Genomic DNA, 72089 nt, shown 5'->3' with positions numbered 1-72089 from the left:
ACCCCTCCCCACCAACACCCATCCGTACACACACACATCCCTACACACACCCACAGCCATCCCCACCCACACCTGTCCCTACACACCCATCCCCATACACAGACATCCCCATACACACCCATCCCCACAAACACCTGTCTCCACACACACATCCCCACGTACACCCACACCCATCCCCACACACATACCCCCACACCCCTCCCGAGACAAGCGCACACGCATCCCTACACACACCCATCCCTTCACACTCCCATCCCCACCCACACCTGCACCCATCCCAACACACACTCCCCCAACCATCCCCGCACACACCCATCCCTACACACACCCATCCCCACACTCACCCACACACCTATCCCCATACACACCCACAGTCATCCTGACACACACCCATCCCCACACACACGCATCCCTACACACACCCACACACCAATCCCCAGCCACACCAACACCCATCCCCACCCACACCCATCCCTATACACACCCATCACTACACATACACACCCATCCCCACACACACCCATCCATACACACACCCTTCCACACACAAACTCCCGCAACCATCCCCGCACACACCCATCCGTACACACACCCATCCCCACACACACAAACACTCATCCCCATACACACCCATCCCTACACACACCCACACCCATCCCTACACACACCCAAACACACCCACACCCATCCCTACACACACCCAAACACACCCACACACATCCCTACACACACCCAAACACACCCACACCCATCCTGACCCACACCTATCCCCACACACACCCACACCCATCCACACAAACACCCATCGCCACACACACCCATCCCTACACACACCCACACACCAATCCCCAGCCACACCAACACCATCCCCACCCACACCCATCCCTTCACACACCCATCCCCACACACACTCACACACCCATCACCACCAACTCCCATCCCGAAACACACACAAACCCATCCCCACACAAACCCACACCCATCCCGACAAACACCTACACCCATCCACACACACACCCACAATCATCCCCACACACACCCATCCCTACACACACCCACACCCACACACACCCATCCCTACACACTTCCATCCCTACACACACCCACACCCATCCCCACCCACACCAATCCACAAACACACCCACAGCCATGACTACACACACCCACAGCCTTCCCCACACACACCCACACCCATCCACACACACTCACACACCCATCACCACCCACACCCATCCCCACACACACCCACACCCATCCCCACACACATCCGTCCATATACATACCTACACCCATCCGCACACCCACACCCTTCACCTCACACACACCCACACCCTTCTCGAGACAAACACACATGCATCCCTACACACACTCTTCCTGACACACTCCCATATCCACCCACACCCATCCCCACCCACACTCATCTCCACACACACGCATCCCTACACACACACCCACACCCATCCCAGCACACACTCATCCCCACACACACCCACACCAATCCCCAAACACAGCCACACCCATCCCCACACACTCATCGCCGCACACACCCATCCCTACACAGACCCCCACCCATCCCACCCACTTCAACACTCATCGCCACTCCCATCCCCACCCATACCACCCACATCAACGCTAATCCCCACACACACCCATCCCCACACAGACCCACAAGCATCCCTACACACATCCACACTCTCCCCACCGACACCCAACCCCACCCACACCCATACCCACCCACACCCATCCCCACACACACCCATCCCCACACACACCCATCCCTACACACACCCACACCCATCCCTACACACACCCACACCCATCCACACCCACACACCCATCCCCACACACACACACCCATCCCTACACACACCAATCCCTACACACACCCACACCCATCCCCACACACACCCATCCCGACAAACACCTACACCCATCCACACACACCCACAATCATCCCCACACACACCCATCCCTACACACACCCATCCCTACACACACCCACACCCACACACACCCATCCCTACACACTCCCATCCCCACCCACACCCACACCCATCCCCACACACCCATCCCTACACAAACCCACACCCATCCCCACATACACCCATCCCGACAAACACCTACACCCATCCACACACACACCCACAATCATCCCCACACACACCCATCCCTACACACACCCACACATCCATCCCCACCCACACCCTTTCCTAGACAACGACACACCCATCCCCACACACACCCACAGCCATCCCCATACACACCCATCCCCACACACACCAACACACCTATCCCCACACACACACCCATCCCTACACACACCAATCCCTACACACACCCACACCCATCCACACACACACCCACAATCATCCCCACACACACACCCATCCCCACACACACCCATCCCTACACACAACCACACCCATCCCCACACACACCCACAGCCATCCCCACACACACCCATACCCACACACACCCATCCCTACACACTCCCATCCCCACACACTCCCATGCCCACCCACACCCACACCCATCCCCACACATACCCATCCCTACACACACACCCATCCCACCCATCCCAACACACACCCACCCCCATCCCTGCACACACTCATCCCTACACACACCCATCCCCAGACACACTCCCGCACCCATCCGCGCACACGCCCATCCCCACACACAACAATCCGCAAACACACCCACACCCATCCCCACACACACCAATCCCCAAACACACCCACATTCATCCCTAGACACACCCATTCCCACACACACCCACTCTCATCGCCACACAAACTCATCCCTACACAGACCCACACCCATCCCCACACACAAGCATCCCTACACACACCCACACCCATCCGCACACACACCCACACCCATCCCCACACACACCCATCCCAACCCACACCCACACCCATCCCCACACATAAACATCCCTACACACCCACACCCATCCCCACACATACCCATCCCAACCCACACCCATCCCCATACACACCCATCCCCACACACACTCACACTCATCCCAACACACCCACACCCATCTCAACACACACCCATCCCCACCCACACCCACACTAATCACCACACACACTCATCCCACTCGCCCATCCACATACACCCATCCCTACACATATCCACACACCCATCCCCACCCACACCAATTCCTACACACACCAATCCCTACACACACCTATCTCCACACACCCCCATCCCGACCCACACCCATCCCCACACACACCTACACTCATGTCAATACACACCCATCCCCACACACACCCATACCCACCCACACCCATCCCCACACATACCAACGTCCATCCCAACACACATCCACACCCTCTCCAACCACACCCATCCCTACACACACACACACACCCATCCCCACACACACCCACATCCATCCCCTCACACCCACACACACTCATCTCGAGGCAAACACACATGCATCCCCACACACACCCATCCCTACACACACACACTCACATACCCATCACCACCCACACCCATCCCCACACACACCCACACCTAGCGCCTTTTCGTTCGCTGTATAGCGTTTTGAGCGGATAAAGAGCACAAGTGTGTAAGGGGACACAGGATGAATGGGAACTAGTTTTGTTATGGTACTTTTGATTCAAAGTGACCTTCTAGACATAAAATGTCACTTTTTTCACCGTATCATACTTTTTCATCAACTTTTGCATTTTAATGTAAACAATCCTATTTCGTAATATTTTGGGTCAGAAACATTTCATATTATGTCTAACTATGTGAAAAAAATCAAATTGGAGTACGTCGGGCACTTGATTACATGAGTTTGCTAGAAAAACCACTTTCCTTTGCTCCTAGCGCCTTCTTGTTCGCTGTATAGCGTTTTGAGCGGATAAAGAGCACAAGTGTGTAAGGGGACACAGGATGAATGGGAACTACTTTTGTTACTGTACTTTTGATTCAAAGTGACTTTCTAGACATAAAATGTCACTTTTTTCACCGTATCATACTTTTTCATCAACTTTTGCATTTTAATGTAAACAATCATATTTCGTAATATTTTGGGTCAGAAACATTTCATAGTACTATATTATGTGAAAAGTATCATATTGGAGTAGGTCAGGCAATTGATTATATGAGTTTGCTAGAAAAACCACTTTCCTTTGCTCCTAGCGCCTTCTCAATCGCTGTATAGCTTTTTGAGCGTATAAAGAGCACAAGTGTGCATGGAGACACAGGATCAATGGGAACTAGTGTTGTTGTTGTATTTTTGATGAAAAGTGACTTTCTAGCCATAAAATTTCACTTTTTTCACTTTATCATCAACTTTTACATTTTAATGTCAACATATTGTTGATAATTATTGAGCATCACACCAAATAATAATTATTGACGATTGACCACAAATTGGCAAATAGCAAAAAATGCCAAACTAACTTTTGTCTACTAGTCCTAGGATATTTGGCCTTACTTCAGATATTTGGTGACAATCCTCAATAATTAATATTTGGTGTGATGCTCAGTAATTATCAACAATATGTTGACATTTGTAAACAGCAACATCTCATTTCCCTGAGCAATGAGAGGGAGTACATGGACCAAGTTTCATGTCTGTACAATTTAGCTTTTGGTTAGATACAGTTTGTTTAAAGGAAGAAGAAGAGAAGAGGAAGAGGAAGAAGAGGAGAGGGACAGAGTAAGGGAGGTCGAGCAAGAGGTCTACTTCATTTTGGGAGATGTAAAGAGCCTCGGTGATGGTAGGGGTGTAAATGGAAAAAGAGAGACGGGATGATAGAAAAATGACAACAAGAGACAGGCTGTCCCTCACTCTCTCTGTACTGTGCTTATTTGGAGGAGGTCTCTAGACTTTCAAGCTAGAGAGAAAGAGAGGAACTTGAGAGGAAAGAGAGGAAGCAGAAATCCCCTTTGCATACAGTACACACCCTACTGGACAGAGTGTTAGGTTACACACACACACACACACACACTGCAATCAGACATGAGAACACCATGCATAGCTCAATTTCCAGCAATTTAGAAGCAAAATTCTGATGAAAGTGTCTGTACACAAATATTAAACAGAAACACTTTAAAATCTCTTAAGATGTCTATGATTGATCCATATTTGGGTTATTGGTATTTTCCCACCCAGTTGGACAGATACAGTCATGTACACCCTCCTTCAATTCAACACTTTTATTTATCAGGACCTAAATAACAATTGTGTGGTCCTTACCAATTTCTATAAACAAACAAATAACCTCAGTTGACAACAGCAACAACAAAAAACATAACAGATTTCAATATATAGTATCCCCCCCCCCCCCCCCAAAAAAAAAAAAAATAAAAAAATAATAATAATAAATAATTAAAAATTTGCAACAACATTCAGAAACTGGACAGTTGAAGACTGGAAAAAGACCAGGTGATTTTTTTTTCCTAATCTTCAGCTGTCCATTTTGGGTGAGCCTGTGCTCAGATTCTTGTTCTTGGCTGACATGTGTTCTTCTGCTGTTGTAGCACATCCAACTCAAGGTTAGATGTTTTGTGAATGCTGAGATGCTTTTCAGCTCACCGTGGTTGTGAAGAGTGAATATATGAGTTATTATATGATTTAGCTCAAACTAATTTGGCCATTTTCCTCTGACCTCTATTTTCATCAAGGCATTTCCATACACAGAACTGTCACTCAATCATTTAGTTTTGTTTTTCACACCATAAACTCTAGAGACTGTTGTGAGTGTGAAAATCCCAGGAGCTCAGCAGTTTCTGAAATACTCAAAACAACTCATCTGACACCTACAATCATGCCACTATCAAAGTCACAGAGATCACGCTTTTTCTTCATTCGGATGTTTGATGTGAACATTATCAGAAGCTCTTGACCTGTATTTGCATGCTTTTTTTGCACTGTGCTGCTGCCATCTGATTTGTTACATTTGTTCCAATGATGTCAATGACTGGTCAAGAGTTATATTCAGTGATAACCATGCTCGGACTGGTACAGGCTGATATGGCCTCAGGTTCAGGCCTCTGCTCTCCTAACATGAGCAATTCATCAATGTTGACGAGGCAGACAGCAACAAAGTAGCATGATCCATCCATGATCACAATACTGGGAAAACAGGCAAGGGTCAAAATAAGGAAATAATACACCAAAATCTGTAACTAGAAAACAGGTATTGACTGCTAGAAATGCACAATAAGATTGTGTGAAGAAACAAAGAAATAGCAGGCTATAAATAGACAAAGTAAACAAGGGCTAAAGAATGCCTGTACTAATTACATTGTCATGTCAACAGAGAAGAAAGTACATAGAGAAGATTTATAGTTACATTCTGATGGTGTCTCTTTGGTTGGTCCTGATCTGTAAAGTTAGCCATTGTATCAATGGAAAATTGCAGTGAACGTGCCCTATAAATCAAGAGGTAGAGTCTGTTTGTCCAAAGATTGCAGAGGACACGTGTGGATATTTTGTGTAATATACAAATATACTCATATCACTTGTTCACCATTTTTCTGTGTTGTTCTTTTCAGCTGATTTATGAAAAAAATGGATACAGCAGAACGAGCAGAGAACTTGTATTGTTCTCAAGCAGTTCTTACAAGCAGAGAAGCAGAGAACTTGAGAACTCTGCTTGAGATATCGCTTTGCTTGTACTTTTCTCATTTGTAAGTCGCTTTGGATAAAAGCGTCTGCTAAGTGAATAAATGTAAATGTAAATGTAAAATTGTGCTTCTGAATGCTATTATGGTGTAGAGTATAAGAAAGGGATTTGGTTATTCAATGTGGCTTTGAGAGATGGACACTTTTATAAAATCGGTTTAGAATCGGTCTCAGTCTGGCTCACAAAGGAAAAATACTAAAATATTTGGCTATTTGCTTGAAATACAAGCAGACATTTGTCGACTACACAAAACTTATTTTTCAAAAGAAAATTGTGACATCCTAAATGTTTGGTCACAGATATTTATGTTTTGAGTAAATATGATCATTTTATTTATTTTTGTGGTGATATTCTTGGTAACTGGATTATTTCTTATGGATTGATAGCATGCAATTTACTCAGTGGACAATAGAGAGGGTGCTGTGATGTTTAGTGACTTTAGTGACATTTATCATGTTCCACTGGAACTGGCAGCCATTATTTAAACGGTCACACTATCCAAGACAGCGGTTCCATGTCCAGGCTCTGTCTTGGGCGCTCCACTTAAACTGTGCTTTTATTTACTTTTCTACCTACTTCTACTCTCTCCTTTTCACACAAAACTTCTGCACTGATCACTTATAACAGCAGAACACTGAATCCTCCACTATTTCACGACGTTTTATGCACCAACCCATTGTGACCATCTGACATACTACGCAGCATAGAGGTTAGCAATGGCCATGCTAGTCCTCCCTGGAGGCGATGGAAAAAAGAAACACAAAGAGAAATGTGCTGGGGTTCACAACAGGCTGAGGAACAAGGCACACAGTCCTTCCCTGCCCAGTATTCTGCTCGCTAATGTCCAGTCTTTGAGAATAATATGGGCGATCTCAAAGCCAGGATAAGATTCCAACAGGACATCAAAAACTGTAACACACTCTGACTGTCTGAAACATGGATGACCCCCTTGGTAATCTACACAGCTGTAACGCCATCCAATAACTTCTCCATTCTATGGATGGACAGAACAGTGAAGGCCGGTAAATTCAGAGGTGGAAGGGTTTGTTTCATGGTCAACAACAAATGGAACAACTCCAGGAACTTTACCACTCTGTCACGTTCCTGCTCGCCTCACCTTAAACATCTGACTATGATGTGCCATCCATTCTATCTGCCCTGTGAGCCCTGTGATGTCAGTGAGTTTAAGGATGTAGCAATTAGCTTTGTTAGCATGCTACTTGAGGATACAACATATACTGTCACAGTAAGGACTTTCTCAAATCATAAACCATGAGTGGATATTATGATCTGAGCCATAGTGAATGTTGAGCCATAGTGAATGTGCACCCATGTACAGTGCAGGGCTAAAGTTCGGGAACATGAGCAAGTCTACAGCAGCATGCAATGTTCTCCAATGTGCAGTGAAAGCTGCTAATCTCTGGTACAAGGAGAGGGTGCAGTCTCATTTCCAACTCAATGACTTCTGACGCATGTGGCAGAGACTTAGGACAATCAGCACCTTTGGAGGCAAATCCACCACCACAGTGAAAGTTGACTCTTCTATGGGCGAGTAAGCTGAATACTTTCTATGCACGCTTCGAGGCTACCTGTGCTAGCACTAGCCTGCTGACTGGTAGCACTACAGAGACACAGGAGACACAGTCGATAATAATGTCAGCAGACAAGACATACAAAACACACAGAAACTGATCGTCCCGTCCGTTTTGGGCACAAAAACCACCGGGCTGTTCCAGTTCCAGTGGGTTGCATATGACTGCATAACACCACCCCTCGGGTCATCTCTATGTGGTGCTCTATAAGACTGGGCAGAGGCAAGAACATGTCAGAAAACTTTACCTGCAATTTATTAACGTCCATGATTGAGATTGAGGTGGATTGAGCCACCGTTTTTAGATTCAGCTCTGGTCCTAGCTCCTCCCTGTCTGGAACAATTGTCGACAAAGCCACAGGAACTGCCTCCCTTTATGGTTTAAGGAGGTTAGGGTGATACACTTGCTGTACCCCAGTTCTATCCATATGCCTTACCTCATAGTCGACATCACCAACTCTCTGTCTGACCTCACAGGGCCCTTGCCTCTTGGCAAGTAATTTCGAGCTTGACATGGGTAGCAAGATGAGCACTTTATCTCCCGGTGCAAACTCTAATAGCCAAGTACCCCTGTTATACAACCGGAATTGACATTCTTGCACCTGTAGCAAATTCTCCTGTGTTATGTTCTGTTCAATTCAATTCAATTTTATTTGTATAGTGCTTTTTACAATAGACATTGTCTCAAAGCAGCTTTACAGAAATATCAACATGGTATACAGATATTAAAGGTGCGAATTTATCCCAACTGAGCAAGCCACTGAGTGGCGACGGTGGCAAGGAAAAACTCCCTAAGATGTTTTAAGAGGAAGAAACCTTGAAAGGAACCTGACTCAGAAGGGAACCCATCCTCATCTGGGTACAACAGATAGTGTGAAAAAGTTCATTATGGATTTATATGAAGTCTGTATGGCCTTAGGAGCAGCCGTAGTCCCAGCAGTCTGGAATTGGAGAAGATTTGAGCTCCATCCAGAGGCAGAAAGGATCTGGATCTCTAGTATCTCCATAAAATCGTGTGTGCCTTGGCAGAAGGAGAGAGGGAGAGAAAAGATTATTAGGACTGGGAATTAGTATAATAGAAAGTCTAGTCAGGGTAGGCTTGAGTAAACAAATACATTTTAAGCCTAGACTTAAACACTGAGACTGTGTCTGAGTCCCGAACACTAATAGGAAGACTGTTCCATAACTGTGGGGTTCTATAAGCGAACGCTCTCCCCCCTGTTGTAGCCTTCACTATTCGAGGTACCGTCAAATAGCCTGCATCATGTTCTGCATTATGTGACTTAAAGTGTGGAGTTTTGCTCTCCGTTCAAAAACATTGAATTTCATTTTTACTTTTCCTCCCAATTATCCCAAATGACATCGGGCATGTCGCGAGGCTTCTGCCAGTAGAATAACTCGAAGAGAGAAAACCCTGTGGAGGCTTGCAGGACCCTCACATTGCAAATAAAAGGTGCTCTAGTTACTTATCCCAATTCTGTGCATTGTTGTGAACAAACCTATGAATCATGTTTTTAAGTATTTGATTAAACTGTTTGACCAGCCCATCCATTCACAGATGATAAATGCTGGTGTGAATCAATTTAAACCCCAACAAGTCATAAAGCTCACATAGTGTTGATGACATGAAAGATGTGCCCTGTTCAGTCAGGATCTCTTTTGGGATCCCAACACAGAATCGTTCCTACGCAAGATTACATATGGAGATATTCCAGAGAGGCACTGTTTCTGGGTATCGTGTTCCATAGGCCACTAGAACTAACACAAAGCGATGCCCTTGTGCAGTTCAATAATGGCCCAACGAGGTCCATGCCAATCCTTTCAAACGGGACCTTGATTAATGGAAGTGGGTGCAATGGCGCTTTTGGGGGTAGCCGGCGGATTTATTAGCTGACATTCACAATATGCTGCGCACCATATGCGAACATTGCCATGTATGCCCGGCCAATAGAAGTGGGCCATGAGATGATTCAGTGTTTTTTCCTGACCTGGGTGCCAAATCATTGGATTATGGTGAGTCCCCTGAAATAACAATTCCCGATGGCTCTTCGAAACTAACAATTGGGTAATTTCTTCCTGGGTTTGAGTGTCACTCGATATTGTCACAAAAGGAGAACTCGGATGTATGTGCAGAACTTCCTTTATTACAAACAGACTCAGGGAAACAAACTCAGGAAACATACATGAGGACTAGAAACACTAGGTACCAGGACTATCTGAAACTTAGGCTTTATTTTCTAGTTTTAATAAGAAAAACTACTAAATTATTAAAACATAGTGCATAAACCAAAGCAGTAACAAATATTAGAGAACCAAACAAAAATGTGACTTGACTTGAATGAATGCTCCAGCAACTAAGGAAGAAAAACAGGCAACTTAAATAAGCCTTTAATCTATCAGGGAAAATGACAAACGCATGAACATGGTTACGCAATAAATTCAAGGGATAACAGAGGAAGAAGTTCTACACAGGGAACATGGGTGAGGTGAGGACTAACTGCCACCTCTAGTCCTCTTCCCCAATGCCTCACTAAGAACCAGTCATTGGTGAATTGAGGTCTGGTTACAGCCTGAATCCACCAATGCATGGTATGTACACCCTCGAATATTCACGGTATACAGTACATCCTGGCTCAATTGGGGGTGGCCTGTGATGTGTCAGGGATCCAGACCAACACCCCCACCTCCATCACATGGCAGTGGTCCTGGAAATGCCTGGCCTCCCTGCAACATCAGCACATTGTTCCAGGCTATACTTTACAAAGTTATTTTGGTAGGAATTAACACAAATTGTTCTCTGAAATGTTTTTGTTAGGGTGACCATACGTCTTCTTTTTCCTGGACATGTGCTCTTTTTCAGACCTTAAAAAAGCATCTAAATTTGAAAAAATGTCCGGGATTCAGCTTTAGCATTATTATTGTGTGCATGGTCTAATACTGCAACGTGTGTGCATGTTTGCATTACTTTAACCCCTCTCTGTAATTACTGCCTTCTTGCACACCAATTGTTCGATTATGAAAGGCTTGCAACAACTATTGGTCAAATTCCTGCCACTCGACCATTAGCCTCCTCTCAACATGAAGGCGAAGCGTTGTTCTGTACATCAACATAGCAGCAAGTGACAGCTGTCCTGAGTCAAAATAATGCCCATGGCCATATAAGGTAACATTTTCAATTTCATGTTATCACATTGTTTCGTATGACATGGTCATTCAAATATGTGAATGATGGCAGAAGGTACACTCATGGCATCTGATATTTTATTTTATTCCATGGACATTCAAAAGAATGTAGGGAAACGTCAAAAGTGAAACAAATTTTATATATATGCTTTTATGTGATGTTAATAGTGTGTCTTTTTCAGCGTATTAAAGTCTGCATTCATAGTAACACTGTTTTGAATGCTATTAAGTGTAGGATTTACACTGATAAAGTTCTGATCATTTGTTAGAGCCTCATTGACTAATAGCCTTCTTATACAGCCAATGACTTTTGGTGGCCTACTCTGGGTGGTTGTGAAATGTTCTTTCTATTTTTAGAAATGAAATTAATTTTGATTGATTTATAAGTAAAAAAAAAAAAAAGAGAGGGAGAGAGAGAGAAAGAATTTGTATAAAAAATTAATGTTGGCTAAAGTGATTTGGCCTACTACAAACACTTTTAGGAAAAATACTTGTGGCAAAGGGGGTGTGGTTGAACATCAGCTGTGGATAAAGAAAGGAGGCAGACACACACACCCACCCACACACACGCATACGCACACAGGGTTCGTTAGTAGTATTTTACATAAATTTTGCATTACTGAAATCACCGGGAGCGCAAAATTTTCTTGCTTCTGTATATACACTCACCACCCACTTTAATAGGAACACCTTACTAATACTGGGTAGGACTACCTTTGCAATCAGAACAGCTTCAGTTCCTCATGGTATGGATTTCACATGGTGTTCAAGATGCTGGTCCATTTTAACATGATGGCATGACATAATTGAAAGCAAACATTCCCCACACCATTATACCACCAGCAGCATGCAGCTTGGACTGTTGATGCAATTTAGGTTAATACTGCTGATGCCAGAAATCAAGATTTATCAGATCAGGCAAAGTTTTTCCAATCTTAACCTGTCCAGTTTCAGTAGTTTCCTGTTCTTGGCTGACAGAGAGGAGTGGAACCTAATTTGGTTGTAGCTTATCCACCTTATTTGTCTTGATGATGTTGCCAGATGCTTTTCTGCTCATCATAGTTGAATTATAAAAAGAATTATCGTTACTGTAGCCATTCTGTGTTAACTCAAGCAATTGTTGTGTGTGAAGATTATTTTCTAAAAATTCTCAAACCTGCTTTTCAGGCACCAACAACCATACCACTATCACTGAGATCAATGAGATCATATTTCTTCACCATTCTAATGTTTGATGTGAATACTAACTGAAGCTCTTACCTGTATCTACATAATTTTATGAATTGTGCTGCTGGCACATGAATTAGCTTAGTTCTTTTTCCAACGTATCCTGGAAAAACAAACAAGATACGACACTATTGAGTAGACTAATGCAAAATTTATTCAAAATACTAATTTTCCTAAAAAAAAGTCTTAAGGAAGGCTAAAGCCGATGAAATTGGATTCAAGGCACTTTATACTGACATTAACATTTAATTACATATGCTTCAACAGTTAAAAAATATATTTTAAAAAGTAATAATAATAATGATTATAATAATAAATAATGTGTCATTTAAAAATCACCTAACTGATAACCAAGGTTGCTTTACAATTACTATATATATATATATATATATATATATATATATATATATATATATATATGTGTATATATATATATATATATATATGTATATATATATATATATATATATATATATATATATATATATATATATATGTATATATATATATATATATATATATATATATATATATATATATATATATATATGTATATATATGTACACATATATACAGTTTTTATGAATCAGACATTAATTGTTTTATAAATCAATTATCATGTTGCATAAAAGCTATACCTATATTATGTATTTCTTACGTATAAAACTTAAATGGAAGCTTTTTTCTTTGTGTTTTTTTAAAAACTTTGCTGTAGACTGTCGTTTGAGGAAACTTATTTGCATTTATATAACACAAAGTGCATTTGCCTTTTAAATAAACTACATATTCATTTAGCGATACACCAAGTGGACAGCTCAGAGTTTCTTGAGTCAAAGAGATGAAGAGCGTGTCAAGCAAGGTAAGAAATCTTTCTAAACAGGAGCTTTATTTGGCTTAATGCATTATATATTTGCTATGTGATGCACTGCATATAAATTGATGTACACAGTAAAAGTCTGATTCTTAAGTGGTGAATGCTACATTGCTTTCTCAGTTGGCTATTTTCCTTTCCTTCATTGAGTGGTATTGTAAATCTAAAGTTGTTATCTTTCTATTTGAACAGAAAATGGAGAATTCACAGAGGCCCATGCTTCTATTTTTAGGTAAACTCTGATTTAAAGTATCGAACTGATTTCAAGTATAATGAAATAAAACAAACAAACAAAAAATGACAACCAAGTGTTAGTTTGTTGTCATGATTTAATATCTCTTATTAATTGTCACAACAAATTCAAATGAAAATACCTTTTGTAGATTTTTGTAAAAATACAAATGATCAAAAGTTATTCCTATGGCGTCTCTCCCTACGCAGACACATAATCAAATGTATAATTTTATATTGCATGTTCTTGCACAGGGATATGCATTTTCTCATTGCAGTGGATGCTGACCCATCAGGAAGGTAAGACTATACTAAAATACAGACATAAATACATGCATATACAGACATGTACACACACACCGTGGGGTTCAAATGTCTAAGAGCACACTGAAAATTTGAAAATAAACAGGTTTTAGAATTCTGAAATGTTTAAAATAAAGAAAGAAAATTATGATTATCAAGATTATGAATATTTAATTTTGACAATTCTGCACTATTTCTAGGTCTCTAATTGTTAAATACATTTGTGATATTGACCATGTTAACTGCATTGTACAAATGCCTAATCTCTACTATTGAAGTATGTGTTCATACGACACTCCTATGGATGTGATCTAAAATGTATTATAAGGTATTGCACAAACTTGTGGAGTCCATGCCAGCTCGAGTTCATAGTCATTAAAGCAAAAAGGGGACATACTAAATATTACGAAACTCAGAAATAGATGAAAGTATTTCAAAGATTCTACTTTTCACTGTCATTTTTATAGTCATTAATATAATTTCTAATTAAAATTGTTGCATTAAAGAAATAAAAAAAAAATGCAAAATTGAATCATTTTCCACTATAGTTGCATATTTCCATTAGTGCTCAGATATTTGTACCCCACTGCGACACTGTTTATATATGTGTGTGTGTGTATATATATATATATATATATATATATATATATATATATATATATATATATATATATATATAAATGTGTGTGTTTTCTTTTTCCATCCAGTCAATGTGGCCTTAGGAGGAGTAGCAACACAATCTTCTGTACTCGATAATTATTACCCTGCTTACTTTGCTATTGATGGCAACAGAGCATCTGACGTGAATTCCTACTCATGTTCACACACAAATTTTGAAAATAACCCATGGTGGAGGGTGGATTTGTTGGCTGTGTATGATATTAGCAGTGTAATCGTCACTAACAGAGGCGACTGCTGTTCAGAACGGATAAATGGTGCTGAGATTCACATTGGCAACTCCTTGGTCAACAACGGCAACAACAACCCCAGGTGAAATATTTTTAAAAAATATACAAATAGCATAAAAGAGTAACAGTTTGTTAATAGAGTTTTATTAACATTTCAAAAAGCTTCCTGTGTATAAGGCTTTGCAATTTGGTAACAATTATTTGTATGTATTTACAACTTTAATAAGGCATTACAACATTCCAGTAAAATTGTTCATAATGTAATGTACATAATTATAAAGCATTTGAAGTCTTTTAAAAAAATGTTTAAGAAATATATTGTGAAATATTTTTAATGACATCAGTTAGTCTTTTAAATAGTCATTACACTTTATTTTACTGAAGTATAACTCAAACATTTAAACTGAAACTTATTACAGAAAATGTACATAAAATATATTACTGCAGTTCTTACGTGATTGGCAAGGACATTTTAAAGTGTACAAATTGTGTAATTCTGACATGTAAATTGACAAGGAATGAATTGTACTGCTTTATACCACAGTGCTGTTGATTTCTCAAATCTGAATGTCAGAAGGTGTATATTAATTTCCTGTAACAACAGTACTGACAGTAGTTCTGGCTACATGGCAAATCACAGGTTTATATGAATGCACTCATTTTAACACATTAATCCTATAATTAAAACTTATACAAGGACATGGATGATACCCGTAGACAGATTATTTCTGTAATAGGTAATAGAAAACTGCAATATTACCCCCCCCCCCCCCCCCCCCCCCCCCCCCCCAGATGTGTCCTTATCTCTAGCATCCCTGCTGGTGCCTCTACAAATTACACCTGCAACATGAGGGGTCGTCGTGTGAACATCATCATTCCCAATGTTATCCAGGCTCTCACGCTCTGTGAAGTGGAAGTCTATGGGGTTCCAGGTTACACCTTTATATCCAGTTCACAATTTCATATACATTTGAAGTCAAATTAAGTTTTACAACAGCTGCTAAATATCAACACTGCTAATTTTTTTAGTGCCTGTTACTAAGAGGGAATTTCTGAGATTGAAGTTTAACAGCAGTGAGGATCTTATGAACCCTACTGTGAGGGACAAAATTCTTCAAAAGGTTTGTGTTTATGACATGTATGGTAGATACATACACAAATAAATAAATAAATAAATAATAGTAATTTTTCATCATAGATGATATCTGCCAATGTCCAGCCTTCAGTGCGTCAGATCCGTTGGACTAAGGAACCAGAGGTGGAAAATGAAACTTAAAAAACGGTAGGAAATATCACTACTACTACTACTACTGCAATAATAATAATAATAATAATAATAATAATAATAATACAACTACTTCTACTGCTAATAATAATAGTAATATAGCGATAAGAGGCAATCTGTGGGGTCCAAACACTCCCTGCATATAGCACCCCCAGTGGCCAGTTCTTGTCAAGATTCATAGAACAATAAAGAGACCATATGTGAACATACTTATGCATATCACATTTTGTGATGGTAGCTCAATGCTAGTTGTGTAACCTACCTGCTGAAAGCCGACTGGCAGAAGGCAGACATTTTTTTGAAGTAATTCAGTTACAGATTAGCAGAAAGTGCACAGCAAATTCTGCTCAATTGGAATTTTGGTTCCTGAGAAACAGCTATTTGAACTTAACGCTGACCCTTATGAACATGAACAGCACGCCCCAGGTAGCCAATTTGAGCGAGATTGCATCGGATACTAGGAGGTCCTTCCCTGAACTTTCTATTCAAGTTTTGTGGCAATAGCTTAATGGGAAACTTTTCAATATCTGATTGGCCAATGACAGGCATGTTTTTTTTCAGTAATTAAGTCATCATGAGAATCCATTATAGATTAACACATACTGTATATCTAGCATACCAAATTTCAGCTTGATCAGACTTACAGTTCCTCATAAACAGCTATCTGATCTTAGCTCTGCTCCCTTTGTATGACCAAATTTGGCACATAGCAAAAAATGCTAAACTAACTTTTGCCAACTAGTCCTAGGATGTTTGGCCTAGCTTCAGAAATTTGGTGACAGTCCTAAATAATTAATTTTTGGTGTGATGCTCAATAATTATCCAAAACAGCAATATCTCACTTTCCTGGGTAATGGGAGGGAGTACTACAACCCCAATTCCAAAAAAGTTGGGACGTTGTGAAAAATGTAAATAAAAACAGAATGCAATGATTTGCAATCTCATAAATCCATGCGTTATTCACGGTAGAACATAAAAAACAAATCAAATGTGTAAACTGAGGAAATGTAGCATTTAAAGGAAAAAAATAGGTAACTTTGAATTTATGGGTGCAACACGTCTCAATAATTTGGACTGGGCAACAGAAGGCTGGAACACTAAGTGTTACTAAAAAGAAACAGCTGGAGGAACATTGTGCTACAAATTATGTTAACTGGCAACAGGTCAAAAACATGATTGGGTATAAAAAGAGCATCTTAGAGAGGAGGAGTCTTTCAGAAGTAAAGATGGGCCTCTGTACACCAATCTGCGAAAAACTACATCTACAATTTGTGGAATAATTTCAGAATAATGCTCCTCAATGTAAAATTGTGAAGGCTATGAATATCTCATCATCTACAGCATTCAATTTTCATCATATCATGAAAACATTCAGAGAATCTGGAGAAATCTGTGGCCCGAGTCTCTTTCCATAAATTTTAAATAAACACCTCCATATAGATAGCTTCACCATATCAACAACTAAAAGTTTTTATTAAAGTAGTACAGCACAAATCTGTTTATTATTAGACTTTGATTATGTGGAATGTTTGCCATACAAGTCTCGGTGAATGATTGGCTATCATAGAAAGGATAACTTATTACAATGAGCACATTTAATATAAACCTGAGATATGAATTGCAGCCTTCAGACCTTCTGACCCATCAGATTCCAGACTGCAACAGCAGTGTGATATAATTTGTATTAAATACACTAAAATCTCTATTAATAGTTCCATGAAATTTGCAGAAAATCAGTTTACTGTTACTTATTTATTAATTCATTGATTTATTTCTTTTACCTGAGTGATATTACAGTCAAGAATTTTGTCATTCTGACTTACAGGTGGCAGAAATATATCTGAAACAACAAGAAGAAGAGGAAGCAGAAGAAGAAGAAGTGTTCAAAGAACAAAAAGAAAAAAAAACATCAAATGTGTGAGGTTTTCCTTGTAGCACTTGGAACTACTAGCTAACTGATGTTATAGGTTTATTAATTAGAAGTACTAGAAGTTTTTTAGTATATTTGTTTGGGAAATGTAGCTATGAACAATTATTACCACAAGGTTTGTACAAGGTGCTTGAATTTGTCATTTGGAAATTTAAATACTGGAAAACCTTGAAAATAGCCATTTTGTTTTTATGTAACAGTGGTTAAAAAGTGCTTGAATGATAAAAAGTCAATAAATAAAAAATAACAATCACTTTAAAGGGTTTATTTTCAAAAGAACATGAATGCAATCCTTTCACTCAAAATATGACTCCCTGCTGCAGCCCCTCCTCCTCCTGCTGTTCACTCATTCATTTTAACAGGGTCAGCTTCGGTCCACTTCTCAGACCCCTTTATCAACTTTTTTTAATTTATTTTTTTAAGCACCTAGCGACATATCTAGCGACTTTTCAGACAAACCTTAGCTACTTTCCGTAGAAGAGAAATGGTCAGTACTGCCCGGCGAGTGCGAGGTCCTGCTTTCAGAAACAGAAAAAATATGTAAATGAGAACAGATTTATTGGGAATTCGGCTGTATTAAAATTCAGCATGTGAGCACAGAGAGTAGGATATATCATAAAGGGCTGATACTAGGCAATTATTATTAATATTTTTTTGGAAATGAAGGATATGTTTGAATGACATCTCTTGTATAGTCCTTGAAAACAAAACAAAACAAAAACAAAACAAAAAAACAGGGCTTGAAAAGTCTTTGAAAATCCTGGAATTTCATTATGAAGCATCTGTACAGACCCTGTTATATGTACTATGTGATTGATGTATTAAACATGCCTCTTGATTTCTGGGTTTAGCATAGTTATACCTCGGTTTGAGTTTAAAACAATAACTAGCAATATTCTACCAATAAATCTAGCTAAGTTTCTCTCACAAATATTATTGAGTAGATAAAGTACATTCAGTAGCTTTTCTGGGATAGTGAGAATTTAGGTTAATATAGTAGAAAACAAAACACTCATATTATCCTGGTTGTAAGAACTGCTCATTCATCTGTACACCTTTACAGTTTTCACTGCAGATTATCATCAGCTTTATTGAACAATACTCAGAATCCTTGTCACCTCCCAGCCAATCAGTCATGATGAATTTTTGTATGGTTGGAATCATGTTTAAAACACAGAAAGTGCCGAGCTCATGTAAGAATGAGGTTTTACTCACTGGCATAAATGTGTTCACTTTAAACTTTGTTCCTTCCCTTAAACACTTACCTGCTTGAGAATTTCCAATGTTTGTAGAATGATGATTCTCAGTACAGCACAGTACCAAATATTAATGGGCTTTAAATGAATTTATTTGTGACAATTATGGGATTTTCTAATATGTCAACCTTTATTTATTTATAACTACATGATTTTACACCATCTTATTTGGCTCATTAAAGTTCAGAGCTTTCCATTCTCTTAATTCAACATTTCCCATTGTTAATATCAGAATCTTATTTAACATGCAACATATTCAATAATCTGTAACTAAGACTCAATAAAGAAATTCTGATTACACAGAGTGTCCAGAATGTCTCTGAAACACTTCAGCCTATGATTAGCCATGGATTCCTGGGAGGACACTATAGCAATCTCTGAGGACTTCTTGTTGTCACTCCATTGTAAAAAAAAAAAAAAACCCACTAAATACTGGCTTCTACTTCTTTTAATTTGATTGTCAGTGCTCAACTCAAACCACCAGCAGTGTTATTAGAAATATCAGGAATGATTGTGTGTAAAATCAACCACTGATTATATCCCACTTATTTGTTTCTAGATTGTATGATTTATTTAGCCAAATCTAAACTCACCTCTCCATTTGTGTAACTGGATACTCAGGATAATGAAATATCACTCTGGTTTCCACCCACCGACCCTTCCATTTTCTATATCTCCTATCATACAGGGTCACAGAGAACCTGGAGCCTATCCCAGAGATCATAGGGCACAGGACAGGGTACACCCTGGACAGGGTACCAGTCCATCGCAAGGCACACTCACATACACATTCACACACCCATTCATACACTACAGACACTTTGGACATGCCAATCAGCCTCCTTGGACAGGGGGAGCAGCACAGGGAGAACACGCAAACTACGCATACGCAGGGTTGTGGTGGGAATCAAACCCCCAACCCTGGAGGTGGGAGGCGAACGTGCTGAGCACTAAGCCACCGTGTGCCCCAATCTGGTCTCTTTAATTTAATAAAAATGCGACACACAGAATAGCACAATGCGCTATTAAATAAATAGTGGGTGACTGTTTTCTTTATAGTGTATATGCACTGTGAATGACATTATTTAAAAACATAAATGTAACTGACATGCTGCTTTATTAAATCATAGCAACATGAGCACCTGCCTAGCCCAACTCTGAATATGAGGAACTTTCCTACACGAATATTAACAAAAACTAATGGTCTGCACTTATATAGCACTTTTTTAACCTTAGCAGTGTTTCCCATTCACCCATTCTCACACCAATGGTAGCAGAGCTGCCATGCAAGGTGCTAACTTGACATCAGGAGCAACTTGGGGTTCAGTGTCTTGCCCAAGGACACTTTGAGTCATGTGGGCCAGGAATCGAACCTCCAACCCTACGATTGGACAACCTGCTCTACCACCCGAGCCACAACCACCAACTAGATAACTAGATGTTTGTCAGCCTATCCCATTCCTACATTTTCTTGTTACATATAAATGTCTCTTAGGTGTTTCCTACATGTATATATTTTAAAGTTGCATATGTCTACCAATATGTAAGCCAATGCATATGTTTTACACAACTAATACAAAATGTCCCAGTGAGGCCTTCCACACCCGTCAAAATAAGGCCTCTCTCACATTGGCTAATGTTAATGTTCATGAGTTCACCATCGGGAGAACACTGAACAACAATGGAGTGAATTACAGTGTTACAAGGAGAAAGCCACTGCTCTCCAAAAAGAACATCGCTGCCCATCTGCAGTTTGCTAATGATTACATGGAAAAGTCTTTTGGAAAAATGTTTTGTGTGGAAAAATATAACCTTTTGGTTTAAATAAGAAGTGTTATGTTTGGAGAAAGCAAACTCTACATTCCAGCATAAGAATCTTACTTATAAGAACCTTTCAATAATTGACGGAACAATGAATTCTGAATTATAACAGTGAATTCTAAAGGAAAGTTTCAGGACATCTGTCTGTGAACTGAATCTCAAGAGAAAGTGGGTCATGCAGCAGGCCAACAACCCTAAGCACACAAGCACACAAGGTTCCACCAAAGTATGGTTAAAAGAGAATAAAATTCAAGTTTCAGAATTTGCCAATTCAATGTCATGACCTTAATCCAATAGAAATGTTGTGGAAGGACCACAAGCAAGCAGTTCATGTCAGGAAAATCACCAACATTACAGAGCTGAAGCTGTTCTGTACTGAGAAACGAGCTAAAATTCTTACAAGCCGATGTGCAGGACTGATCAACAGTAAAAACAGGGAAAATGTTTAGTTTCGGTTATTTCTGACAAAGGGGTTCACACCATATGCTGAAAGCAAAGGTTCACATAGGATCACATAATAGAAAGAAAACATTCTACACACCGTTATACCACCAGCAGCAGTCTGGACTGTTGACACAAGGCAGGTTCATGCTGCTGATGCCAATGTCTGACCCTATCATCTACATGTCACAACAGAAATCAAGATTCATCAAATCAGGCAATGTTTTTCCATGCTTCAACTGTCCAGTTCCAGTGAGTCCACGCCCACTCTAGCCTCAGGTTCCTGTTCTTGGCTCACAGACAGGAGTGGAACCTAATATGGTTGTAGCTTATCCATCTCATTTGGTTAGACATATTGTTTGTTGCAAGAGGGTTTTCTGCTCCCCACACTTGTAAAGAATTATCATTACCATAGCCTTTCTGTCAGCTCGAACCAGTCTGTCTATTCTCCTCTGTCCTCTCTCATAACAAGGTGTTTGTTTTTCTCCACCATTCTGTGTAAACTCAAGAGATTGCTGTCTGTGAAAATCCCAGATCAGCCTCTAAAATTCTCAAACCAGCTCGTCTGGCACCAACATTCATACCATCATCACTAAGATCACTGAGATTCTGATGTTTGGTGTGAATATTAACTGAAGCTTACTGAAATACTTACCTGTATCTGCATGATTTTATGCATTGTGCAGCTGCCACATGAATTAGTTAAGTTATTTTTCAAACACATCCTGCAGAAGCAAATAAGATTGGCACTCCAGCTGCTTTGAGTAGCCTAATGCAAAATTCAAAATACTGTTTTTCCTAAAACAGATCATTAAGAACTCCAAAACACCTGAAATTGGATTCAAGGCACTGTATAGTGTTACCACCATTGAAATCACCATTTAATTACATATGCTTCAACAGTTAAAATATATAATAAATAAATATATAAATAAATACATAATAATAATAATAATAATAATAATAATAATAATATGTGTCATTTATATAGCTCCTTACTCATAACCAATGTCACTTTACAATTACAATGTTTCAACAAAACATGGAACAGGCGGTAGACTAGATTTGAGAAAAAATATGATTTATAGTTTACAAAGAAATATTAAATTTCTCATCAAAACACGATTTCACTGCTTATGCTAAGCTTAATTTACACAAGTTTCTAATTACAAGATTGAATTATATAAAGTGAGCGTGATCAATTCATGTAGTATTAATGTAAACCCATTACATTATGAAATCTTGTGGGGATGTTGGCACTGACAGGTACTATAACTATAGTATTTAAATTAACATGATTCAAAGGTGTGTGATAGAATAGCACAGTGTTTTAATAAATTCAATACTAATGAATATTAGGTGCTATTATTGATGAATATTATCCTGGTGTCTAATATTTTTTGAGAACAGTTTCATATTGAAATACAATGAATCTGCACATTTTAACAGTTCAAATGGAGAAGTTATTAATGTTTTGTCACATTAATGATTCTGTGTCTCATTGCCAAGAATGAAAACTTCTTGACTCTGAAAGTAAATTATACAATGTTTGAAAGAGAATCTATAATAAATGCATCATCAGATGACTAAAGGGAATGCTGGATGATCCATCACATCAGTTTTAGCCTGACATTTTTGCTTTTGCATCACACATTTGTACAACAGTTTTTATGAATCAGACATTAATTGATTCATAAATCAATTATCTCACTGGATAAAACCTATACCTATATTATATATGTATATATTTATGTATGTATAAAATGTAAATGGAAGCTTTTTGCTTCATATTTTTTTTTTTTAACTTTGCTGTAGACTGTCATTTGAGTCAAACTTATTTTCATTTAAAGAACACAAAGTGCATTTGCCTTTTAAATAAACTAAATAATCATTTAGTGATACACCAAGTGGACAGGTCAGAGTTTAAAGGGTCAAAGAGAGGACTTTCTGATCTATGTCGAAGAAGGTAAGAAACCTCTCTAAACTGTGCCTTTATTTTGGCACAATGAATGATATATTTGTTATATGATGCACTTCATATAATTTGATGTGCACAGTTAAAGTCTGATTATTAAGTGGTGAATGGTACATTGCTTCCTCAATTGGCTATTTTCTTTTTAATCTTTGAGTGCTCTTGTAAATTGTCTAAAGTTGGTATCTTTCTAGTTAAGCAGAAAATGGAGAATTCACAGAGGCCCATGCTTTTCCTTTTACTTGAAACTCTGATTTCAAGTATTTTTAAAAAAATCTCGTTTTATAGTACACTATGATTGATTTAATATCACTTGTAAATTGTCATAATTTAAAAATACAATACCCTTTATAGATTTAAAAAAACAACCTATCAAATGTTCCTATAATGTATATATTTTTTGCGCAGGGATATGCATTTTCTCACTGCAGTCGATTCTGACCCATCAGCAAGGTAAGAATACAGTATAGTAGAATACAGAAATACAAACACACACACACACACACGTGTCTGAGACCACATTGAAAATCTGGATTTTTTTTCTCTTTTACATTTTGAAATAAATAGGTTTTAGAATGTATTGTATTAATATTTAAAACAAAGAAAGTAAATGTTTAATTTTTTGAATATTTAATTTTTAAAATTCTGCAATTGTAAACATTAAGAAACTCTGAATCTCTTGTAAATATTTTAAAGATTCTACTTTTTTTTTTTTTACTGAAGATGTAGTCAATTATACAATTTCTAAAGAAAATTCTAAAATTAAATAAAAAAAAATGCAAAATAGAAACATTTTCCACTAGTGCTCTCAGACTTTTGGCCCTGACTGTGTGTACGCGTGTGCGTGCGTGTGCATGTGTGTGCGTATGTAAACAAACTATTAATGAAAATAAAATTTTGTGTAAGATAAATGAATGAATAAATATGTTCTCTTCTCCCCTCCAGTCGATGTGGCCTTAGGAGGAATAGCAATACAATCTTCTTTACACTAACAATTATCCTGCTTACTTTGCTATCGATGACAACAGAGCATCTAACATGAATTTCGACTCATGTACTGCCACAAATCCTCAGTATAACCCATGGTGGAGGGTGGATTGTTGGCGGTGTATGATATTAGCAGTGTAATCGTCGCTAACAGAGAGGACTGCTGTTCAGAACGGATAAATGGTGCTGAGATTCACATTAGCAACTCCTTGGTCAACAACTACAACAACAACCCCAGGTGAAATATAAAAAAAAATTAATTTATATAAAAATATCAGCCTAAATGAGTAAGAGTTTATTTATAGAATTTTATTAACATTTTAAAAAGCTTGCTGAATATAAGGCTTTGCAATTTGGTAACAAATATTTGTATATATTTACAACTCTAATAAGGCATTACAACATTCCAGTAAAATTGTTCTTTATGTAATATATAAAGCACTTTAAGACTTAATAAATATATTGTGAAATATATTAAATGACATTAATTAATGCTTAAATAGTCACTCATAAGTTTACTGTAGTATTGCTCATTTAGTACTGTACACTTTATTTTACTGAAGTATAACTCAGCAACATTTAAACAAACTTATTACAGAAAATGTACGTAAAATATATTACTGCAGATCTTTATCTGATTGGCAAGGACATTTTTAATTGTATAAATTGTGTAATTCTGAGATATAAATTGACAAGGAATGAATGACTACTTACTGAAAGTAGTTCTGGCTACATGCCAAATTGCAGGTTTAAATGAATGCTCTCACTGTAACATATGGATGGATAGTAGAATACTGCAATCTCTCTCTCTATCTCTCTCTCTCTGTGTGTGTGCATGCACGAGTACAGTGAAGCGTGCTGGTGAGAACGTGCATGAAAGACAGAGTTTTTTTTCAGTTTCTTTCTCTTACTTTCCCCCTCTGCAGTATCTCACAAAAGTAAGTACACCCCTCACAGTTTCGTAAATATTCGATTATATCTTTTCATGTGACAACACTGAAGAAATGACACTTTGCTACAATGTAAAGTAGTGAGTGTACAGCTTGTGTAACAGTGTAAATTTACTGTCCCCTCAAAATAACTCAACACACAGCCATTAATGTCTAAACCGCTGGCAACAAAAGTGAGTACACCCCGAAGTGAAAATGTCCAAATTGGGCCTAATTAGCCATTTTTCCTCCCCGGTGTCATGTGACTTGTTAGTGTTACAAGGTCTCAGGTGTGATTGGGTAGCAGGTGTGTTAAATTTGGTGTCATCGCTCTCACACTCCCTCATACTGGTCACTGGAAGTTCAACATGGTACCTCATGGCAAAGAACTCTCTGAGGATCTGAAAAAAGAATTGTTGCTCTACATAAAGATGGCCTAGGCTATAAGAAGATTGCCAAGACCCTGACACCGAGCTGCAGCACGGTGGCCAAGACCATACAGTGGTTTAACAGGACAGGTTCCACTCAGAACAGGCCTCGTCATGGTCGACCAAAGAAGTTTTTGTGCACGTGCTCAGCATCATATTCAGAGGTTGTCTTTGGGAAATAGACGTATGAGTGCTGCCAGCATTGCTGCTAGGTTGAAGGGGTGGGGGGTCAGCCTGTCAGTGCTCAGACCATACGCCACACACTGCATCAAATTGGTCTGCATGGCTGTCGTCCCAGAAGGAAGTCTCTTCTAAAGACGATGCACAAGAAAGCCCACAAACAGTTTGCTGAAGACAAGCAGACTAAGGACATGGATTACTGGAACCATGTCCTGTGGTCTGATGAGACCAAGATAAACTTATTTGGTTCAGATGGTGTCAAGCGTGTGTGGCGGCAACCAGGTGAGGAGTATAAAGACAAGTGTGTCTTGCCTACAGTCAAGCATGGTGGTGGGAGTGTCATGGTCTGGGGCTGCATGAGTGCTGCCGGCACTGGGGAGCAACAGTTCATTAAGGGAACCATGAATGCCAAAATGTACTGTGACATACTGAAGCAGAGCATGATCCCCTCCCTTCGGGGGCTGGGCTGCAGGTCTGCAAGACTTCACTATCAGACGGAGGAGAAATCGTCATGTGACTGAGGAAGAAAATCAGAAAGGCAGGGAGGATTTTATATTAAACTCCGCGAAGATCAAACAGTGCTGCACGAGCACAAACTTATGTTTATATCCAAAATACTCCACTGTGTGTAAGGGGCAGGGGAAACTGATTCAAGCTGCTCAAAAGGTTTAGTTTAATTTAAGTTTGTCATTATATGCTGTATCTGCGCGCTTGAAGTGTAAATTCTGTTGGAAGTGACGTGTTAGTAATGAGGCCGCGTTGCTGATAACGCGCGGTATAGATGCGCTGATACAGAGTGTAGCGTGAGTAAGATCTGTAATGTCTAATTCAAACATTATGATCAAAAGTAAACAAGCAAAATAATGTCTAAAGACAGCGAGGAACAGAAACCACAAGGTGCAGTGAAAGTGAGTTTTTATTATTCATTTAGGACTGTAGTTTAATATATATATATATATATATAATTTATATTATAGTATTTTTTATAGATGCACAAAAAGCACCGCATTGAACTATAGTCCTAAATTAATAATATATATATTCTGGTGTGTGTGTGTGTGTGTGTGTGTGTGTGTGTGTGTGTGTGTGTGTGTGTATTGGGTTCTTTTCTGTTTTGTACAAACAGTTGTGTAATGTTTTATACTGAAGTTTATATTTGTTACACTAAATTGGTTTTATATGATCCGCCACGCCTACTTAGATCAAAAGATGCAGGCTATCTGACGGTACCTCGAATAGTAAAGGCTACAGCAGGGGGAAGAGCTTTCTCTTATAGAGCCCCACAGTTATGGAACAGTCTTCCTATTAGTGTTCGGGACTCAGACACAGTCTCAGTGTTTAAGTCTAAGCTTAAAACATATTTGTTTACTCAAGCCTACCCTGACTAGATTCTGTTCTACTACTTCACAGTCATAATTATCTTTTTTCTCCCTCTCTCCTTTCGCCGAGCCCCACACGAATTTATGGAGATACTAGAGATCCAGATCCTTTCTGCCTCTGGATGGAGCTCAAATCTTTAATTCCAGACTGCTGGGACTACGGCTGCTCTTAACGCCATACAGACTTCATATAAATCCATAATGAACTCTTCCACAATATCTGTTGTTACCCAGACGAGGATGGGTTCCCTTCTGAGTCGGGTTCCTCTCAAGGTTTCTTCCTCTTAAAAGATCTTAGCTAGTTTTTCCTTGCCACCGTCGCCACTCAGTGGCTTGCTCAGTTGGGATAAATTCGCACCTTTAATATCTGTATACCATGTTGATATTTCTGTAAAGCTGCTTTGAGACAATGTCTATTGTAAAAAGCACTATACAAATAAAATTGAATTGAATTGAATTGAATATCCTTCTTCTGGAATTTTACCCTCGTGTCACAGTTTGGCTGCGGTTTTTGTGGATTTACCCTGCATGTTTTCTATTTTCATTCACAAGTATGCTTTGAGGTTTAGTCCTCCTAAAAACTTAAGGGGAGGAAAGATTTAGTTTTTTGGTGATCCGATAAACATAATGGCCTTCATTGTCGACACAGACGATGCTAGACCATAAAACTCGCCTCCCTCTTCTTACTTTTAACCAGCTGGTCCCAAAGTAATTTATAGTGGGTGTACAGTGCATCCGGAAAGTATTCACAGCGCTTCACTTTTGATACATTTTGTTATGTTACAGTCTTATCCCAAAATGGATTTAATTAATTATTTTCCTCAAAATTCTACAAACAATACCCCATAATGACAACGTGAAAGAACTTTGTTTGAAATCTTTTACAAATTTATTAAAAATAAAAAAACAAAAAAAAGCACATGTACATAAGTATTCACAGTAGGTAAGTACGCGGTTTGGGATGCAGCCGTGCTCTCTTGTTTGCAGTGAAACGGTTGTGCACTGCCATGTGTGATCGTGTCCTGTCGCAAAATGCGGTGAAAACTCCCACACGACATTAATAGTGTGAGTGAGGTGTGTAAAAGTCTGTAACGCACGTCGATAATGCGACTAAAACAGGAATACTCCACGTCTTATTTCTATTTGTGTTTACTTCAAGTATGACTTTAATCAGATTAAGGACATCAATAATCTCTGTTTACATGCTACATTCTTAATCAGAGTATCATCTCAATCGGGTTAATATCGGATTATTGTAGTCCATGTGTCACGTCTCAAAGATGGGTACGGAAGCAATCGCAGATTTGAAACGTTTTATTTAATAAACCAACAAAACACATAAGATACTATGACTAATGCAAAACACTGTGGCAAGGACTAAACATAAACTATGTAAGACAAACGTAAGACAAGGAAGCCGTGCAGACAGTGGCTATATTATAAGCGTGCTCCTTAACAGAAACATGATTCAGGTGCAGGTGGTCATGTGACATTGATGTAGTCACCATGTAAACGTATTGATAGACATGTACACACTTTAATCACAGTATTAACGTCCTGTGGGAGTTTTTGCCACATGTTGCCACAGCAGTGTCAACCTTTTGACGGCAAACAAGAGAGCACGGCTGCGTCCTAAACCATGTATTACCTACTATATATAGTATAGTTTCAGACGCATCCCACAGCTTCAAGCAGTCTATTAGCATGTATAGCATGACATAATTAACTGCACTCGAAGCTTTTTGTAAAATTAAAAATGAAACACCCAAATCCGTATACGGTCCCATAATGAAGACGAACTGTATGTTGATACGGGAAACTCTGGAGGGGACGGTGTGGTGTGGAGACGTTATAATGTGTGCCGTTAATCGATCTATGTTTGTTTATTCAGAATAAGGTCAATAATGAGATTATTGCTGTCCGTGTAAATGTACAGGTTGTAATGGAATACAGCTACAATATTTTGTGCCCTTTTTGAAGCTTGAAAGCTAGTAGATCCATTGTTCAATTATCTATTACTGTTGTATGAAAAAGAACAAGCAGGTTATTCTTCTAAAGTTCTCAATTTGTGTTCCGCCGAAGAAAGTAAGTGATAGACATTTTGGGGTATTTTTTTCTAGCTATGTTCGAAATTCCATAATTATTTTTGTTTGTCCTTGTAGAACACCAAACAGAAGTGTCACTGGAGAATGTACTGATGTTTGCTACTGGCCTGACATCACTTCCACCTGCTGGAATAGCACCGCTACCATGCATTGTTTTTTTGCAATTCACCCTTCCCCTTGGCAAATACATGCACAAACACCCTCAAGGTGCCACTCCTAGACACATGTCCCCTTCTCTCTGTACCACGTTCTAAATATTCAAACAGCCCAAGAAAGAAAATTTGCTGTTTTCTGAGACGATGAAGCGGCTCTTGCCTTTGTGTATATTAGACGGAGTTGTGGTTTACACGCGTTCTCCGCGAATACGCCGGGCCAGCTGAATATCCTTGGGCATGATGGTCACTCTCTTGGCCTGCGTTGTCTAGTTTTGACATATCAAAAACAATACACGGAGCTTATGAACTGTTTACCAGCAGTATTATTATTATTATTATTATTATTATTATTATTATTATTATTATTATTTACATTTTAAAGAACATACCCTCGACTCTTGACATGGAAATGTTGTTTGTAAGTTTACATTGAAATAATATATCCAGATATCTGTACAGCTGCTTTGTGACAATGTCCATTATTAAAACACGCTACAGGAACAAACAAAATGGCAGCTGTGGCTCAGGTGGTTGAGTGGGTTGTCCACTAATCCACTGATCATAGGGTTGGCGGTTCAATTCCCAGCCCACATGACTCCACATGCCGAAGTGTCCTTGGGCAAGATACTGGACCCCAAGTTGCTCCCGATGGCAAGTTAGAGCCTTGCATGGCAGCTCTGCTACCATTGGTGTGTGTGTGAATGGGTGAATGAGACACAGTGTAAAGTGCTTTGGATAAAAGCCATTTATTTATTTACCAAAATGCAACGGTTAGATACAGCAATGATTTAATACAACTCCCTTCAAATGAATACAGAGGCCTGCTCAGATACCACAACGTTTAAAAACTCGACATTCACGGCATCATAAACGGGAAAATGGTCACGCATACCACCAGGATAGATCTAGAACTCTGAACACTGCTCTGATTTCACTATATACGTGCGCACGCCGGCCAGACAGACGGAAAGAGACACGTATACAGACAGCACACCAACACATTTAAAGCATATTCACACATGATGATGATAAATAGTTTGATATTTCTGTAAAACTGCTTTGATTCAATGTCTATTGTAAAAGCGCTATACAAATAAATAAAAATTTAATTGATAAATATACTTCTATGTATATTATATAATGTTAAAGTACACAAATTGATTTGTAATATGAAAATATTAATGAGTTTCTAATGTTAGTAGAAATTTAATTCCCATCACTGCTTCATGTGTTCCCTACGTGGCCTCATCTATTTCACTCGAGAATAGATGACAAATAGGGAAGAACATTACAAAGATAAAGGTAATGTATACAATAATTATCACAAACAGGTTTAAAAAAGGGGGGGTGGGTAATAGTAATCAGGTAATATTTCTTGGCTAACTACCACGAACTTGGAACAGAGTACCGCTTCTGGGAAACTGCTGTTCCCGAGTTTGGACACACGAGGGCAGTCAAGCTCCATCCATCACAATGCCGCCTGAAACAGAAGGTGGGTTTGGGCTATTTTACACTAGCTGCATTTACATGGACAGCAATAATCTAATTATTGACCTTAATCTGAGTGATAATAATGTGATTAAGGTGTTTACATTGGTCGCTTGTAGAATACTCCTGTCATGTTCCCGTTTTACATGTTATAGATCATAATTAGATTAAGAGGCCGCGTCATTACGTCACCGCACCACGCCTTCCGACGTCCCTCCAGAATGTTACATATTAACATACAGCTTCTCTTCGTTATGGTACCGTATACAGTTTTGGGTGTTTCATTTTTAATTTTACGAAAGCTTCAAGAGCAGTTAATCATTTGTCATGCTAAATGTACAAATAGACGACTGCGATTACAAATTCTACAAACAGGCCTCCTCTGTACTTTCATTCGGCAACATTTCATTCATGCCACCACGACAAACTCGGAGGTACTGGATGAGAGTACGAAGTAAGGACTGGTGGGAGAGAGTTGTTTTAATGGAATCTGTTGTAGCCGAATGGAAAGAAAATTTTCGCATGTCGCGGAGATCATTTGTAAAATTATGTTCCGTGATGGAGGATATCATGAGTCCCCAGGAAGTCACTGTACGTGCACCTCTGCCCTTGGAGATGCGGGTGGCAGTGGTCCTGTACCAACTCGGTAGCTGCGGGGAATACCGAGTAATAGCTAATCAATTTGGCGTGCACAAATGCACGGTCAAAAAGTTTGTGTACATGTTTTGCAAAGGAATGGTATCCTATGCAAAAAATCTAATCAAGGTTCCTAGTCTGGAGGAGGCAATTGCCCACAGATTCGAAAAGGAACATCACATACCACAGATAATCGAATGCGTTGACGGGACGCACATTCCCATACTTCCGCCAAAAGATGGATATAGGGACTTTGTTAACCGTAAAGTCATATGTCATGCCATTCAGAAGTCTGCTTATCATAACACTCCACTTCATCCATGATGGTAGTGCCGTTATGTCCTCCAGCAACGAACAGGAGATCGTCCAGCACCTCAATGCCGAAGTTGCTGCGCTTGTTGTTCATGGCTGGACCTTGTGTCCACACGTTGGTCTGAGGATTATACACCTCTACATTGCTTAGGTGATTAACACCATCATTTCCCCCGACAGCGTAAACCCATCCTCCGTACGCAACCACGCCCAGTCCACGCCTTCTGATCATCATGGGGGTGATGAGGGTCCACTCTCCTGTCTGAGGACTGTAATACTCCCCCGTGAACAAAGACTCGTTCCCGTCAAACCCTCCGCATATGTACACTTTGCCATTCAGTACTGTAGCGCTAGAGTCGCCCCTTGGTTCGTGCATCGGCGCGATCATGCACCACCGATCATTCTCAGGTTCATATCGCTCCACCGTCTTCATCTGTCTGATGCCATCAAATCCTCCCATCGCATAGATACGACTGTCCAGCACACACACACTCACGTCACACCGGCAAGAGTGCATGGGGGTCACCTGAGCCCAGGTTCTGGTGATGGGGTCAAACCTTCTCACACTGTTGAGGAAATCCACACTGTCGAATCCTCCGATGCAGTACACGAAGCCGTTCAGATACACCGTCCCGTGATAGGCTCGTGGACTCTCGTCGGTGCATGTGACGTTGACCCAGCGCGCTGCTCGCGTATCATACACTTCTATGGTATTGAGATTCTTGTGGCCATAGCCACCGATGGCCAGCAGAACGGCGCTGGGCAGGCGGAGTCTCTGGAGATCAGAGCTGAGAGGAAGGCTCGGGTTGAGGTCATCGATGCCCATCAGAACGCTAGTGACGATCAGCTTACATGTCATGTCGTCCATCACTAAAACGTTGTTGCTCACATTGTTCATAAGGTAATCGTGTGTCAATAGCCCCAGACGCACCTTAGGCAGTAACACTCCTATGTGCGCTTTCCGTTTCCATGGCGCATGTTTGATCCACTGTAAGATGGCTTCAAACACCACGCTCTCCTGTTTCACGTTCAGTTCGTCCTTCTCGATGATCTCGCTTAGCTGCTCGACCGTCAGGTCCAGGAACTCCTCAGAGAGGCGCACCATCTCCTCAAAGTTGTGCAAGATAAACCGGAATTCGTGCTGCTTCAACTTCTCGCAGAAGTAGGAGTGAGCTAAACGACAGATGTTAACGCAGTTCTCGGGACACAGCTTAGCCTTCAGGAACGTGCAGCAGTCGTTCAGCAGGCTGTTCACCAACAGATAATCAGCAGCGATCAGCAGCTTACACACGTTTTTCTCCGTGATGTTAACACGTCTTATATACGCGTACTCCACGATCAGCTCCATTATCTCTGCGGAAACGTTAGGGATGCTGTACCTGATCTTATCAGGAGGATACCCGCCGTTGGTGAAGAGAGCCATGAAGTATGGGCTGCAGCCGCACAGGATGATCTTGTGCACGTGGAATTCGGCACCGTCCACCACGATGACTGCGTCACAGAGCTGCTTCTCTAACCGCAGCTCATTGATGATGTTGCAGGACATCCCGTCTACCTTCCTGTCCATTCCCTTCTCTTCTTCCTGTTTACTCATGTTCTGTGCAGGTCAGAGCTACTGAATGTACAACATTCATCTGAATGTGGATTGTGTTGATGCAGATCAGCTTTTCAACTTGGAATGTTCTGATTCCACATTTCAGAATAATAACAGCTCATGATTCCAATGTTCCAATTCTAATTTTGTGACCACGGATACATGCAGGATGCAGTGAACCTGACAGAAACCTGCAGTTCAGGATGAGTCTCTGTGAAATGCTTTAAAAACAGCTTTAAATCCTGCGCATGTCCAAAATGCACAAGTCTGGTGTAAAGAACCATTTATTTTCCTGTTAAAAAAAACCCCCACCTACCAGGGTGAATTTCCCAAGTAGAATTAACATACATTAAAATGATTAAATATTGATGATGAAATAGTTAATAATGGCTGTATTTATTTATTTATTTATTTGTTTAATAGCTTTATAGATAGATAGAGAGTGAGAGATAGACAGAGAGATAGAGAGAGAGAGAGAGAGAGAGAGAGAGAGAGAGAGAGAGAGAGAGAGAGAGAGAGATGTTTATACAGATAAACATTACCTTTCCAGCTTTTTGGTGAGAAAAGTAATTAAACTTGTCCACTTTAAGTAACCTTTTAAAACTTTTTGCTGTTTTACACCAGAGATAAATTCTGAACTGATGACCTCTGCTATAAGTTTTGACGCCATGACATTTTAAATGAAATGCTAATAATGTTCTTTACTTAGTGTGGCCTACGTAGGTTTTATTACAGATATTATTTTATTACAAAAAGTGTCATATGATATTTTATATCATTACACTACACAGTCTAAATAACACTTTTTTTTCCTGCTAGAGAATTAAGGATGAAGATTTCTAACATTATATTTGTAACAAGAATAAATATTTGATCCAAAGAGAGGTGTAGAAAGGAACTATTTCTCATTGTTCTGTAAGAATCATGACCATATGTCTTGAAATTATTTATTGCTATGGATTAAATTTAGATTATTTCCAGGGTAGAGCAGTTTCCCAGGAGGTTAAACTAGTGTTTTATAGAAATTTGAGTTCTTCTTTACCAATTCAATAGTTTAATCTTTTTAACTGACTATACTTTGTTTTTTGCATATGCCCTAATAAACACGCTGATCTCATGGGATTGTGTTCTGACTCTTCACCTCTAAACCACACACACACACACACACACACACACACACACACACACACACACACACACACACACACACACACACACACACACACACAAAAGAGAGAACAGCTTGTTCATATAAGAAAACGAAAATAAGCACAGACCCTCTGCAGACTTCCGCTAAACCAGCTCCCCACCTGCTACAATAATGAACAGTACTTGACATACCTGGAATACCTGAGCTAATGGGACAATACTGTACAACCTATTCATCCCAATCACTAGTTGTATTAGAACTAGAATAGTTCACTAGAATATTTAAGATTTCCTTTCTTTGTTGAAAATCCCAGATTGACACATAAACTGATATATACAGTTTATCAGGAACATACAGTATATATTTTCAGTACAGGGCGTGATTGTGAATGGGGGGGGGCACTTAAAGGTTAATATAGTTACATGGGACAAAATCTAAATCAATAAATATAACCATTTCTGTTGAGTTTTGATTTATTATTATTGTTGTTGCTGTTATTATTATTATTATTATTATTATTATTATTATTACCCTAATCACCCGATAGATGGCAGCACTGAGGCAGAGAAGGTTTAATGTAATAACCTGCTTGTTGAGTATTTCCTCAGTGTGGTCGCTAGAGGAAGAGAGAGTTCATAATTCTTCAATGTGACCGCTAGAGGGAGTGCGATTTCATAATTCCTCAGTGTGGCCGCTAGAGGGAGTATTAATTCATAATTCTTCAATGTGGCCGCTAGAGGGAGTGCGAGTTTATAATTCTTCAATGTGGCTGCTAGAGGGAGTATTAATTCACAGTTCTTCAATGTGGCCGCTAGAGGGAGTGCGAGTTCATAATTCTTTAGTGTGGCCGTTAGACGGCGTGCGAGTTCACAATTCAACACGATCTACCAGCACACCTGTGGTAGAAGAAGTCAAGACACCCGGCTGCTTTCGTTTATTTGGGAGTGTCGGATAAATCTTTTGTATTTTATTTCTTTTTTTTTGTTGCAACGATGGAGGAGTCAAAGAATAAAGATAAAACCAAACCCGAGAAAACCGACGAGAAGGATAAACAACCTGCCGGGAAGACTAAAGAGAAGAAAGAGGAGCAGGAGCTGGTAAGTGTGAACATTGGGCTATAATTATCCAAAAGCCTGAACATCTGCGGGACTGCAGCGCTCTCGCGCTCTCTCTCTCGCTCTCTCTCAGCGAGAGAGGAGATTACTCTTTGTAAGAAAAGTGAGTGGCTTAAAAGAGCCGTTGGGTTGATGAAGACGGCGGTAACGCGCTTTACTTGGAGCTGGTGTACTTGGTGACGGCCTTTGTGTAATATTTAATAATGTGCATATATATATTAATTAATTACAAAAAATACAAATAGATCTACCACTTACGTTACTTCTGTACAGCGTTTAATGCCTTATGCTTCACGAAAGAAAAAGCCTCCTTTTTCCACACGGAACAGCTCTTTTCTAGACATGTGGGTGGCCGTTGTGTTCGCGTCGTTCAGTGTTAGACCGTTTAACCGCCGAAGCCGTACAGGGTGCGTCCCTGGCGTTTCAGGGCGTACACCACATCTATGGCGGTCACGGTCTTTCTCTTGGCATGCTCGGTGTAAGTGACGGCGTCGCGGATCACGTTCTCCAGAAACACTTTCAGCACACCGCGAGTCTCTTCATAGATCAGACCAGAAATACGCTTTACACCACCACGGCGAGCCAGACGGCGAATAGCCGGCTTGGTGATCCCCTGGATGTTATCGCGAAGCACCTTGCGGTGACGCTTAGCGCCTCCTTTGCCGAGTCCTTTACCACCCTTGCCTCTGCCAGACATAATGCTGCTCTCGAAGTCAAACCACTCAATAAAAGTTCTCACGCAGCGCCCACCTATTTATCCACACTCGACAGGACCTAGTTGAGAACATTTCATGAGTACAGAAACCATGCTTTGTGATGATAGAAACAAACCCACCAGGGGCATCACATATCCAGTTATTTTGAGCACTATACTGTAAATCAGAATAACTCTGGCCACTCTGACACTTGCAAAATCACAACACACTGTCCAGCCATTGTCCTCCAAGTCCTGGATAATGAAGTCTATGAGGGGAGCAATTTGAGCATTTACCAAGATCCAGTTCAGTATGGTGATGCACAATGAGGCCTTGAGTGTCAACAGGATGTGTTCTCGCTGTGGGTGACATGCAACAAGAACCGGTCCACACTTACACGCATCATTAAAAGGATGCTAGAGTACAAGTTCACATGGGGGATGTAGCGATTGACCATGCATAGTGAAGTACTGAATTTCTTCTGGTTGTAAGCGTAGTTATAGGACAGCTCAGGTAAAGTACACAGGTAGATGAGAAGAGACACAGACAGGTTAAACAGGTACAAGTTTGTTGACTTCCAAGCAGGGAGGCAAAAGATATAGCCTAGGACCTGCACTAGGTTTCTGATGAAGCCAATAGTGAAATTCCAGACCATACACTGGCGAGAGGTAATATCTTTCTAATAATGGAGCGATGACACTGCAGCAGTTGTCCTACAGCCATAAAAAAAATAGTGTATATATAATTACTGTACGTAAAGGGTTCTATTTTCATGTTATTGCAGGTATAATTTGCTGGTTAACACTAGAATGATGCTTTTTTGTTGGGCGGATTAAAAGAATTCACTCTTGAACTCTCTTGCTATTTTTTGGACATAAATAAATGCTCTGTGCTAATGTGTGTGGAATGGTGCAGAAGGAGTTATGATGTCCATTTTTGGACCAAAATGGATTTGAAAATCACATTATGTAGATTCTGTACATGTATTACCCAAGGGATAAGATTTTTCCCTATTAAAGTTCAGATTTATAAGTGGTTTATTCAGTTGCACACTAGGTTTAATTTTAACCAGCATTTAGATCCATGCCAGCTGAGACACACCATAAAAACACATGCCCATCCAGTCTACTATATATTCTAGACACACAAGTGAAGCATAAACTTCACAGTCAGTAGTGTCACATGTGCTTCCACATTCTACATTTCTTGACCTCCCTTAGATGCCTTAGTTTTAATTTGATCTGCTCTGAAATTATGTTCTCAAAACAATAAAAAATAATTAGAGTTTGTATGAAGCAGATTATTTATTATTCTCAGGTGTGGGGCTTTAATTCTTTTTTATGCTTTCGACTCTATTTTGATTCATAAATTGTTTTAATTTATTAGCAAAACTGCGCAATGTAGAATGAATGTTATATTTGACAGTGTTGAAAGAGTTGCTGTGAACTTAAGTTCAGAGGCATCAAGATTAAAAATGTTCACTTGTCCAAATGTTGTACATAAACATATACAGTGGGGTCAAAAAGTCTGACCTTTTTTTCCTGAGGTTTTTTCATTTAAAATTTGAAATCAACAGAAGGTCATGAAAATTCACAATGAGTCACAACTAGTGATTGGGATGAATAGGTTGTACAGTATTGTCCCATTAGCTCAGGTATTCCAGGTATGTCAAGTATGTAATACTGTTCATTATTGTAGCAGGTGGGGAGCTGGTTTAGCGGAAGTCTGCAGAGGGTCTGTGCTTATTTTCGTTTTCTTATATGAACAAGCTGTTCTCTCGTGTGTGTGTGTGTGTGTGTGTGTGTGTGTGTGTGTGTGTGTGTGTGTGTGTGTGTGTGTGTGTGTGTGTGTGTGTGTGTGTGTGTGTGTGTGTGTGTGTGTGTGTGTGTGTGTGTGTGTGTGTGTGGTTTAGAAGTGAAGAGTCAGAACACAATCCCATGAGATCAGCGTGTTTATTAGGGCATATGCAAAAAACAAAGTATAGTCAGTTAAAAAGATTAAACTATTGAATTGGTAAAGAAGAACTCAAATTTCTATAAAACACTAGTTTAACCTCCTGGGAAACTGCTCTACCCTGGAAATAATCTAAATTTAATCCATAGCAATAAATAATTTCAAGACATATGGTCATGATTCTTACAGAACAATGAGAAATAGTTCCTTTCTACACCTCTCTTTGGATCAAATATTTATTCTTGTTACAAATATAATGTTAGAAATCTTCATCCTTAATTCTCTAGCAGGAAAAAAAAGTGTTATTTAGACTGTGTAGTGTAATGATATAAAATATCATATGACACTTTTTGTAATAAAATAATATCTGTAATAAAACCTACGTAGGCCACACTAAGTAAAGAACATTATTAGCATTTCATTTAAAATGTCATGGCGTCAAAACTTATAGCAGAGGTCATCAGTTCAGAATTTATCTCTGGTGTAAAACAGCAAAAAGTTTTAAAAGGTTACTTAAAGTGGACAAGTTTAATTACTTTTCTCACCAAAAAGCTGGAAAGGTAATGTTTATCTGTATAAACATCTCTCTCTCTCTCTCTCTCTCTCTCTCTCTCTCTCTCTCTCTCTCTCTCTCTCTCTCTCTGTCTATCTCTCACTCTCTATCTATCTATAAAGCTATTAAACAAATAAATAAATAAATAAATACAGCCATTATTAACTATTTCATCATCAATATTTAATCATTTTAATGTATGTTAATTCTACTTGGGAAATTCACCCTGGTAGGTGGGGGTTTTTTTTAACAGGAAAATAAATGGTTCTTTACACCAGACTTGTGCATTTTGGACATGCGCAGGATTTAAAGCTGTTTTTAAAGCATTTCACAGAGACTCATCCTGAACTGCAGGTTTCTGTCAGGTTCACTGCATCCTGCATGTATCCGTGGTCACAAAATTAGAATTAGAACATTGGAATCATGAGCTGTTATTATTCTGAAATGTGGAATCAGAACATTCCAAGTTGAAAAGCTGATCTGCATCAACACAATCCACATTCAGATGAATGTTGTACATTCAGTAGCTCTGACCTGCACAGAACATGAGTAAACAGGAAGAAGAGAAGGGAATGGACAGGAAGGTAGACGGGATGTCCTGCAACATCATCAATGAGCTGCGGTTAGAGAAGCAGCTCTGTGACGCAGTCATCGTGGTGGACGGCGCCGAATTCCACGTGCACAAGATCATCCTGTGCGGCTGCAGCCCATACTTCATGGCTCTCTTCACCAACGGCGGGTATCCTCCTGATAAGATCAGGTACAGCATCCCTAACGTTTCCGCAGAGATAATGGAGCTGATCGTGGAGTACGCGTATATAAGACGTGTTAACATCACGGAGAAAAACGTGTGTAAGCTGCTGATCGCTGCTGATTATCTGTTGGTGAACAGCCTGCTGAACGACTGCTGCACGTTCCTGAAGGCTAAGCTGTGTCCCGAGAACTGCGTTAACATCTGTCGTTTAGCTCACTCCTACTTCTGCGAGAAGTTGAAGCAGCACGCCTTCCGGTTTATCTTGCACAACTTTGAGGAGATGGTGCGCCTCTCTGAGGAGTTCCTGGACCTGACGGTCGAGCAGCTAAGCGAGATCATCGAGAAGGATGAACTGAACGTGAAACAGGAGAGCGTGGTGTTTGAAGCCATCTTACAGTGGATCAAACATGCGCCATGGAAACGGAAAGCGCACATAGGAGTGTTACTGCCTAAGGTGCGTCTGGGGCTATTGACACACGATTACCTTATGAACAATGTGAGCAACAACGTTTTAGTGATGGACGACATGACATGTAAGCTGATCGTCACTAGCGTTCTGATGGGCATCGATGACCTCAACCCGAGCCTTCCTCTCAGCTCTGACCTCCAGAGACTCCGCCTGCCCAGCGCCGTTCTGCTGGCCATCGGTGGCTATGGCCACAAGAATCTCAATACCATAGAAGTGTATGATACGCGAGCAGCGCGCTGGGTCAACGTCACATGCACCGACGAGAGTCCACGAGCCTATCACGGGACGGTGTATCTGAACGGCTTCGTGTACTGCATCGGAGGATTCGACAGTGTGGATTTCCTCAACAGTGTGAGAAGGTTTGACCCCATCACCAGAACCTGGGCTCAGGTGACCCCCATGCACTCTTGCCGGTGTGACGTGAGTGTGTGTGTGCTGGACAGTCGTATCTATGCGATGGGAGGATTTGATGGCATCAGACAGATGAAGACGGTGGAGCGATATGAACCTGAGAATGATCGGTGGTGCATGATCGCGCCGATGCACGAACCAAGGGGCGACTCTAGCGCTACAGTACTGAATGGCAAAGTGTACATATGCGGAGGGTTTGACGGGAACGAGTCTTTGTTCACGGGGGAGTATTACAGTCCTCAGACAGGAGAGTGGACCCTCATCACCCCCATGATGATCAGAAGGCGTGGACTGGGCGTGGTTGCGTACGGAGGATGGGTTTACGCTGTCGGGGGAAATGATGGTGTTAATCACCTAAGCAATGTAGAGGTGTATAATCCTCAGACCAACGTGTGGACACAAGGTCCAGCCATGAACAACAAGCGCAGCAACTTCGGCATTGAGGTGCTGGACGATCTCCTGTTCGTTGCTGGAGGACATAACGGCACTACCATCATGGATGAAGTGGAGTGTTATGATAAGCAGACTTCTGAATGGCATGCAATCGAAAACATGGGGATTTCTCGCCATGCTCTGAGCTGCTGTGTGCTGTCTGGTTTACCCAACATGGCAGAGTACGCTGCTACCTCACACCTCCTGTCAATGTCTGAGACGTACAAATAAACCTCTCCCTTCATCGGAATCCTTTTGTTCTCAAGAATCAAATTAACCACTCTGAAGCAGTCAAACTACTGAATTTGCCTTTTGTTTCCCTTCTTATGCTGCAAGCCGTTGTACTGAAACTCGTAAAACGACAACATCCCTCATGGAGACGTGCGATAGAACAGTCCTGAGAGCTCTCACACACACACGTACACATACCTGAGCTCACAATGACATGGTGGCGCTCATGTGGTCAACGCTAAACAGAATTCCCTTCACGTTATTTTCTATGTGATGAAACCGGACTTTGTTGACTTGTAGCTTTTGTGTCATAATTTTCGGTTCGTGACGTAATTCCGCTGATTTTAGCCCAAAGTCACTAACGTGATAAAATCACTGTAACGGATCATTTTTACAAGCAAAGATGAAGACAGGGAACAACGATTATACATAATTTCTCTCTGTGCATCACAGGAATAATTCATATAGGTCTTATTAATATGTTTATCAAACTCAAATATGACCTTGCTCAGAGTATCCACCATTATTTCTGAGCCGGAACGCTTCTGCATGTGGTGGAAATTTCTCCAAATGTACACAAGGTCACAGGAATTCATTAATTCGACTAGCCTTCTACGTGATGGCATATGGGGCTCTACATGATTCCTGTCCATATCCAGCCCTGTACAGTTAAAATCCCCCCCTAGAATAAAAAAATCATCAGAGTCACAATTTTTTAGGACATTATCTAGGTTTCGTAAAAATACCATTCTGTCAATGGCCGTGGTCGGGGTATAAACACAAACAAAAACGACCCACCTATTCTCATATTGAGCTCTAACCTTTAACAGTCAACCCTTTATGATTTCATCAACTTGATAAGAACAGGGGATAAAATTATTGGAAAATAAAATAGCTACTCCCCCACTGGTAGATGTCTTATGACTTAAAACGGATAACCCTTTAAACTCCCTGGCCCAGTCCGCAGCATTATTAGCGTCTGTGTGGGTTTCCTGAGCAAAGATTACATCAATTTTCTTTTGCTTCACCGTTTCAAACAACAAAAATCTTTTATTTCTTTCCCTTGCTCCATTTAAACTCAACGAAGCAACTCGAAACTCACTCATAAAAATGATGAAAACTAATAGATTTACATACATGATGTCTAGGATTGACTATCACTATCATTATTGTCTAACATTACATTGACTTTTGTAAGGATTTTTTTTAGACAGTATCCCTCCTGATCAGTGAAACCCCCTTCTGACATAAACCCACGTGTTTTTCTAATGAACTGTTCCACATCTGGGAAAAACTCATCTCATGTCTTTCTCAGAAACACCTTGATGTCGTCCACGCTATATCCATGGCTCGAAAAGCCACTTAGATTTACACTACATGTTATACTGCAGTCGGAGGCTTCACTCTCACTCTCTACCTCCCCAGAATTCAGCTCTTCTGCGCCATCTTTCCTCTTAGCCTGTGCATGAGGACGATTTCTCCGTCTCTTTCTCTGGGGCACCTTGAACACATTTTCTTCCGTCTCCATATGAGAGCTATCATCCGCAACTTCATCACCAAGGGACGGATCCACACTATCTAGTGACGCCGTACTATCCTGTGTACCCTTATCACCTAAATCTGGCTCATTCTCAGCCTTCTCTTCTTCACCTGGTTGAACACTGATACCCTGGTGAGAGGGGCCAGCTTCAGGTGCCTCCACCTGAGAGGGTACTGCTGTTACCTCTCCCGGTGTGTGAGTCCCATCCACCCCAACACCCTCTCCAACAGTAATTTCGTTACCAGCGGCTACGTTAGCATTATCACTATTTTCGGGATTTACCCGTTTTTCTGGACAGGCCCTCACCAGATGACCAGATAAACCACACCCAAAACACTTCATTGTAGTAGTAGTGGCATAAATTACATAATTAAAATCCTCCACCTTTACATTGAGTGTCAGATCCAGCTCATTATTGTCCTTCAGGACCATGTACACAAATCGTCTAAAAGACACGATATGTTTTACACGAGGGGATTTGCTTGTAATTGCAATCCTCTTGATCTGGGAGACCAGTTTACCATAGCGGGATAGAGTTTGGGACAGAACCTCGTCCTTAATAAAAGGAGGAACATTCGACAGGATTATTTTTTTTTGACGGGGTTGACAAAGGAAGCACTAAGTGGAACACATCATCAAGCACAACTCCACTGTCCACCATTTCGTTTGCCAACTCCACCGTTTTCAGAAACAGCACAACAGCACTATTCATCCGGGCCGCAGACAGAATGTTGTCGTATCCTACACTCTCCCCCACGGCCAGACACACCTCCTCAACGCTGGCGGTAGTGGCTACTTTAATAGCATGCCGCCGCGTGAGGGAATCATATTTCCCGGTAACTGGGACAGCCATGTTTCCCAAAACACCACGGAAACAGCCGCCCAGGCCAGCGAGAAACACACACAAACACACACGCGCGTGCGCGCGCACAACAAACAGTAGTAATTTGAACTCTCTCAGAAACCAAAGACCTAAAGGAAATCGTATTTCTTAAGAAAAAATAGATAGAAAAAATTAACAAGCGAACTTGGAGCAGCGGCCTCGGCCACTCACTTCCGCTCCGACTCCGCCCACTCACTCAGTCCATGCGCACACGAGAGAGAGAGAGAGAGAGAGAGAGAGAGAGATGAATGAGAATTAAATAGAAAGAATGAAAAGCAGAAAACAAGAAGGAAAAAAGCAAAAACAAGTGAAATACAAACACACTACATGAGGGACTGATAAATAAATTTGAAACAAAAAAAGAAAGAAGAAAAGAAATGTAAAAAGTAACGGAGAGAAAGAGACCAAAAAAGGAATAATAAAAATGATAAATATGAAAAAAAAGAAAACGTGGTAGAGTAATAAAAACAGTAGGACACAAAGAGCAGGAGAAACTATGGAATAGAAGATGAAATGAATGAGAAAAGAATGAGACAGGGGTGAAAGAAATGAAGAAAGAGAGATTAACGTGTCACCTTGAAGAAGTTAGTTTTGTTAGCGATGTGCTTTAACATCCCCTGTGTGAACGGCGGCCTGATCACCACGGCAACACAACCCTGGCTCGGGCTCATCGGCTGGGCGGAGTCGGCCATGCCCACCCGTTCTGCTGTCACCATGGCGACGGACTGAGTCAAACCCACCAGGTCCATTTTGGTTTGTGACCTTTCTGCTTGTCTCTGGAGGGAGATTTGCGGTATACCTTGGCGATGTACACGGGGAAATGAACACTCCAGGAAGAGCTGACACGCAGCCGTGAACGCAGACACACCCCTTCTGATCAAATACACACAGGTTAGCCCCACCCCCCATGTGAACCAGGGCGATGTAGAGGTTCACCAGTCTGCACAGAAAGTGCTGGAAGTGCTCGAGGCAGTGCTGCATCACAGGAGCACCCAGAGAACCAGGCTGGAGTTTAGGATCGGATGGGAGAGGGGCGTGGTCATCAGACTCCGCCTCCTCGTACTGAACAAAATCAGTAAAGCTGCTCTCTAGAGAACAAACTGTGGAGGGACTTTCCCTGTCCTCAAACACGTCCTCGCTGACCGGGACATCCAGACATGATGGGGCTGACTGAGAGACTGAGAGTGAGAGACTGACAGAGAGAGAGAGAGAGAGAGAGAGAGTAATCGGTATCGGCCGATAAAGGCTATTTTTCATGCTATAGGCTATCGACCGATAATTTAAAAACATCCGATGATCAGGACCGATTATATCCTGTCAATCAAAAGAGGGCAAGAAAACACATGGATTTTGTGCTGTGTATAAAGATTATATCTCTTTTGTGGAATGATAAAACTGCAGTTTGTAATCTCTGTAATCTCTGCACTGCTAAAATTTTACACCGGAAGTAAGTTTTACGATGCAGAAGTTTTGGCGTGGGACTCAATCTCACTATCCAGTTGTTGGGGAAATATTTCAGAAAGCTGAGGCCCATATCTCTTGGCGAACTGCTGTGAGGGAAGACCAGGTTTCGGGAATGATTGTGTAACTCTCCTCTTGACCTGGCGGTAGGGTGTGTTGTGGATAAAAAATGTCATAAAATAAACATAAGGGAGGTCCAGATCCAGATCCAGGTCCAGTAACGGTGAGAGAAGGGACTGACGACGGGCACCGGCACCTAGACATACAGAAGCGGTTTTAGTCAGAAGTGGATAAATTGGTAAAACACTTTAAAGATCTTTATGGGTTATTAGTCGAAATAGTCGAAAGAAGTGTACGAGCTGAGGAGTGCTAAAAACACACACACACACACACTCGTACCGTCAAGGGCGGGCAGGTAGACACAACATACATACACACACACTCTCTTCCTCATACACACACATGAATAACTTTAATAGAATCTTATAGTAATAGAGAAACTCTATAAAAAGCAGAATTGTAGGATATGCAGGACAGTAGAACTGTAATGATATTAAGAAGTTGGAAGTACAGTAAACCGCTTTTCAAGTAGTATAAATATATATAAACTAAGAAATATAGTGCAAATATGAAAATAAATTATAAACGAGAAATACAGGGAAAAAAAAGGAAAATATAACTTACTCATGATTCAGATGGTGAAGATTCTCGTCTCGCAAGGAAAGCCTTAATTTTTAGAGAACCATGAAGAAAGCCAGTTATAAGGGTGGCTGCCCCCCCCCTCGAGATAACGATAAGACCAAGGTCCCTCCCGGTTGTTTAGTCGTCTTGCTTACGTCATTTTTTTAACCTAGGGAAATGAGAATCCTGGTTTTTGAAAACCTAGGGAAATGAGAATCTTGGTTTTTGAAAACCTAGGTAAAAGAGAATCCTGGTTTTTGAAAACCTAGGTAAAAGAGAATCCTGGTTTTTGAAAACCTAGGTAAATGGGAATCTTGGTTTTTGACAACCTAGGTAACTAGAAACCCTGGGTTTTTGTTTCCTGGGTTGTTGGAAATGCCTGGGTTCTGATTTTATGTGTAAATTAAAACCCCTGGTTTCAATTCTATGGGTAAGTGAAATAGGCCTTTTCTGGAAACCTATGGGTTATCTAGTGTGTAAATACAGTATAAATACTGGAGCTGAAGCTCAGGATATTGGGATCACTTTTGAGAATTCTCATTGGTGTGGATCTCGTGTGGTGGAATGGAACAATAAAGCTGGACCCTTGCTTCTTCTCACTCACGGTTGGTGTGTTTTTTCTATCTCCAACTGGGCTCAGAGGTAGATGTGAGTATTGGCTTCTAAGTTGAGTTTTAAATGTTTTTGGGTAATAGGCTAAATTCGAGCCAACAGGTGTAAGGTGCTTTTGGGTAGGTCCGATGGTAATGTCGCTTTCTCTCCAAGCTCTGTTTCTTCTTTTCCTCTCTCTTTCTCTGGTTTCTCGTTCCATGCCTCTTTATAAAATTAACTTTTAAAATTAACTTTCTAAAATTTTACACCGGAAGTAAGTTTTACGACGCAGAAGTTGAGACAAACGTCAAACATAAGTTATACAGATAAAGTTATTTAGTATTAATGTAATAAATCCTGGTGTTTTTTGTTTTTATTTAAAAAAAAAAAAGGTGAGTGTTAGGTTTTACACACCAGTGAAATGTGTCAAGTCTGATACATAACGCTTAGTTTTCCAGATATACTATACTTCTATGGGATGAGTCATATGGGATGAGTCGTATGGGAGGAATCGTATGGGATGAGTCGTATGGGTTGAAGTGTATAGGAGGAGGCGTATGGGAGGAGGCATATGGGAGGAGGCATATGGGAGGAGGCATATGGGATGAGGTGTATGAATGAATGCTGAAGTTCATTCATCCAGAAATTAAAGGTTTGCTTGCAAATGAACATGACGATAAACTGCTGTCCATCAGAAATTGTAAGAGGCAGGTATACATGTATATGGGCTTGGAGGGAAGGTAGGGTGAAGGAGTTACAAATAATAATAATTACAGTGTTACTGTACATGTAAACTTTAGAGCTTCAATTTTACCCACTGGCCCTTTAAATTATTCTAATACTCTATAAAATTGGAAGAAATCATATACAGTGAGGGAAAGAAGTATTTGATCCTCTGCTGATTTTGTACGTGGACAGGTGTCTTTTATACAGGTAACAAGCTGAGATTAGGAGCACTCCCTTTAAGAGTGTGCTCCTAATCTCAGCTCGTTACCTGTATAAAAGACACCTGGGAGCCAGAAATCTTTCTGATTGAGACGGGGTCAAATACTTATTTCCCTTATACTTATACTTATTTTTTTTGACATGCGTTTTTCTGGATTTTCTTGTTGTTATTCTGTCTCTCACTGTTCAAATAAACCTACCATTAAAATTATAGAATGATCATTTCTTTGTCAGTGGGCAAACGTACAAAATCAGCAGGGGATCAAATACTTTTTTCCCTCACTGTACATACTACAGGTATATACAGTGTCTCACAAAAGTGAGTACACCCCTCACATTTTTATAAATATTTGATTATATCTTTTCATGTGACAACACTGAAGAAATGACACTTTGCTACAATGTAAAGTATTGAGTGTACAGCTTGTGTAACAGTGTAAATTTTCTGTCCCCTAAAAATAACTCAACACACAGCCATTAATGTCTAAACCGCTGGCAACAAAAGTGAGTACACCCCTAAGTGAAAATGTCCAAATTGGGCCCAACTAGCCATTTTCCCTCCCCGATGTCATATGACTTGTTAGTGTTACAAGGTGCCTCATATCCATGGGGTGCATCTGCAGCAAATACACCACTCTGTAAAACAGAAGAAAAGAAATTTGCATATAAAACACTTTTCTTTGATGGAAAAAGAGCTGTGAAGTATAATGGAGGAGTTTTTAGTTCACCTCATGAGATCAGGACCCTCAGTAAGATCAGTCACAGAGTCCTGGTACTGGAGGTCCTGAAGTGATATAAACACAATTATTAATAATCACTCAATAATCTGTGCCAGTATGGGGTTTTTAAAGCTTATTATTTGCATTGTTTGATAAGATGCTTTGAGAATTATTTCTCAGTTTTCAGCCAACATTTAAAGTTCCTGCGTGTGTTTGAAACCTCTTACCTTGCCATTTGTCTGCCCTGGTGTGCAAAGCCACGTCTCTAGAAGGATATTACGGACCTGGAGAAGGTCAACACCGTTAATGGATGCGATCTCTTTAGCCACTGTGTGAGTGTCTGGTCAGGCAAACAAAAGTGGCACAGAAAACATGTGATGAGTAAATGCTGTTGTTAAAAACTGTTTAAAGCAGCCTTTTGTTATACACCCTAGGGCTAGGGGTCTAGCCCAAAATAGTGGATTTTACTGATACCAGTAACCAAGTCAGGCAGAAGTTTTGTAAATACTGAAATATTCCTGAACTCTATTACAAAAATAAACAAAGTACTGACTGTACCATGGAAATATACTGCACTTTTTAAAATGAAATAAATATAATAATATATTAACTATTAATAAATGTTAATTTAATGTACCACTCCAAATAAATAAAAATAGAGACGTCCAAAATGAATTAAAAAACACTTCAAATAACAAGAATGAGTTTTTATTTCTCCTCTAGAGGCTGCTCTCATGCTGCATAATGACATCGGACCCTTCTCAGTCGCTCCTGCGGGGGACGCAGTTGAGCTCTACCAAGAGCTGCATGGTTCTTAATGAAATAGGAAACTTTTTTTTGACTTGAGCAATTATTCGTTTCTTACATTACTTACAGAGACTGCATTTGAACAAACAATAAGGAAATGTTAAGATTTAGTGCTCCGAGTTTGACAGCAAAATATTCATATCTTGATCTACACCATGAAAAAAAATTTCCGTACTTTCTCCAGACTTTCCAGAACCATGCCTCGCTTGCTGACATTTTTTTCTAGGCACATCATGATTCTAAATGACCAGCAGCATCAGCACATCAACCCTAACCTTTCGTGAGTCCACAGTGTTTCATGAGTATAACCATAAAAAAAGAGGCTATTGTACATCTTAATAAATAATCAAGTTGCAATCAAAATGGTGCATGATTGCTTGAGTATTGGTGCTTAGGGTCTGCATGATCAGATTTGCTCTCACCAGGGGAGATCTGTCCAGCAGGACTCTTCATGCGCTCCATCACTGGGCTGTGCTCGAACAGAGCCACAATGAGACGGCCGGGCATTCCCATGAGCTTCAGCAGCTTGGGGCAGTCCAGCTGAAAAGTCATGAACACGTTCTCCGTGGCTGACTGCTGATACTACAGCTTAGAGGTGAAGCCCCCTCCCCTCGTCCGTAACTCCTCCTACGCACACACACACACGCGCGCACACACACACACACACACACACACACACACACACACACACACAAAAGAGCCTCACTGTAAATGCAAAAGGACTGCAAAAGAAAAAACAAAGCAGCGACAGGTTATATTAAAGCGCAGAATAAAACTAAGGCAAACCTGTATTCATGGAAATGACATGAATTTAAGGCTTAACAAAAATAAGTGGAAAAACAGTTTGGTCAACAGCGATGGGAAGGAAAGACATCATTGTAAAATTAGTTTATAAACAACAACAATTCATCTATAAAAGAATTAAAATAAAACTCATACATATATAGATTTATTTTATAAAGCATCTTATTCCTATGGTAACAAATCTGCAACGTGTCAGACTTCAGCAATTTGTGTACGAGGTCCAAGCTGAATTTAAAAAACACGGTTTTCACTGCACCTGTAAGCGAAGCAGCAGGGCAAATTTGTGTATTTTTAATAAATAAATCTATTCAGGATAGTGCTTATTTGGTGTAACGAGCCTAAGATTTAAAATCATTAAAAGCATACTCCTAAAACTAATCAGAGCTCTGATCATAAGTGTTCAGTGGAAACGTCTTCACACTGAGAACGTTTCAGACCTCCTGATGGAAATAGAAAACGCCAGCTGATTAAACCTTTATTTTCTTTTTCTTCAGCTTGTTCTTGAACACATGATTCACTGTCAGGTTGTAAAGCTTATCCAGGTTAACCTGCATGAAATGGTAGTGGGGGAAAAATAGGAACACACCTGAAGCATCATGAGAATATATATACACTGAGCTGACAATTTATTGGGTGGCACCTATACTCATTTATTATTTTATTACTTACACTACTATTAGTCATAGACTGCAGCACACATATTTCCGTATCAATGTCTGTGGGGTGTGATGTGGCACAATGTGTGTTTTATTTATTTATTTATTTTTAACGACGTTCTAGACAAGGAGCTGGATTTTTACACCTATGAATAACGTCTGTGTTAGAGACACATTACATTACAGATCAAATCCCACTGAAATGCCATTTGTGTAAGCTGACACCGTCTCGTTCCTATTATTCAGAACAGTAGTAAACAAGCCAAATTGATTGGTTGTCGGAATAAAGCAAGACGACATTTCGAACCATTAGTTATGTCTAGAGTGTAATTTACACATGCTGATTTTGTCCCCCTCTCTGATTATTGTGTTTCACCTTCATGAGTTTGGATATGAGCAGCAATGTGGGCAAGGTCTCCTCGTTCAGCTCCTCGTTCAGCTCAGGAAAAACACGCACAGTAGAGAAAAACTGTGAGCAAAAGGCACAAAACAAACAAACAAGGCACAATCACCATTTATTTCATACAAAAGTGGGTACAAAACAATTCTAATGTAAAAGTATATCGGCCAATACATCGATGCATCTCTACTTTTATATTATGATGTCTATATCAGAGTCATTTAAAAATCTGGGCATGACCAAATGTACCCAGAAGCCTATAATTCCACTATGAAAGCTCAGAACTTAAAGAAGATTGGTAAGCACATGCAGCATATGATTCTTACAGAGTCTGCCAAGATTCACGGAGATTGGCCTATAGGTTACGCTAGAACAGTTGTAAAGGTTTTTACAAAATCATGCATCTCCATGGTAAATTAATATAATCAGCGATTAGACAAGGTTTAGAGAGGCCGATCGTAACAAAACTCAGTGGACTGGTTTGAATCTTGGCCCCAGAGGTCTCTGCTCAATTTGAACACAAACGGCCACTGGGAGGCACCATCATATTTTGTTTTGTGTGTGGATGTGGATCATGTGATGTTTCCCACAAACACAAATTCTTTATATCAAATTGTATTTATATCAAATCCTTATTTTGAACAACTGTGCCTCAAGAACCACTGGTGTCAATCAAATTGCTGTCAACTCATACATACAAACTTATGCACACACACATGAACTGGTGTGACTAACACAGACCAGATTTTGTGCAATTTGTAAAAATAAATAAAATTATATGAACACAGTGACAGGGGCCCCTTCACAAAGTTTTGCATAAGGTTTGCATTACTACTGTAGAGGGCTGAGTGAGTAACGTTGCCCTGGCTAATTCATCGTCTCTGAACTCTGACTGGATGATAACTGTTTGATCACACTTTTACTGTAACAAGGAAGATGGTGAACTCCGTTGTCTTATTTACTGTTATATACACTATGATAGGGTGTATGCTTCTACACTGTGATAGGATGCACCTTTTCAATTTACTTTTCATACCAGGGGTTCGGTGGGAACTTGAGCAGTAGGCTCTATAGAGTTCCTCCACACAATCACTGAATGTGAGGATTTGTTTTGGGTGGGTATGGTGAGCACCCTGTTCCTGTAGGTGCTGTGGGGGGTGGGGTTATGGGGGGGGTGCCAGACTTTGTCATTTATTGTGTTTAATTTGCCAGACATCTGTGTTGTGGCCCATCTGCTGTCATTCTAGCTTCCCTGCAGGGCTCAGATATCTACCCTTTTTTTTTTTTTTCCTTCTCTCATTATGACTGACTTCAGTATTCCCAGAGGATCGGATGGTAGCATGGTTAATTTCGTGAGCTGGAATGTTAAGGCACTTAATCATCCTTTGAAGTGGAAGAAGGTATTTACACATCTTAAACAGCTTAATATAAATATTGCATTTCTTCAGGAGATGCATCTATGGTCACCAGACCACGCTAGATTGGGAGGGGAGTGGTCAGGACAGATATTTCATTCAAATTTCCATTCGAAGGCTGGGGGGCAGCTATATTAATTGATAGAAATACACCATTTACAATGACAAGTGTGGAAGCTGACCCAGCTGGGCACTATGTTATTGTCGTTAGACAAATTTATACTTTTCTGGTCATCTTGGCCAGTGTTTACGCACCAAACTGGGATGATTCAATGTTCTTCACAAATTTTTTTTCACGCCTACCGAATATGTCATCGCATTACCTTATCCTCGGCGGTGACATGAACTGTACACTTTCCCCCGTGTTGGATCGTAGCTCACCTAGATCCTCATCCCTGTCGGGGGCGGCACGTTCTATCCAGCTCTTCCTCGAGTCGTATGGAGTGGTGGACATATGGCATTTTCGCAACCCTGCTTCCAGGAGTTACTCCTTTTTCTCCTCAGTTCATAATACATATTCCTGTGTAGACTATTTCTTTTTGGACAAAAGAATGCTTCCCCTCATAGACAGATGTGATTATGGACCCATAGTTATTTCAGATCACTGCCCCTTGACTATGAGAATGCGCATCCCGGATACGCAATCCAATTACCGCCCTTGGAGACGCAATTCTCTGCTCCTGTCGGATGATGTTTTTACTAGTTTTATTGCATCTGAAATTTCGTTTTTTTTTTGGATATTAATCAAACACCTGGAATGTCCTCCTTGACAATTTGGGAGTCACTGAAGGCATATTTATGAGGTCAGGTCATCTCATACTGTGCTAATCAGAAGAGAGTGAACATGGCTTGACTTAAAGAACTGGTGGAAGAGATTCTCGAGCTGGATAGGGCACATAGCCGACTACCTTCTGCAGATTTTGGGAAGAGGCGTTTGTCATTGCAGACAGAGTTTGACCTTTTGTCAACAAAACAGGCTGAGTATCTTATCTCCAAATCACGATACGGGTTTTATGAGCATGGGGAGAAGGCTGGACGGATTCTTGCCCACCAACTAAGACAGCGGACTGCTAATCTGACCATCTCTGAAATATATGATGAGCAGGGCTCAAAATGCACAAATAATCATAAAATTAACTCCAGTTTTCAAGCTTTTTGTGTGTCACTATACAGCCCCGGCCCATCTGTAGACCCTTCTGCATTGGAAGACTTTTTTAAGACCCTGCATGTTCCGTCCTTAGATCCAGGGGAAGGACCTCTCGGTTGGGGAGATAGCATCGGCAATTGGCTCTATGCAAAGCGGCAAGTCCCCAGGACTGGATGGTTATCCAAACGATTTCTATGAAAAGTTTTCAAGGCAACTCTCCCCTTTGTTATTGTCAGTTTTCAAGGAGTCATTCTCCTTGAGAGCCCTGCCATCTACTATGCGTGAAGCAGTTATCTCCTTACTCCTTAAGAAAGACAAAAGCCCTCTTGAGTGCAGCTCTTACCGGCCAGTTTCTTTACTAAATAGTGATGTTAAAATCCTTGCTAAAACTCTGGCACGTCGCTTGGAGGGAGTTCTTCCATCCATTATATCACCAGACCAAACAGGTTTTATCAGGAATCAATACTCTTTTTTCAACATCAGATGCCTTTTCAATATCCTCTATAGCCCCTCCCCACCTGGCACCCCAGAAGTGGTGCTTTCACTTGACGCTGAAAAGGCATTTGACCGGGTGGAGTGGGGCTATCTTTTCAGCGCGATGGAGAGGTTTGGGTTTGGTCCCAGGTTCATATCATGGATCAAACTTCTATATACGTCTCTGAGGACTGCTGTTCGCACTAATAATAATTTGTCCACCTACTTTGAGCTCCAGCGGGGTACAAGACAGGGATGTCCTCTATCACCACTGCTATTTGCCATTGCAATGGAGCCACTTGCTGTGGCGCTAATACAGAATGCTGACATTAGGGGGATCCGGCGTGCGGGGATAGAGCATAAAGTTTCTTTGTACGTGGACAACATGCTATTGTTAATTTCACAGCCCCTTGAGAGTCTCCCTGAACTAATGACCCTACTCAAGGTTTTTGGTAGAATATCGGGCTATAAGGTCAATATTCAAAAAAGTGAACTGATGCCTGTTGGGGAGGGGGCACTCCTGGTACCCCTAGACTCATTCCCTTTCAAAATTAGTCTAAAGAAATTCAAGTATCTCGGGGTGTGGGTTACACATAGATATAAAGACCTATACCTGGCTAATTATCAGCCCCTGTTAACTAATCTGAAGCAAGATATTGAGCGGTGGGATCCCCTGCCTCTCTCCCTGAGGGGCAGAATCAATACTATAAAGATGAATGTGCTGCCTAAATTTTTATGTGTTTTTCAGTGTTTCCCAGTGTTTCTTACAAAATCCTTCTTGTCAAAACTGAACAAATCAGGTATCAGCCTTTATCTGGAACAAAAAGCCACCACGGATCAAAAGGTATGTATTGCAGAGACCTCGAGCGAAGGGAGGGATGGTACTCCCAAACTTCTTGTACTACTACTGGGCAGCTAATATAAGATCATTGTTGTACTGTATGGGGGAGAGTGTGGCAGCCCCTGTATGGACACTTATGGAGGGGGCGTCTATCGCGTCCACCTCCCCGGCGGCCCTACTGTGTGCTAAATTATCATTCGCACAACCTCTGTCTAGTTTTACCTCTAATCCAGTTGTTGTACACTCAATCAAAATTTGGAATCAGTTTAGATGATCTTTCTCTCTTGGTGACTTGTCACTCATGGGGCCAATTGCAAATAATAATCTGTTTCTCCCATCTTTGTTGGATAAGACTTCCGTTACTTGGTCTAGAAAGGAAGCTGTCTTACTGTCTGATCTCTATTTTGAGGGCGTTTTTGTCTCATTCGAGCAGCTCATGCAGAAATATGACATTCCCAGATCGCATTTTTATAAATATTTGCAGCTTAGAAGCTTTGTGGCCTTAAATTTGGACACCTTCCCGTTGTACCCTTCCCATTCACTATTAGATGCAATTTTTAACTGTAAACTGGCCAGGAAGCAGACAATAAGGGTTATCTATGACCTACTCAGCATGCATGACTTGTCGTCCCTAGATCTCCTTAAGAATAAATGGGAGGCGGACTTAGGCGAATCAATTTCTGATGCTGATTGGTGCAAGGTAATCCAGGGGATTTTCTCCTCCTCCATATGTCTCAGACATGCGGTTGTCCAATTTAAAATTGTTCACCGTCTGCATTGGTCCAAAGCTAGACTCTCGAAGATTAATTCCGACATAGATCCCACATGCGATCGATGCAGACAGGCCCCAGCCACTCTGTTGCATATGTTCTGGACATGTCCAAAGCTGTACATATTCTGGCAATCTATATTTGAGACCTTTACTAAGATATTGGGAAGAGTAGTACAGCCGTCCCCTCTTATTGTGATGTTTGGGGTGACCCTGGAGAATACTCCTTTTAGATGGTGCGAGACCAGCATAGATAGATAGATAGATAGACACTTTATTGATCCCCAAGGGGAAATTCAAGGTCCCAGTAGCTCAAGACATCACACACACAATAATAGAGGAAATAGAGGTAGGGGTTGTACATGTGGGCTAATATAGTCCATAAACAGTGTAAACAGTGTAAACAGTAAAACAGTCACACAGTGAGCCAGTACACAACATTGTTGTAAGAGGTCATGGAAGTGTATGAGAATGTATGAAAAGGTGAAGAGGCAGATAGACTATGCAGAGAAGTCTATCTCACCTCTTCCTTTAAGTGAAGCATTGAAGAGTTGTATAGCCCTAGGGACAAAAGACTTCCTCAGCCTGTCAGTTGTGCATGGCAATGAGCGTAGCCTCCAACTGATCAAGCTCTTTCGCTTTATGATAGTGTTATGGAGTGGATGACAGTCATTGTCCAAGATATAAATCAATTTGCTCAGCGTCCTTTTGTCTGACACTGAAGTGATACACTCCAGTTCTGCTACCACAACAGAGCCAGCTTTCCTTACCAGCCTGTCCAGTCGTCCAGCATCCTTCTTCTTAATGCTTCCTCCCCAGCATACCACAGCATAGAAGAGGACGCTGGCAACAACAGACTGGTAGAACATCCAGAGGAACTTGCTGCAGACATTGAAGGACCACAGCCTCCTCAGGAAGTACAACCTGCTCTGCCCTTTCTTGTAGAGTGCTTCAGTATTGATTGACCAGTCCAGTTTATTTTCCAAATGTATTCCCAGATACTTGTAAGTGTTTACCACGTCCACCTTTACCCCCTCAATGGTGACTGGCAGTAGAGCAGGCTTAGGCTTCCGGAAATCTACCACCATCTCCTTGGTCTTAGCAGTGTTGAGTTGTAGGTGGTTGAGTTTGCACCATTGCACAAAATCCTCCACCAGGCTCCTGTACTCCTCCTCCTGCCCATCCCTGATGTGCCCCACAATTGCAGTATAGTCCGAAAACTTCTGCATGTGGCATGACTCTGTGTTCTAGCAAAAGTCAGACGTGTACAGGGTGAACAGGAGAGCACTGTTCCCTGTGGAGCTCCGGTGCTACTGATCACAGTATCAGAGAGGCAGTTCTTCAGTCTGACGAACTGTGGCCGCTCTGTCAGATAGTCTGCAATCCAGGATACTAGGTGAGCATCCACACCCATCTGCAGGAGCTTGTCACCCAGTCTGAGGGGTTGAATGGTATTAAAAGTGCTGGAGAAATCAAAGAACATTATTCTCACAGCACTTTTCCCCTTGTCTAGGTAAGCATGCATCCTGTGCAGGAGATATGTGATGGCATTGTCCACGCCCACTCTCTCTTGGTATGCAAACTGTAGCGGGTCTAGTGCAAGACGTACCTGGGGTCTAAGTATCCCCAAAACCAGCCGCTCCATGGTCTTCATCACATGTGATGTTAGAGCGACTGGCCTGTAATCATTGAGCTCACTTGGATGTGACTTCATGGGGACAGGGATAAGACATGATGTCTTCTACAATGTTGGAACTCTTCCAAGATGAAGACTCAGGTTAAAGATGTCTGTGCTCCCCCAGTTCAGAAGCAAAGACCCTGAGCAGCCTTGGACACAGTCTGTCAGGCCCGGCTGCCTTCCTGGGGCAGAGTTTCCTCAGCTGTCCTTTAACTTGATCTGCCGTGATTATATGGGGGAAGAGGAGAGGGACAGGGAAGACAGGAGGGGATCGGTGCGCCTGAGGGAGGTGTCTGGTGTCTGAAGACTGGTGACTAGTGACCAATGTCGGTGGAGTCACATTGTTCATTGTCACCTTGGTGGGGGAAGAATACATCAGCCTTTGATGGTGGTGGTGGGAGTACGTGGTACGCCGAAAGTGAGGGGGGAGGTATGAGTTGAACAGGCAAGCAAACATGAGCAGTGTCTGAATCAGCAGAGGGTAGTGGACAGTCCACTGCCATTGGAGCTGAAACAGGACAGTCGAACCTTTTGTAGAAGTGGTTCAACTGTTTCACTCTATCCAGGTCTCCCTCCACAGAGCTACCACTCTTCCTCAGTCCAGTGATGGTCTTCATTCCATCCCAGACCTCCTTCACATTGTTCTCCTGCAACTTCTGTTCCACCTTCTTTCTGTATTCCTCCTTAGCCTCTCTCAGCCTGGCTTTGAGTTCCCCCTGTACGCGCATGATGTCCTTCTGCACTCTGGTGGGGATAAAAATGGCATGAAATAAACACGAGGGAGACGGAGTATGAACAGCATGTAATTTTATTGAAAATTCACAGGACTGGTGGGGGTATAATCCTGAGGGGAACAGTAGGGAGAAAACGGGTGATAAAAGGGGGGTTCTGGGAACGTGGGATAGCCAACCGAGGTATAATGAGGACAGTACTCGGGACTGGCAGGTGAGAAGAGGGAAGAATGGTCAGAGCCCAGATCAGAGAAGGTGACATCATCCTCAGACTGAAAGCTGGAGGGAGGGTCAGGCAGAGGGTCTGTTTGTGTAGAGGCGTCAATACACACATTCGTGGGGCAGATTCTCTATCTGAGAGGTGGGGGGAACCCTGCATTTCCATTTCCAGAGGGGGTGCTGTGAAGAACGTCAAGTAGCACCATGATGTCAGTAGTGAGATGCGCGAGCTGATAGTGAGTGTTCAGATCCAAATCCAGCCCCTCCAGTAAAGGAGAGAAGGAAAAATGACGACGGGCACCTAGACACACAGAAGCGGTATTAGGCGGATATTGACGAATTGGATTCACACTTTAAGATCTTTAAGAGTAACACACTATTGTTTATTAGTCACAGAGAAATATAAGAGCTGAGGAGTGCAGGCCGAGAAACACACACACTCTCGTACAGTCAAGGGCAGGCGTGCAGACATAACACACACACACACACACACACACACACACACACAGAGGCCTGTGCCGCCAGAAGGAAAGCAAAACATTATAACTTTATAAGAATAATAAAAGGATATATAAGAACATTAATAAAAGAAATAAAATAAATGAACACTATAACTTTATAATAATAATAATAAAAGGAGTATTAAGATATTATAAGGATAATATAATGATATTATGAAGTATGGAGTACAGTAAAACACTTGCAAGCAGTATAACCTAATAATATGCAAATAAATTATAAACCAGAAATACAGAAAAATGTGAAAGAAACTTACTCATAATATACTTGGAGGTGGGGAAGAGTCTTGTCTCACGGGAAAAAGTCAGGAGTAATACAGACGAAGGCCTTAATTTTTAAGAGAAAACCAAGAGGGGCCATTTATAAGGACAGCTGAGTCACGTTGCCCCTGTGAGATAACTGTGAGACCAAGGTCTCTCTGAAATGTTGTGTCTCATACCTCTTTCAAACCTAATGGTGGTTGAAAAAGGCTCTTTCCAAAACATACTGGTAATTTTGATAAGCCCTGTCTAAAACAGAATGGTATTTTTGATAAGCTCTTTCTAAAAAATAATGGTATTCTTTGTGTAGAACACTGTACAAATGAAGGAGCCTCAGCTCCAGGTGTCAGATCACTTCTGAGAATTCTCATCAGTGTGCATCTCGGGTGGTGGAACGGAATCAATAAATCTGGAACCTTGCTTCTTCTCACTCACGGCTGGTGTCTTATTTTTCTATCTCCAACTGGGTTTGCAGATGTGAGTATTTGCTTCTATGTTGAATTTTTAAGTGTCTTCATGTAATAGGCTAAATTTGAGACAGCACTCTCCTGGCCAGGAGATTAATATTGTTTAGATGGAAGGATCCTGCTCCACCAGTGTATGGTCATTGGGTCAGGGAAGTCATGTCTCATCTTAAGTTGGAAAAGATTAGGTACACTGTCAGGTGGGCGACTGGGAAATTTTACAGAATCTGGCAACCTTTTCTGTTATTTGTCAGAAACGTGGATGCTGACAGTATTGTTATGTGATCATTGTCTATAATTTTGTTTATTTTGCTCTCTCCTATGGTGGTCTGGCTTTATAATATGTAATATGCATGTTCTGTGTCTGGCACGGGGGGGGGGGTTGGCTGGGGGGTGTTGTTCTGTCTGTTTGGTTGGTGTTGTATGTTTAATTTGAAAATTGTTAATAAAGAAACCTTGATCAAAAAATTCACAAAAATACTCTGCTCTCATGGATAAACAATTGCAAAACACAGGTTTATAAAAATATTTGTTAAATAGGTGTACAACAATTATTGGCACCCTTATGAATCCATGAGAAGTATATTACCCTTGACATTTTACTTTTTTGTACACTTGGGTAACTAGGAACAGGACATTATTCAACCATGACTTCCTGTTTCACAGGGATAGGTAACGCATAAGCCAAATTCTCTTAGTCATTCATAACAATAGCTGAAGCCAAGATATATTCAGTGGTGCTTGAAGGTTTATGAACCCTTCAGAATTTTCTATATATCTGAATAAAGATGATCCAAAACATAATCAGATTTTCACACAAGTCCAAAAAGTAGACCAAGACATCCCAATTAAACAAACGAGACAACACTATAATAATATTGGAGGAAATTCAAGACCATCATTACCCTCCCCAGGAGATATCAACCAAAGATCACTCCAAGACAAGTAATAGTCTGTAAGGTCATAAAGGAGCCAGGGAAACATCTAAGCAACTAGATCTCTCTAGTCGTGAATGTAAAGGTTCTATCTAGTTTGACCTATGGAGGGCGCTCCACAGTCAGACATACAACACTACATCAGTCTACAATAGAGAAGCAGAGTTCAGAGTGATACCAGCTGCTTGTTGAAACAGGAAGGGGTGGGTGACAAAGACAGCATAAGTGACATTAACACGATATACAGTGTGTCTCAAGACTTACCTAGGGTTGCTACTAGGGCTGCACAATTAATCGAATATCGATTGCGATCACGATTTTGAGTGCCCACAATTAAATGAACATAATCGACTGCGATATTGATGTTTAAAGTTCGTCCACCGCTCATAGACAACTCCGCTGTTTTCTCCACTCAAATCAAACGGTTCCTCCACTTACAGCCAATCACATAGGGCAGCGCAGGGCTGACGTCATTTTGAAGTGCCAAAACCCGGAAATGGGTTTAGCATTTTAGCGCTCAAACTGCCAGTTTCTCTGCGAGCTCCAACGCTTGCGCGAGGGGAAATCATGACACTAGCACGATCCTAAATGGCACAACAGAGGTTGTCGGGGACATTAAACCTCATCTCACTGAACAGGGAAAAACTTTGCAGATAAACTCAGGGCACTACAGTGCGACCATTTCATTCGCATTTGCGACTGAAGTACTTTGTGCGACTGTGACTAAATATTTATTCGCACTGGTGCGAGTGACCTGTTCAGAGTTGTATAATACAATCGGAATAAAAACTACAGGAAGAAATGCATCTACACCGTGCAACAGTTACTTTCATACTGCTTTTCATCTCCTCAGTCAACCGAACAACGGAGGAAATACTGCAGAAGAGCCATTATGATGACGAGTAACACTGTACATCATCTGCTTTTCTCAATTTCCCGATATCACAACCGCCATCTTTTATTGATCCCGCACTATGTTTCTAAATTCTGTCATAATTGACAAGCTCAAGTTTTCTGAGGCCTACTTGTGTGTTATATTGTGGCACATTAATGCTGCCATCTCTGTTCAAAAAAATAAAAATAAATAAATAAATAAATAAAATTCAACTGTGGTCCTAAATTTTTGTAATCTCCTAAAAGAAATTGTCTTGCATCTCTCCTCCTGTAAACACTGTTACTGCCTTTTCTACATATGCCTGAATTGTTTTCATTTGGTTGCATATTGTTATATTTGATTGATATTTTCATTTGGTTGATGGCATTTTTACTTATCCTATATTTTGGGTACAATTTTATTTATATTTTGCTTCTATGAGATGATGCACTTTAAGGACCAGTCTAATTTGTTGTAAAGATTTGTACATTAGCAGGAATGCTCTGCCAGCATCAGCCAGAGTAGGATATCCTCCACTAGTTTTTAATTTTACATTTTTTTAAAATTCTTTTTTTTCCCTTTTTTAAAAAACAAACAAAAAATAAAACAACAACACTGTGGTATCAAGAATCACGTACTTTTGGTGGTATTGGTACTGTTACAGCCCAGTCTATGTTAGGCCGCACAGAGTAACCAGCTCGGGATTCAATTGGATTGACCTTTAAATAAGGGAAGCCTGGAACCAGAACACAAACCAGGTTGTTCAAAAAGGGTGTGGTATATTGTAATAGACAATTATATACATATAATTTATATACATACATGAATTCTATTATTAGGTAGCTAGCTTACCTAAAAGGAAAAGAAAGAAAATAGAAGGATACTTCCTTATTAACCGTAGCAAAAAAAAAAAAAAAAAAAAGGCAGCCACACAACTACTGCCAGTGAACCAAGTGAACATATATACAATAGTGAAGAGAATGCACAATAACACATACAGGGACAACCAAACTCAAAGTCCAAAAACCAGGCAAAAGTCAAACACCAGAACATTAGAAATTGCGCACGATCTCCACAATCTCCACAATCTCCACAATCTCCACAATCTCCACAATCTCCAACACATGTAATCACCTCCAACATCCCACGTCACTCTCACTCCTCTTCCTCTTTAAATATGGCTGCCAATCAGTGAGGTCATCCTGGGAGGTGGGAGCAAGGCGGGCTAGGGAAGGCTGGAAAGTCTGGGAGGGAGTCCGGACCTGCACACAAAAACTTCCCATCCCAAGATAGCAGGTTGTAAAAGTACCGACTACTAGATTTTTGGTATCGTGACATCCCTAATATGTAAGGAAGTAGGATGAACTCTCCATACAGGGAGGCTTTGTGTTATGGTGGAGTCGTGTAATGGTGGATTCGTGTAGTGATTCCCCTTCCGCGGCGTGCGGCTCTTCTAAGAAAGCTACACCAAACCCATCTGGGAATTACCAGGATGAAAGGCCTGGTGCGTAGCTATATGTAGTTGCCACACTTGGATTCAGAGGTCTAAGCATTGGTCAAATCCTTTGCAGTCTGTCAGGAAAACAGAAACGCTCTGGCAAACGCGCCACTGCATCCGTGGGCGTTTCCAGAGCAACTGTGGAGAAGGATTCACATTGATTACGGTGGACCGTGGATGGGTAGAATGTTCTTGATCGTGGTAGATGCATTCTCAAAATGGATAGAGGCTTATCTGTTAAACAAGTCCACATCCACAGTTACCATTCAGTGCTTAAGACAAACCTTTAGCCAACATAGGATACCAGAAGTAGTGGTGTCAGACAATAGCAGTTTTTTGTTTTGTTTTTTTACCAGTGCTGAATTCCAAGAGTTTATGGAAAGAAACAGCATCGAACAGAAGCACAGCACCCTACCATACATCTTCCAGTGGTCTAGCTAAAAGGGCCATTCAAACATTCAAAACCCTGATGAAAAAGAGAGCTGGAGACTACATTGAAAAAACTAGCCAGAGTGCTGTTCAGTTACCGAATGACTCCACAGTCAACCACTAGCAAATCAGCCGCTAAACTGCCGTGTGGAAGGAAACTGGTCTACACAGGGTCTCATTCATTATGATTTGAAATGTCAAGTGCATAACAAGCAATTGAGACAAAAATGGTACCATGACCAACGTGCAAAGGAAAGATATCTTATTGTGGGTGACCCAGTGTATACTAGGAACTACAGCTCTGGACCTACTCAGATTCCAGGAACAGTTCAGAAAAAGACTGCTCCTGTATGGTGCACAGTAGCATTGGGAAGTGGGCAAATAATGCACTGACATATTAACCAGGTGAGAGACAGGCACAATGCAACATCCGTAGCACCAGCACCATAGTTGTTAGACACTTCATTGCCAGATGTTGACATTCCAGTGCCATCTACAAAAGACTCAGGTTCCTCATTTTCTGAGGAAAGTCACATAAACAAAAACTGGGAGGTACTTCTGATGTGGCTGTGTCAGAAACTTTCCTTGGGATGGAAAAACCTGAGTTGAGAAGGTGGGGTATGCAATAAGACAATGAGTCGTTCTACCAAAGCATGGTTAAAGAAGAATAAAGATTGGTTTGGAATGGCCGAAACTGATGTCCAAGCCCATGTGCAGGACTAATCAACAGCTACTGGAAATGTTTAGTTGCAGTTATTGCTGTACAAGGGGGTCAGACCAGATACTGAAAGCAAAGGTTCACATATTTTTGCCACTCACAGATATGTAATATTGGATCATTTCCTGCAATAAATAAATGACCAAGTATAATATTTGTCACATTTGTTTAAATGGGTTCTCTTTGTGTAGTTTTAGGACTTGTCTGAAAATCTTGTGTATATATACGCAGAAATATAGAAAACTTTAAATGGTTCACAAACTTTCAAGCACCACTGTAGCTGTGAAGTACAACAAAAGGTTGTTGAGCTTCACAAAATCAGAAGTGTCTATAAGAAAATAGCACAAGCATCAAAAAGGCTTATTTTCACCATCAGGGCAATAATTAAGAAGTTATAGTCAACTGGAAATGTTATGAATCAACCTGGAAGAGGACGTGTATCGATATCATCTCAACACACTGAAGTGGACAGTTCGAGTGGCCAAAAAATCTCCAGGGATCACAGCTAGTGAATTGCAGAAGTTAGTTGTGTCTCGGGGTCAGAAAGTCCCCAAAACTACAATCTGAAGTCACCTACATCACAAGTTATTTGAAAGGGTTTCAAGAAAAAAAAAGCTTCTACTCTCATCCAAAAACAAACTCGAGCGTCTTCAGTTTGCCAGACACTACTGGACCTTCAAATGGGATCGGGTTCTATGGTCAGATGAAACCAAAATAGAGCTTTTTGGTAATAAACACCAGAGGTGGTTTTGGCACACACAGAGAGGTAGCCATATGGAAAAGTACCTCATGTACACAGTTAACTACGGCGGTGGCTCTTTAATGTTTTAGGACTATCAAACATCAACAGATATTAAATAAAAACATGACTGCCTCTATCAGAAATCTTAAAACGTGCCATGGTTGGATCTTCCAGCAGGACAATGATCTAAAACATACAGCAAAATCAACACACAAATGGTTTACTGACCACAAAATCACCATGTGTTCTTGCCATGACCATCCCATGTGTTGACTCTTTCAGGTCATTTGACACTAATGAGTAGTATTAAAAAATATTAACAACATGGATATCTGAGTCTGATAATAAAATTAACTTCTATTTACAGTCAAATTTTATCGTGTTTAGGATATTTAACACCCTTCTGTCCAAAAGAAACCAAAAGGGGGTACAAACCTTTACACTCAATTGTATTTTGGATGAAATTGCGCTTATAGAACAACTGAACGGCAACATTTACATAGAGGTTTTAGTGAAATGTTTAACAATAGCAACTTGACTTGAAATGGGTGATGTTTCATTAGCGTGGCCTATGCCCAAATCCTGCAGAACTGCGTATCTAGGTACACTACACACGGTATGAATGAATTGCATCTCTACCGCACTAGTGCACTATAGATATATATGTAACCCCTTCCTGGCCTTGGAAGTGTAATATTAGATAAGGTTACTACTTTAAAAGGTTTTAATTAACAGAATCCTGAGTATTTAGCAGTTGATGGTGAATTGGCTAACCTCTATTTACCAGTAGACAAGGTTATCACAGGCATAAATGTATATAAATTATTTATTCAAGAAAATAACAGCGCGGTGCCGCCACTGAAGAATTACCTCACTCACACACTATGAGCTATATGGGTATTCCCCAGAAACAAATATAAAAAAAAAGTATGTCAAATATATTCAAACCTTATTAAATGAAAAAGTTCAAAGCAGCCAAGTAATATGTATAACTAAAATAAATTTATTTTCCTATACTTTTAACTAAAAAAAACCCCCTCAAACTGTATGAATGTATAGACAAATTTAGACAAGTGAACACAAATACTCATTTCTTCCTCACAAAAGAACATACCAGAGATAACCAATGCCTCAGATGGTTTTAGCTTAACAAACATTAAACACCACTAACAATATAGTTTGGATTTAACAACTTAAACCTTTTTTTTTTTTTATTGTTCAAAACTTTACCAAGCGCTTGGGTTTTCTGTTGGGGCCCGTTGGTTGGTGCACATACAAAAAAACTCTTTGGTTCCTTTAATGAACTGCTACTAAAAACTCTCCATTACTCACGCCTGTCGAAGAGAAGAATTAGCAGACTTGGAAACAATGAGCTGGGTGAATGAATCCGCTGCAAGCGAGGTTCCAGCAGGTAATAGTCAATTCAGCGATGCAGGTTCGGTGGTAGATTCCCTTCTTACACAAGCGTAGTTACCGTGCTACTTAGCACAGTTCTCCACAGTCCTTGTCCCTCCAATTCCAAGGTGAAAACTGCGGCTGGCGGTTACAGCTGTCCGTCTCTCACGACGACATTAGCTTAAACGTCCATGGGTTACAGTTTATACTTAGCCCTTTTCAAGCTAGTGCAAAGCAACAAACGCAAATAACCTAGCTGCACTTCACTTAAACCTACAGTTTACAAAGTTACCAAACTGCTAGTTGCACATGACTCTTAGCTGAACAAAATGATATTTGTGCCACTACTGTAACAGTACTTTAGTCTACAAACATCGTTACCTCGACGTCAAAACTCAATTTTCTTTTCCCGCTCTGCTCCCACGTGTCATTCCCAAGTCCTCTTCACCTCTCCTCACTTTTCTCCACTCCCCAACAAAGGTGATCTCTGATTGGCTACGAGTGTAATTAAACAGGAAACGTATTGGCTAAGACTACTCCACTGAAAACAAATTACAACTCACCCTAAAACAAAGGATTATGTGAAATGTAGTTTTCCATTGAATTTACCAAAATATGTAGCAAGCATGCCATTTATTCAGCTGCATTTTTGGCAGGTACCTTCTCCCCCCACCAAAATCCAGCGTGCCTCCATGCTGGCTACACTAATTAGGACTAGTTAACTAATTAATATGTACCATAAATGGGCCTTCACCATGTGATAACAGGTATTATAATAGGAGAAAGTAGTGATCTCTTAGTCACACATGACTTGCATTGAGCAAAAGAGTTACACCACCATGCATGATTGTAGTGTTCAAGAAAGTGCATTATGCATGAGTGAAGTGCATGAACAGTATTATGCTTTACCCCTACAGGCTCTGCACTAGGCTCACCTAGCCTTCAGTACGTCAAACGTTCTGCAGGTTTTCTTGGTCTCTCTGATTTCCTTATTTCGGATTCTGGAGTCTCTGCGTCTGATATGTCTGTAGTGCAAGCAGTCTCAACAGAACATTCCTTTTCTACCTCCCTACGCTCACCTATCACAACAGGTACATCTTCAGAAGGTGGTAAGCTCACTACAACTTCTGGCATGTCTGTAGCTGAGTAAGGAGTGTTGGACTTTGTAAGCCTTACATCATCTCTTGGCTTAACACAGATTTCCTCTGACTTGTCGGTTATCAGGTCTTCAAGGTAATGGCCATACTCTGACTCGGAGTCTGAAGAGTACTGCTCTTCCAAGGGCAAATCAACCGGGGAATCATTTTTTTCAACACTGGAAGTCTGCTTCCTCTCCTTCACTGTTCTGTACCTGAGAGCTCTTGGAGAGGGAGTAGGTTTGAGGTCAACCTCAGGGCTTAATCTAACTTCTTGTCCTAAAGGCAAAAGATGATTGCGATGCATGACTTTGATGGGTCCTGCACCACTTACAGGTGTAAGACGATAGACGGGAAGATCAGACATTTGACTCTCAACCACGTAAGGGGCTGCACTCCAGCGATCTGCAAGATTTTGTTTTCCTTTCAGGCCAAGGTTTTGAATAAGGACTCTATCTCCAGGATTCAAGCAATGATAACGCACTTTCTGATCATGTCTGTCTTTGTTACCTTGGTTCAACTTGGCAGAAGCAGCCTGGGCAAACTGATAAGCTGCTTGTAGTTCCTTTTTTCATGTTAGACATATATTTCATGTATGAAGTTGCCGAAGTTCCATCAGCTGACACACCAAAACAAACATCCACGGGAAGTCGGGCTTCTCTACCAAACATTAAAAGGTAGGGTGAAAACCTGGTGGTTTCATTGGGTGTACAATTGTATGCATGCACAAGATGAGCAATATGCTGACTCCATCTGGACTTTTGACTAGGCTTAAGAGTTCCTAACATGTTCAAAAGAGTTCTATTGAACCTTTCAGGTTGAGTTTCACCTTGTGGGTGGTATGGTGATGTTTTTGATTTCCTCACACCCAACATGGTCAACATCTCTTTCACAACTGACTCTCAAAATCTGTGCCCTGGTCAGAATGGATGCGATTGGGAAGGCCGTAGTGAATATAGTACTTCTCCCACAATGTTTTGGCAACTGTTATGGCTCGTTGATGTCTGGTTAGGAAAGCTTGGGCATAACGTATAAAATGGTCAGTTATTACCAACACATTACACACATTACGGGAATCCGATTAGATGGTAAGGAAATCTATGCACACAAGATCCATGGGCCCCGAGCTTGTAATATGTGACAGAAACATTGCTTTCTGTGGCAGGGTTTTCTGCTTTATGCAGCGTTCACATGTCTTGCAATATGCCTCCATGTCTAACTTCATGCGGGGCCAGAAAAATCTGTCAGAGATGAGGGCATATGTCTTGTCAAAGCCTAGATGTTCATTATTATCATGCAATGACTTCAGAATGATGCTATGAAACTGTTTGGGGAGCCCAAGCTCTCGCCATGATCGCTGGTTCGACTGTTTGACTGTTCGGTAAAGTAGACCTTGTTCAATGGACAGTTTCCCCCACTCTCGTTTCAGAAGTGTAACATCTGGGTGACTTTTCAGCATTTGACTTGCTGGGGTATTTTGACTGACAGCTAGCCATGCCTCTCCGATACAGGGGTCACTTTTCTGAGCAGGTTGAAGCTCGGCTGAACGAAAACTGGGCATATGATCAGTGATTACTGTAGCAGCTTGAGAGAATGCTTTGGGAACTGCTGAAACAGATGCTCCCACATGTTTAATGACACATGACAAGGCGAGTCCACTTCGTGTGTGCCATGAAGCGTTCTGACAGAGAGCTCGTACTCCTGTAACTGGAATCTCCTGCCAATCATCATCAGGTGTCATGTGGGCGGCGAGACAATGAGTCTGCGTCAACATTCTGCGGACCTGGTCTATACTTCAGACTAAAGTTGTAGGTGCATAGGGCCTATAGCCAGCGTCAGTACGTCAGTGGATTGTTGTCAGTTCTGACTTGTACAGTAGTCCCATTAAGGTAGTAGTGAAGTTTGTCCACAATTGCCCATTTGAGAGCTAAAAACTCCAGTTTGTGTGCTGGATAGTTTTTCTCAGATGGCGAGAGACTTCTGCTGATGAATGCAACTGGGCGCAAACCTTCATCATGTTGTTGGTATAAGACACCACCTAGCCCATCCAGGCTAGCATCCAAATGCAATACATATGGCTTCTGGGGATCAGCAAACATTAACACAGGTGCTTTAGTGAGCCGGGTCTTGAGTTCTTGGAAGGCATTTTCACATTCCTCAGTCCACCGAGAGCCAAAGGGCTTGAAGTAAGTCTTGTCAAATAGTTTGGCATTTGTACTCACTCTTGAGAGAGAGCGAGGAGGATAGCCTTGGAGAAGTCCATTGAGTGGGCAGCAGAGCTTGGAGAAGTCCTTCACGAAACGGCGATAGTAGCCACAAAATCCAAGAAAGGATCTGAGTTCAATCACAGTCTGGGGTCTCGGCCAAGAGATGACAGCCTCCATCTTGGACGGGTCAGTTGCTATACCATCCTGTGACACCACATGTCCAACATAGTTGACAGAAGCCTGTCCAAACTGGCACTTGTCGAGTGATACTTTCAGACCTTCTTCTTTGAGCCAGTCAAGCACTTTGAGCAGCCGCTCCTCGTGTTCTTCGAGTGTGTGTCCGAACACAATAATGTCATCCAGATACACTAGCACCTCCAGAAAGTACATGTCACCAACTGTGCACTCCATGACTCTTTGAAAAGTAGCTGGTGCTCCTGAAATCCCTTGGGGCATGCATTCAAACTGGTAGAAGCCTAATGGACAAATAAAAGCAGTCTTCTCCTTGTCAGCCTCACTCATGAGTATTTCATAGTACCCGCTCCGCAGCTCGAGGACACTGAACCATTTACACCCAGACAAACAATGGAGAGCATCTTTGACCCTTGGGATGGTGTACTGATCTGGTAGTGTTCGGAGGTTAAGAGTTCTGTAGTCCACGCACATTCTTACTGTGCCGGACTTCTTGCATACGATTACAATGGACGATGCATAGAGACTACGCGACTCAGAGATAATGCCCTTGACCTGTAGTTCCTGTAGGTGTTGGCACAAATCCTCAAAATCAGCAGGTGGTAAGTGCCGTGATCTCTCTCGAAATGGTCTTGCATCCTTCAGTCTGACCTCATGACTGGTGTTTTTGGAACAACCTACATCCCATTCGTGACAAGAAAATACCTCTCTCCGTTTCATCATTTGCTCACGGAGACGCCGTCTTCCTTCTTCTGGCATAGGACAGGCTGGATCCAGTTCACTTGCGACTTCCTCAGCACACTGACCAGTAGGTAGAGGAAATGGGGTAACTGGGAAAATGTGGGCTAGTGGGGTTCCCCGTTTCACAGAGACTTCCTTGGTTGAGAGCTTCTTGACCGTCACAGTAATGTGCTTACTGGAAACCACTGTTGCAGGATGAACCTCAGGCCTCACCCACAACTCAGGTGAATAGGCTGATCTACCAATGCTAGTTGGTCTAAGAATTCACCAGGAAATTTGGGGATGCCAGTGACTTTAAACACTTGTCCTGGTCAAAATGATTGCCTTCCTCTGGGTAAACCATACAGTCCCATGCTTATTCACATCTTCTGGAGTGTCAGACTGAGTGAATGTCCCATAAGCTTCTCTGAGGGTGGGATGTATTGTCAGAGTACTCATAAACTGTTCTCCTGCTTGCTCCTTACAGTACTGAAACATATTTTTCACCAACTTGGTGTTCGTCCCCACCAGTATGGCGACATCTTTATCTTTCTCATGTTCAGGGCATAATAAAGCCAAAGTGTCAATTGTCTGTGCTATTCCAATGACAGCAGATGAGAACTCAAGTTTTATGGACAGGTAACCATCGTATGGGTACTGCTCAGTGCTTAAACCCCATACATCCAGTTCATTGAATGGATGGATAGTTATGTGTTTGAGGTAGGTGTCATAGAAGCTGCGGTACAAAATAGCTACCATTGAGCCACAGTCAAGGATAGATTTTGCATAGATGCCTTCTATCTGGACAGGTGCGATGGAGCGGGGTCCAACTAATCTCTCAGGGAATAGTTTTGTGCCTGCCATCACAGGAGGTGACTTTTGGGTGGAACGTGTTTCAAATGAAGCTACGCACTGTTCCTTCACATGGCCCCTTGAAAGTTTTCCCTGGTGCCGATTTACTTTGATCAGTTTCTGATTAACTTTTCTTAGATCCTCAGGCTCTTTACACTCTCTTCTTGTATGTCCATCCTGCCCACAATTGTAACAGAAAACACCTAGCTGTAGTGGTCTGAATGGTTACACGTTAGATGATGCATCACACACAGAAGTGTCAGGTGTTCACTGTGTGAGTGTGGTCTTTGCTGTTAGTTTTTCAGGTTTCGGGGTAACTGGAGTGACGCTCAACAGTTTGGCCAGTTGAGAAGACAATGCCTTCACTTAATTTCTTAGGCTGCTAAGCTCAGACGAAACTGAAGATGGTGGTACCGTAATGGGGGCAGCAGTAACAGTTGTTTTCACTCCCCCCTTGTGTTAATCCAATTTTCTTCCTCTCAGACTTCTCACATCAACTGGGAGAAGGTAGGGGGTTTTCCAGAGTGTGATTCATCCTTATACGGAGTGCAACTATGTCATGAGTAAGTGCACCTTTGACTAGCTGTTCCATCCGAACTCAGTTCATGTCTGCAGCTTTAACTCCTCCTTTAAGAAGGGCACGATGGAGAAATTTGTCAAGGCAATACAGGAAATCAGACAGTTTTTCGCCTTCATTCTGAAGTGTGGGTTTGAACTTGACCAAGATGTCATCTCCATTCTCTGTAGTAC

The 72089-nt window shown here is 41.0% G+C and overlaps 3 protein-coding genes and 1 pseudogene across 4 annotated transcripts; 2 read left to right on the top strand and 2 right to left on the bottom strand.

Moving 5' to 3' along the window:
- The first annotated feature begins 13425 nt into the window (after positions 1–13425).
- On the top strand, positions 13426–19745 carry LOC108261098 (fucolectin). 2 transcript variants are annotated; one of them, XM_053679222.1, is made up of 8 exons: positions 13426–13522; positions 13727–13766; positions 14021–14065; positions 14776–15058; positions 15787–15908; positions 16006–16097; positions 16175–16258; positions 18087–19745. In XM_053679222.1, exons 1-7 carry the CDS (start codon positions 13502–13504, stop codon positions 16250–16252), a joined length of 681 nt encoding a protein of 226 aa, XP_053535197.1. In that variant the 5' UTR covers positions 13426–13501; the 3' UTR covers positions 16253–16258; positions 18087–19745. The 2 variants fall into 2 exon arrangements, with proteins under 2 accessions (XP_053535197.1, XP_053535196.1); XM_053679221.1 differs by having other exon boundaries at positions 13431–13522; positions 15769–15908.
- A 10790-nt stretch (positions 19746–30535) lies between these two features.
- Positions 30536–33974, bottom strand: LOC108261102 (kelch-like protein 10). Its single transcript, XM_017461981.3, has one exon. It carries the CDS (start codon positions 33872–33874, stop codon positions 32237–32239), a length of 1638 nt encoding a protein of 545 aa, XP_017317470.2. The 5' UTR covers positions 33875–33974; the 3' UTR covers positions 30536–32236.
- A 2919-nt stretch (positions 33975–36893) lies between these two features.
- LOC128630943 (succinate receptor 1-like) lies at positions 36894–39723 on the bottom strand (annotated as a pseudogene).
- A 77-nt stretch (positions 39724–39800) lies between these two features.
- On the top strand, positions 39801–42174 carry LOC128630946 (kelch-like protein 10). Its single transcript, XM_053679220.1, has one exon. The coding sequence runs from the start codon at positions 39886–39888 to the stop codon at positions 41635–41637; it is 1752 nt and encodes a 583-aa protein (XP_053535195.1). The 5' UTR covers positions 39801–39885; the 3' UTR covers positions 41638–42174.
- Positions 42175–72089: the final 29915 nt, after the last annotated feature.

This window comes from Ictalurus punctatus, unplaced genomic scaffold, assembly GCF_001660625.3.
Source record: "Ictalurus punctatus breed USDA103 unplaced genomic scaffold, Coco_2.0 Super-Scaffold_100074, whole genome shotgun sequence".
In the NCBI taxonomy this organism is placed as follows: Eukaryota; Metazoa; Chordata; class Actinopteri; order Siluriformes; family Ictaluridae; genus Ictalurus; species Ictalurus punctatus.
The sequence above is the reverse complement of the archived record's forward strand: the minus strand, read 5'-3'. Positions and strand labels throughout refer to the sequence as shown.

What these genes read in the sequence shown, in the direction of transcription:
- LOC108261098 (XM_053679221.1), top strand. Translation starts at nt 13,502, where the DNA reads ATGAAGAGCGTGTCAAGCAAG. An exon ending in GATGCTGACCCATCAGGAAG is followed by an intron (nt 14,066 to 14,775) that starts GTAAGACTATAC and finishes TTTTCCATCCAG; the next exon opens with TCAATGTGGCCTTAGGAGGA. An exon ending in GGAAGTCTATGGGGTTCCAG is followed by an intron (nt 15,909 to 16,005) that starts GTTACACCTTTA and finishes TAATTTTTTTAG; the next exon opens with TGCCTGTTACTAAGAGGGAA.
- LOC108261102 (XM_017461981.3), bottom strand. Translation starts at nt 33,874, where the DNA reads ATGAGTAAACAGGAAGAAGAGAAGGGAATGGACAGGAAGGTAGACGGG.
- LOC128630946 (XM_053679220.1), top strand. Translation starts at nt 39,886, where the DNA reads ATGAGTAAACAGGAAGAAGAGAAGGGAATGGACAGGAAGGTAGACGGG.